This window comes from Periplaneta americana, chromosome 2 (assembly GCF_040183065.1).
Source record: "Periplaneta americana isolate PAMFEO1 chromosome 2, P.americana_PAMFEO1_priV1, whole genome shotgun sequence".
NCBI lineage: Eukaryota > Metazoa > Arthropoda > Insecta > Blattodea > Blattidae > Periplaneta > Periplaneta americana.
This window is the reverse complement of record NC_091118.1, coordinates 140,787,631-140,859,719: the sequence shown is the minus strand read 5'-3', so window position 1 is coordinate 140,859,719 and position 72,089 is coordinate 140,787,631.

Genomic DNA, 72,089 nt, shown 5'->3' with positions numbered 1-72,089 from the left:
TCTAATGTGATAAGTTGAGCTATATATAATCATAATTTTCCTTACTGTGTGTACTTAAAAATATTGTATTCATTGTATGCTTTGTACTGCACTATTGTATTACTACTATTATTATTATTATTACTATTAGGCCTGTTATTATTATTATTGTTATTATCATTATTATTATTATTACTATTCTTATTTATTATTATTATTATTATTATTATTATTATTATTATTATTATTATCAATAATTGTCTTATTTTTTATACTTTGTATGCCTCATTTATTTTTGACCTGCTGTTCACATTTTATTATGTTTTTTTTCTTTATTTCTCTATGTTATATATTATGTCTGATTTCTTCTTACTTGTTGTTTACATTTTTTTATTATTATTATCTCATTCGGTTTTGTGTGTAAAATTGTAATGTACTTTGTAAATTTGTAGTGTTTTTGTAATGCAGTTTTTACTCCTGGTTGAGTGTTAGAGAAGGCCGTATGGCCTTAACTCTGCCAGGTTAAATAAATCATTATTATTATTATTATTATTATTATTATTATTATTATTATTATTATTATTATTATTATTATTATTAACCTGTTGTGCCCTATAAGATACTTTGTGAATTTAAGTGTTAACTGGACACGTTCACTTGATACTGTCTACTTTCGGAAGTAAAAATAAGTCATATTTAATTTTATATAATGTGAAGGAAGATAAATTGAAATTGAATTCCGGGAAAGAACCTTCATTTCACCGATATTTTCCTCCACACGTATAATTTCAGTCAGCGCAAAAAATCGAACACAAATCCTAGTACTCAGCCCCTAAGGAGCAGCATATTGATATGTTATTTTTCGTAGTAATGTTGTTTGCAGACACTTATCATAGATTTAAATACAGTGTAACACAAATGTAGTGTAGTTTACATTAGTTGCAGCTTGATACTCCTGATAAATTTTGTAAAATTATTATTTTTATGATGTACGGACGCCAGTATGTCAACTATAAATTTAAACAAACATAATAAGGTCATTTAGTTTGGAGATATCTGTTATTACTTTATCTGGAAAATAAAACGTCAGAACTTAAATTTGTGTCAATTAGACCCTATTCAATCCTTCGAGAAGTTAATTATTCTAATTAGCCTATTTATATTGTGAAATGTCGTACATTGAAAACGAAGAAGTTGTCTTTGAATATTATACGATTACGGGAATTATACAGTCAATTTTTAATTTTTCTCTAGTGCAAAATCACACTCTGCTCAAAATTGATCAAAAATACGCAAGACTATTCTTAGTATATGGAAGTGAGATCTTGACATAATGGAGTCATCAACATATAGATGGTAGCGACAGTGTACCTACTATGTTCGTTGACACTTTAATATTACAGAACTCATGATTATAAATCAGTGGAATGGTGATGCAGAGCTGTAGCTGCTCTCGATGCCGAGATATTACTAAGAGAGAAACCGCGTTGTGTAGCTAATTAGACTATACGCAAATTCGACGCTCCCATGCCCGTAGCGAGAGGAGGTGGCGTCATTGGGCGTGGTTACACAAGTTACATTGGTTCATGGCCTAACTACTGAAACAATTACCATTCAGTTATGGTTCATAGTCTTGTTGTAGTAAACATTGGAAATTCTGCAATATTTCCTTCACCACGGATCCCGGAACGGATATTCATACTAGATGCGGGAAAATATGTATTTTACGTCAAAAATCTGGATATTGACTTTTGGATCATAAAGGAAACTGAACACCTTGAATGAATGACATATTTAGCCAATTTTTTGTATTTTTTCAGGACTAGGATAGAATTGAGATCTCCAATAAAACAATAGCCCATGTTCAGAAAACTAAATTTTACATGAGAAGGTTTTATTTGAATTATTCATTTCTGGGTTACATTTTATTAACAAGATTTAGGTTATAGTTCTACATAATCAAACTCCATATATCATAAAGTTTTAATGCTTGTATGATAGTTGGAAACAGAATAATTAAGGCTTATTTAAGCTTGACTTGACACGTTGTTTTATTTTAGCTCTTCTTTGCTATACTGAATTAAACTTTGGTTCATTATAAATATACTTAATGAACAAATATTTACATAAACAATAGAAAATGTCTGCATAAAATATATTTCAGAGAAAAATAGCAAATTACCTACATCAGGCCTGCAGAACCCGTAAGTAGAGGAAATATGACGTCAGCCTCACTCCACTTCTATTGGGGATGATTGACTTCTACGTAGAGTTGTTGACATTCTTTGCATGTGGGAAAGTCTATCAGTGGCGGCACTGTAATTTTAAAAAAAGATTGTAATAAAGTCATTGTATTTATAATGCGTTTTGTCGTTTCATGGTTTACGATTATATTAGATTTTCTGTCGGTAGTTTCTTTGAGATTTCTTTGCACCTAGCCTGATTTAGATTTTCCAAAACTTTTCTCCTTTCATCACCTACGGAAACATAAATTTGTAGCATTTAAGTAATGAACCTTGAAGGTTAATGTAAATGTCACTATTCATTTCAATACAAAATGAACACAACGAGTGATGTCTTTAATGTAATAATATATACTTACTTACTGGGTTTTAAGGAACCCGGAGGTTCATTGTCGCCCTCAAATAAGCCCGCCATTGGTCCCTATCCTGAGCAAGATTAATCCAGTCTCTACCATCATATCCCACCTCCCTCAAATCCATTTTAATATTATCTTCCCACCTACGTCTCGGCCTTCCCAAAGGTCTTTTTCCCTCCGGCCTCCCAACTAACACTCTATATGCATTTCTGGATTCGTCCATACGTGCTACATGTCCTACCCATCTCAATCGTCTGGATTTTATGTTCCTAATTATGTCAGGTGAAGAATACAATGCGTGCAGATCTCCGTTGTGTAACTTTCTTCATTCTCCTGTAACTTCATCCCTCTTAGCCTCAAATATTTTCCTAAGAACCTTATTCTCAAACACCCTTAAGTGCCGGAGAATCAGTCCCATTCCGAGGCTTACTGTTAGGTTTCGTAACAAGCTGTTTTTTACGGTGATGGGTTGTTAGCCCTTCGTCCAACCCCCTAGCTGGAGGACCACCCCTTATCGGCTGTCCACGACTGCTTATTCAATATATTTGCAGCTACCCTCCATATCTGGAGGCCGTCTCCTCTATCAGCAACCTGAGGACGCGCCATGCGGTGGTGATAGGGACCCACAATACAATAATATATAAATAAATAAATAAATAAATAAATAAATAAATAAATAAATAAATAAATAAATAAATAAATAAATAAATAAATAATATACAAGAGATTGGTTTGGAAGTAAATCCCGAAAAGATAAAGTATATGATGGTGTCTCATGACCAGAATATTGTACGAAAAGGAAATATAAACATTGGAAATTTATCTTTTGAAAAGGTGAAAGAATTCAAATATCTTGGAGCAACAGTAACAAATATAAACGATACTCGGGAGGAAATTAAACGCAGAATAAATATGCCATGAGTAAGTAACCAATATACAGTTCTTAGTAATGAATTTACCCGAAAGTTTGTCTATTCCATAATTCTTAATATGGACTTCGGTTAAATGTCATTTAATATTGAAATGACGAGTAGAAATAAATAGGATGGGACACAGTAAATAAACAATTCTTTCGTATTCTTCAACAACAAAATAATGATATTCCCATTGCCTTTGGAATTAGTATTTCTTCACGATTTTGCCATGTTTCAGTTCTCTTCGAACTGCAGTACGCCTATTGTGTACCTCCCGCCGCTAGGATGAATGCTGATATAGCTGAGCGCAACTAGAACGCCATGACCACACTGGTAAAAAAGGTGGGTGGGGTAGAAAGGGGTAAAAAGGCAGTCGCTCTGAGGAGCTACAGTTCTGCAGGTCTGACTTACATCTAAACATCAATTATAAGGAAATTACGCAACATAATAAAAATTCTCTAGAGAATTCCTAGTCGTTGGCTTTTCATTGCTGAAGAATTTTCCTCCTTTTCAAGATGTCAAAAACTGTATTCTTTTCAACCAAAATTTTGGTATCCGAGTCTTCACACAGAAAAGATTTTGGACGGCCAAAAGTATAACTGAAATTATTGTGAAAGAAAAACGAAAATGTTCAAATCTTGCTGGCTTTACTAAAAATTTTGTTTTACATGCTGCTTCGTGGGCGTTGTTAGATATACTGAAGTTTTCTTCCTCGCCATAGTTCTTCATTATCTTACTCTTATTTTGTCTCCATTCAGCAGACGTAACACTTTTTTCAAACGAATTTCACTATCAGATTCACTTTAAACTTCGTTCAGCTGGCGAGTGCTCTTCACTTTCCAGACTTGTCAACCCAGTGCTGCAGCAAAACTCGATCCCAAATTGGCACTCCGACAACGAAACAGTGACCGAAGTGATAGACTTGGGATACTTTTACGTGTGGACGAAGATGAAGACGTCACAAACATGTACGAGGACAAAGACTTGTGCTATTTTTTATCGGTGGAAGATCACTCTTATCTTAGCTGATCTAAAATCTGAAGAAATCTCGATTTCGCAAAATAGGCGGCTTGGGCTGAGCTTTTATTTGGGACCTCAATTGGATTAAGCACGCAGAAAGATTGGATAACGATAGGATATTAAATAACTCTACTACCAAGAGAAGTTTAGGATGATCAAATAAACGAATGAGTGAGTCCATAAGGAAACAATAAGGGATGATAAAGTACATATTATGTAAGCTTATACAGGGTGTTTCTAAATTAGACCGACAAAATTAGGGAGCAGATAGATAACCTTTGTGGAAGCATATTTTGTTAAGGAACCCAAGGGCTGCGACGCTTCGTTTAAGTGCAAGAAAGAATTACAGGTAGGGATAAAGTAAGTAGGTATGTGCAAATAACAAGCGATTCTGTGTGTTAATTCAAAGAAAAAAATACGTACAGAAAAACGAAACCAACGATTCATTAAACTGTACTGAACATTACAGCAGAATGAATGCAGTGCAAGTACTAAACTACATAGACGGATAACACGGATAACAGGAGGTCGTAACCAATGGAAGTGAACAAACGTGCTGTAATCGATACCAAATGATACTGGGCTCCGGACGTAAACAAGCCGAGTGATAGTATACCTCCTTTGGGTTATCTTGTCTCAGTAGCAAAAAAAAACCAAGTTCCTTCAAATGAGGGTGGAGATTATAGAAGGGTTGTAAATTTTCAGGATTCCTTTTTAAACCTTGTTATTGTACAGGCTACCGGAACTCAGTTTCTTGAAAGACAAGCTCAGTGACGGAACTACACAGTACGAAGAGAGATATTTTATTATTTTATTTTGTGCTACAGAATGTATCAACTAGTCCCTTCCGCCACTGGATGGATGGACGGCATCGCTCCACTCCCCTATCATCATAACAACACAGACGAAGTAAGAAATATCTCCTTTCTCTCTCTTTTCACTGTGAGACAAGATTCATCACACAGGCTTTAGTAATAACACACCTCTCTTGGACTGAGAAGAGTGAATATCCGTTCCCGCCTTTTTGCACTGAAACGAAGCGTCGCAGTCCATGGGTTCCTTAACAAAATATGCTTCCACGAAGGTTATCTTCTGCTCCCTTATTTTGTCGGTCTAATTTAGAGACACTCTGTATATCCTCTTGACTGTTGCATTCTATAGTGAAGGATTCTATACTTTATGTGTTTTCCGATACTGAAAACAACTTCATAATCAGTCCTACAAACTACTAATCATCCTGACAGTGTAGGGAAATGATTACGTGATCCGAAAGAATACCGTTCGAACTGATATGAAGGTTATACATTGAAACACGTCATGAGATGATATCAAAGATTCAGCTTCACGTTTTGTCCGATATAAAAATCAATTCTTTAAGTGCAATGTATCGACAGATACACATTATCATGACCCAGTAGTTAAAATGGAAGTTGCCGGTACTGCTATCTGAGAAACGGCCCTACCAATCTTTCCCTGTCACGACAAGCGCCTCGGTGACAGAGCACATTCCAAATGAAACTGATGGAATTTTTATAGGAAATAACTTGTGTCCCTATATCAATTCAATACCGGCATCAAAGATTAGACTCGCATAACGATCCGGTAAACATACGTAATCATCAGTGACAGTGTAATTAGACGTCTTGCTTGAGTCACCGTTAGGCTAGATCGCGCTGTAACAAAAAGTAGTCTCTGGTAGAACCCTAATAAAGACATGCGACACTCGAGAGATGCATCCCAGAAATGTTACAGCACCGCCTGACAACTTCCTGAACTTCACACAGCCTCCGGATATTTGTACAAGATGCCTGGAGTTACGACATCTTCGATATGCTGCGGTGTCTATAGCAGAGTCAATTCGGTTTCTTTCCCGAGGTCCTTCCCAACTCTATGAGAATCGACTGACGGTATTTCAAAAAGCAGGAACAAAATTCAATCCTCTATTGTTTTAAGATATTTTAGTGAGAAAAATTGTCTTAAGAGAGATTTGACAGACATTATCATCATTATTATTATTATTATTATTATTATTATTATTATTATTATTATTATTATTATTATTATTATTATTATTATTATTATTATTATTGCTGTTTTCCTTTGGAATTACTTCCCTCCTTTATCGAAGATGATCCGTGTGACGGTGATAATGAGAAAAACATTATTTAATGCAATTCAGATTTACTAACATGACGTCCATAGCTATCTTCTAAATTATTTAATTTTCTATTTGTAATGTATATATTTTCTAATTAATTACTTAATATTTGAAGGGTACACGGGAATAACGATCAAGGTCCATTTTAGAAAGTTTCGAGAAAAAAGAATTTTAAAGTTTAAGCACTTAATACTTTGTTATGTGTGTATTTAATAGAAATTGACGTAGTGGAATGTCAAGAACGATGATTTCTTATTACTAGCTAGACCACATGATAATACTTCCTTTCTACTATAAGATAGCATTATTAACTCAATTTCGATTTTTGATGGACCTTGACCGTTTTTCCCGTGTACCCTTCATTTGTATATAGGTGCTTTGATAATCATATACTTTGTCTTTTCGAGATTTACTTCCAAACCTATCGCTTTACTAATAAAATAAAAATTCATATTATTACTATTATTATAATGAATAAATAAATAAATAAATAAATAAATAAACTGCTGTTGCTGTTTTATTTTGGAATTTCTTCAATCGTATTTCGAAAGACTACCAGAATGATGGTGAAGTTGAAAGGATTACATAGTAAATAAGAATTTCTACGTACTTTCAGATCACAAGACTACATATGTCTCGAGCGTTACGTACATTTTTACTACACATGAAGCTCCATATTCACCTCTCTTCACTACTCTGCCAATTTGTATCAGCACATTGATCTGACATTTGTAAATGCAGACTTCATGTTAATCCTGTTACAAAGTCACATGCTTATGCTATTTACATAGCTTAATCTTATACTCATGAAACTGGATTGATCGTTTACTTTTCAACAATTTTTGTCCTTGTATATACAGTTTTTACTGTTTTATGGTAATGTTATAAATTTTATCCATTTACGTGTAACTCTATACGTATCATCATAATTCATTATGCATGTGAATATATTTCATAAAACCTATGGTTTCACTGATTGTTTATAATTATAAGATCTTGTAGGTTAATTGGAGATCTGATGATGATTCTTTGAACCGAAAACGTTCATCAACATGTTAAAATAAAACATTTATGTTATTGTAATATAATTGGATAAGTTTGACGGCCTTATTAATAAAACTTTAATTCATACAGCTTATCGGACCAACATCGTTTTATTAAAAAAGATTAATACAGAGTGACCCAAAAATGTATATACTCTTTAATAGCTCATAACTAACTCACTTTTTAGTATTTTTCATGTGTGACTGCTTAAAATAATGGCTGAAGTCAGATTAAACATTGAGGAAAGTAAATTCTTTCTAAAGTGCTACTGGAAGACGGAGAACATAAGTGGACTCAAAGACGGTAAAATGGAGTTTCGACGAGATGTACCAACGCGACTCACAATTACTCGTTTGCGAGATAAATTTGAAGACGAAGGAACTGTTCAGAATGTCCATAAGAACAATTCCGGAAGCCCACGAACATCCATCAGCCACACAAGAGAAAGAGAAGTCATCGAAAGGTTTCAGCAATCTCCTAGAAAATCTGTTCGGCAAGCGGCTCGTGAGACAGGACTTTCAAAATCGAGTGTCCATCGCGTTTTGAAGCGTGCTCAATGAAAAAGTTTCATTCTTAGATTCGTCCACGCTCTCAATGAAGATGATCATGACTGGAGAATTGAATTTTGTGAGTAGTACCAAGCAAAATGTGCGGACGACAATCAATTTTCATACAAGATTATTTGGAGCGAAGAAGCTACGTTTAAGTTAAATGGCTCAATTAATCGTCACAAGTGCACCTACTGGGCAGCTAGCAATCCTCATGTGACAGTGGAACACCATGTGAACTTAATAGGAGTTACAGTGTGGTGTGGTTTGTGAGCATTTGGTTTAATTGGACCTTTCTTTTTTGATCGTACCATGACTGGTGCAATTTACGTCAACTTGCTACAGGAATCCGCCATGCCAAGCACCCAAGACAAGTTTAGGAATGAAGAATTGTACTTTAGCAAGATGGAGTACCTCCCCACTATCATCGCGACGTGAGGGCCTATCTTAACGGCCACCTGCAGAAGAGATGGATAGGATGAAGAGGTAGTAGCGAGTACTCCCCTCGCTCACCGAATTTGGCTCCAATGGATTTTTTTCTGTGGGGACATGTCAAGCACAATGTTTATAGCACAAAACCAGCTACAATCCATGAGTTGAGAGCAGCCATTGAAAGAGAATGTGCCCAAATACCAATCGAAATGATTAGGAACCTTTTGGATTCCATCGGTCAGCGTTATCAGCTGTGCCTAGACCATAATGGCCAACAATTTGAAAACTTTCAATAAATGGCTGGTTTCTACAATGGTTCACATTATTTTTAATTTTGAAACTTTTTTGTATCATAATAATTCTTAACGTTATAGTCATTCAAAGAGTGTATACATTTTATTGGGACACTCTGTATATTGTTGTTCTTCCATCATCTCTCTCATCGTCTCTGAATAGTGTCTTTAATTGAAATCGGCTTTGAAATGAAAGATTACTTCTACAATTTCTCAATAACTAACATGCCTTTTTCTCAGAGAAACTTCCTTCAACTCCATACAAATTTCCACCATTACAAGATGACAACACAGTAAGTACGGGACCGACGCCAACTTGACCACCATGAAAGCTGCTGTTGACTAGAAACTCAAGGACTTGCATATTAAGGTCAACTTCCGGCGTGACTCTCTGCGTAATCTATCTTCTTTAGTCATAGGTCCAAATATTCAAAATATTTAAATGGACAGAGTATTACGAAGTCGTGACCGATGTAATTGATTTCAGTAGGGCGCGCTGTTGCTGGGGGATATTGAACAATTTTAGATAATTATCTGTTGAATAAATAAATCTCTCTTCAGACCTTGGAGTGTAAAGGTGCGATACACAGAATTTGCCCGGAGAGTGCCCTGAACTACAAGAGGCAGTTAATGCGTAATCAGAGCGTCTTGAATTGTACCTCACACAGAAAGTAGAACCCCTGATTGAGGGTTGCTGCATTGCAGCTTGTTATTTTCTCAGAAAGGTGTCGAATTGTTTTAGTTAACGATTTCCTTAACACTTGCCCACCGTTATTTTTCTCTTCCTCTTGAGGTAACAGTCTCAAAGTGTGAAATAATCTTCAAGCTTGCCTCTATATTATAAACACTTTAATTTGCCGTTGTGATAGATACGAAGAATCTTCTGTTTATTTCTTTCATCCTAGGGGCTTAAGGAGATGGAATTGTCTGTCATTCACATATCGTCGGTTTCTTGGTAAAAGTGACGAAGTACAAAATGCAAAATTGTTGGCAAAAGGCATTTAAATCTTTAATGATCCATCCAAAGATAACTGTACTTCTTTAGATGTTAATAATTAGTTATTTTGAAGGTAAAAGTGCTATATTGTTAGTTTTTAATATAAAATTATGTCTTAAATTTTCATAATGCTTGGAAGCCGGCCACTTTTACCAAGAAACCGACGATATTATCATTTAAATCTTCTTCATTACTAAGTCGTGTGTCTCATTCAGGTAGTTGCCTGCTTCTCAACAAAGCGAACAGAGGTTCGATACTTTGTACAATCTTTCGGTGGTCTAACCATTACCAAGCTTGTTGCTGGATCTGAAGGCCGTGGATACAAACTATGTTGACGTTGATGAAATTTTATAGGTGATGAAGTCTTTGACAGAGCTTCTTCCAGTTGTCACAGATGTTACATTTTTACAATTTTCAAACTCTATATACTGAAAATGAAATGAGTTTTGTCAGCTTTTATTACCTATTAAAATCAATTGAAAAGATGAGTATCATTTTACAGAAAAAAAAAAGTTGTTGAATAAAGTGTATTATTATTGCAGAAAATAAAGAAAAGGTTTCGTCACGGATGTTACAAGATTTGTGAACTCACTTCACACCTTATTAACAAAGAGTGCAAAAAGAGATTCGTTCAAATAGTGTCCATGTGAAAGCTATGCAAATCTAATGGCATCCAGTTAGTTCACAAAAACATAATCGGTAAATTATGTTATAGCCTAGCTGTTTCTTCCATGTCATTGATGTTACACACATTTTGTCACGGATATTACAGTTGAGTTAATGCCCTTCATTTTTCCAGTTTCAAAACAACTGTGACATTTCTAAGTCAAAATAATCACTTGAAATATACCCACAAGATTAATTGTTATTAACCCAAACTACTGAAAATAAACGGCACAAAGAATATAGTGCAGAATAAAAAATTTCTTGATCCTGGAGCTCTTGGAATTAACAGTGCAGACTCTCAAAATATTTCTCCAGCAATAGCTAATTGAAAAACATACATTAACAGGTGATCTCTCTATGAGTAAGTGCTGCAAACTTAAGGGAAACAAAACAGTACCTATTACCTAATCAAGACTACATTATATATTCAATGGGCATAAAACTTGTAAAATATTTTTTGTTTGAAAATAAAACATTAAAATATTTAAATCTAGAGTCTTATCTATGTCTTACAGTAATAATAAACACTATTTCTGAAAAAAGACTTTTCCATTGGAATTCCCAAAATTTCCCGGAATGGCTGAAGAGAGATGAGAGGACTTTTTTTAGATTACGGTAGGTAAAATAATTGTATCCTAGAATAGAACATTCTATCAAAGTTTACCGACTATCCATTACCCATAAAATTATCCTGTTTTGAGGTAGCAGATATTGAATAAGCAGTCGCGGACAGCCGATGAGGTGTGGTCCTCCAGTTTGGGGGTTGGGCGAAGGGCTAACAACCCATCACCGTAAAAAACAGCTTGTTACGAAACCTTCAAATAAGCGTCGAAATGGGACTGATTCTCTGGCACGACCACAGGAAAGGAATAAGAATGTAGCACGTATGGGCGAATCCAGAAATGGGTATAGAGGTTACTTGGGAGGCCGGAGGGAAAAAGGCCTTTGGGGAGGCTGAGACGTAGATGGGAAGTTAATATTAAAATGGATTTAAGGGAGGTGGGATATGATGATAGAGACTGGATTAATCTTGCTCAGGATAGGGACCAATGGCGGGCTTATGTGAGAGTGGCAATAAACCTCCGGGTTCCTTAAAAGCCACTAAGTAAGTAAGTAAGAATAGTTCATTATTATTATTATTATTATTATTATTATTATATGACGATTATTATTATTATTATTATTATTATTATTATTATTATTATTATTATTATTATTATTATTATTATTATTATTGGCTGGCTTGACAAGAACTGGATCCGGGACGTGTCAGTACACACATGCACGCCTCGGCCTATTGTGCGCCTTATATATGCGATGGTTTTCCAAATCCGACAGGTGGTCTGGTTGGCATTAATGAATCCGACGCTGACAGGTGGGTCATCCTGCCTCAGCCTCTGATAGAACCAGTTCCCGTCTATATTCGCGTAGCCGGATAACCTCCAGGGCACGGAACCCCAAGACCTTCCTATGTCAGCACCGGAAACCCGTAGTACCCTCAAACTTCATTCCAGTCTGTGATTTAGGAGGACTACAGCTGGCGCCAGCGTTCCTAGCGTGTGTCTTAGATGTGTATAGTGCCCAATTTGTGAGCATGTTGCTAGTGCAGCTGAAAATGGTACCAATTCCTATACACGTCACATCGGCCATTTGGCAAACACAGGTGTCAGACTGACTGCGGCAAATTTAAAACGCACTTAACGTTCCCATTACTTTTTTCACACGTCAAAAACGGTGACACGGACTGTAGTAGGCTAAATGTTTTCGAAAATAGTAGTATTGACTAATGTAAGTAAAAATCTTTATATAAACATTTATCCAGTTTTCAATGGATGTGGAGGTATAGCCTGCGGGCTAAAGCAAGGACATGCACTATCACCTTTACTTTTTAACTTCGCTCTAGAATATGCCATTAGGAAAGTTCAGGTTCACAGACAGGGTTTGGAATTGAACGGGTTACATCAGCTTCTTATCTATGCGGATGACGTGAATATGTTAGGAGAAAATCCACAAACGATTAGGGAAAACACGGAAATTTTACTTGAAGCAAGTAAAGCAATAGGTTTTGGAAGTAAATCCCGAAAAGACAAAGTATATGATTATGTCTCGTGATCAGAATATTGTACGAAATGGAAATATAAAAATTGGAGATTTATCCTTCGAAGAGGTGGAAAAATTCAAACATCTTGGAGCAACAGTAACAAATAAAAATGGCACTCGGGAGGAAATTAAACGCAGAATAAATATGGGAAATGCCTGTTATTATTCGGTTGAGAAGCTTTTGTCAACTAGTCGACTGTCAAAAAATCTGAAAGTTAGAATTTATAAAACAGTTATATTACCGGTTGTTCTTTATGGTTGTGAAACTTGAACTCTTACTTTGAGAGAGGAACAGAGATTAAGGGTGTTTGAGAATAATGTTCTTAGAAAAACATTTGGGGCTAAGAGGGCTGAAGTTACAGGAGAATGGAGAAAGTTACACAACGCAGAACTTCACGCATTGTATTCTTCACCTGACATAATTAGGAACATAAAATCCAGACATTTGAGATGAGCAGGGCATGTAGCACGTATGAGCGAATCCAGAAATGCATATAGAGTGTTAGTTGGGAAGCCGGAGGGAAAGAAGACCTTCGGGGAGGCCGAGACATAGATGGGAGGATAATATTAAGATGGATTTGAGGGAGGTGGGATGTGATGATGGACAGTGGATTGGTCTTGCACAGGATAGGGACCTATGGCGGGCTTATGTGAGGGCGGCAATGAACCTTTGGGTTCCTTAAAAGGCATTTGTAAGTAAGTGGAGGTACAGGGGTTTAAATGATAACTTAAATTCTAATTTTAGTTTTTTTTGTTTGTTTTTTTTTACAATAATATGAACATCAACAACTGTATTATTTATAAAGCCACTATGCCATAATGATATCATTTTACAGGATATTTATAAACTATGAGTTAGTACTAGGACGATGGAGAAATATTAAAAATTGGAGGGAAAACTGAAATATTTGAGATAAACGTGTTCCGGTCGAATTTTTTACTATACATTTCATAGGACCTATACGGGACAGATTTTCGGCTTCCATTTTTTTAGAAGCAGTCAAAACGGTGAATTAATGCAAATACTTTTTAGTAATATCATAAATTAACCAGGACACACACTTGGAGATAGTTGGTTTTTAGATATTGCCTTCATTATTTGCAAGTTTATTTATGTTTTAAGATGGAATACGTGTAGTTCCCTGTTTTAGATTCAGCCAATGACTCTCGAATAAGAAACAGAAGCCCGTTCAAAGAGTGAACGCTTAGTTTCTGACGGTATCATTAAATCGTAAATCGGGTAAGAAGTGTAAATGCTCATTTTATTGTTAAGATGCTATCTGCCGTAGCTTGAGGCTGTAACCTCTCACCCCCTGGAATACTAATTGACATGATTGATAATCGCATATATTGGGCTTGGCCGGAGACAGTTATAAACTGGCTTCTGTGAATGGCAATCAGCTTCATGAATGAAGCACAGTAAGTGAAGGATGTCAACCAGCTATCTCACACGTGATGAAAAACTGGAAATGCAAAGACAATTACAATGTACGTGAGATACTTGATACAGAGTCTGCTGGTTCGTATCAGCTTCAGGTATACATAATGTATGAAAGTAATGCTCTCATTATTTCGTCACAAGGTTACTCTCAAGTCATTAAACAATCAATCAAAGCATAATGTATCTTTTCTTAACTCAAAGGATACCCATTCAGGTACAAACTGAAGGACAAAAATTTACTCGAGACTTGAATGAATGGACACTTCTTATTCCCTGCATCTCCATTGTAAATGAACGTGAATGAAGTACAATACATACTTCAGTAACTTAAAGTTGTAATGAACAATACATTTAAACGAAGGTTAACGTTAGTCTAAAGGTTGGAGCACCGATTTAAAATTCAGTGCATCCATCAGTATGTAGTGGACAAAGAAAGTGTTGCGTCAAGACATTAATGAACTACAGTAGATCATCGATTATCCGAATGTCGATCAACCGAAACATCGGTCAACCGAAAGCGTTCCAGCGGTAAATTCAAATTTGCGCGCGCGCCATGTAGAGTGGATCGGGGGAAGATGCCTGACTTTTTCTGTGATTGAAATTTTAAGACACTGTTAATTTAGTTTTGAATTTCATTTTGAAATATCAAAGTCTGGAAGGTATTTTGAAACTATATTTTCGATACAAAACAGAAAACATTAATTACCTTGTTTATATACTGTATATACAGGTTTTCTTCTTCTCTGCACTGTAGGCATCTTTCCCCGAAAGTCGGGTAAGATGGCAAATGCAATTAACACATTTATTGATATATGTATTTTACCTGAACTTGGTTTGATATATGTAAATAACAAAATTCACTTAATATAAAGCTCATGAACACTTTCTCACTCGTTTATCATTACTTAGGAACACAGTCATTGCGCATATTTCATTGCAGTGTGCAAGACTCGTGAAATCATTTCTGCACACAATGAATTCAATCCAGTACTTTTTTTGTCATCATTCTTTTTTAGGAGGCGTTTAAGTGTACAGTAAGGAGTCCCGTATACTTGCGATGCTCTAAAACATTTCATGTTCCATCTCAAGTTGAATACTGTCCTCAATCCACTGACTTCTATCAGAGGACCTTATATCATGTTTACACATTTCCTGCAATAAAACAAAAAATAAAAGTCTTGCAACAAGTTGCCATCTTACCCCGAAAAAAGTGAGCATCTATCCCAAGTATCGGGGTAAGATGCCTAGTGCTGTGACGCCACCTAAGATGGCGGAACAAGGTCGTTGGTTGTTAAGAATATAAACTTTAGAACCTTTACTACAATATCCATTACAAAAGTTTGACAGTTATTACGAATTTAAGGATGTATTAAAATTTTAACATACATTTGCAATTATTTTATAACAGAAAGGATGAGCTGTTTTCTTGCTTTTCTTCATCTCACAACAAGAACACGTGACAAAATGAGTTAGCTACCACTCTACGAACATTCAACTGTCTCAGTGATCATGAAGACATGCGCGTGGCGTTCTTTCTCGAAGGAATGTGAAACTACAAAGAAACAAGCATCTTCCCCCGATAGTCATCTCCCCCCGATTCACTCTAGAAGTTTCGCTAGCGCTATGTGCGAGATTTAGCTGCAAAAAACGAGTCTCAGCTCTGAAACAAACCAAACAAAATTTGAACTTATTTTCCTAAACTGTAGGCTTACTTTAATGATCATTTTGAACTCCCAAACTAGGCTAGTCAGTTCTCTGTGTTATTTGTGAAACGCACGTTACAAAATACATACTGTATGTACAGTCTTGTGTTTAATATAAGTGTTTCTTTGTTTCATACTGCTCCTATGACACCAGTAAAATTTGTTTTCGTAAATGATCGGTTAACCGAACACTCCCCGTCCCCACTTGTTTCGGATAATCGATGTTCTACTGTATTAATACAGAACGTTCGCCGGAAACAGGTTTTTCTCAGCTAAGATATGCTGTCGGACTTTTACTGTTATAGATCGAACTCCACTGCCGAGGGAGTAGTGTGTACTAGCGTCGTGCCTTACAGGCGCAATGTTCGGTTTAAGTTTGTCGAGTATGGCGAAGTTCGATATTCGCCGATGTTCGCTCTGCAGAAGGAGGCCTTGTTCCACCTTGTTACACAAATATTCGCTGTCCTCCACTCCCATTCCTTCATGTTTTAACGGCTTAAGGATTTTAGGACAGATCTTGCGATTAGTTTATCATATGAAATAAGACGAAGTTAGTAATGTCTTGGTTGCATGAGTGAGTGAATACATGAATACAAATTATTTCTACGAAATTTGGGCTATCGGCGAAGGGCAAAAAGAATAAAAAGAAGTAGCATTTGGCAGACGACGTTCACTTGTTCTCCGAAACCTACCATCTGGTAAACATTCCTAATATATTATGAGTAGCTACAGTATTATTATTGTCGATGTTAGTAATATGTTATTTTATGTACGCTTAAGTCTTCTTACAACCTTGTAACACGTTTTGTCAATGTTGACGTTTAATTTCTTGTTTCAGAATATCTCATTTTAATATATTTGATATCCAATAATGATAGTAAGTTAATTATTTCTTGAGCAAGGTGATCAAAGAACTGAAGTGATCTGTAATTACATCCAGGGACGAAGTCAAAATGTACCGTAAACTACTTTTCGAACTGTTCATGTCTTCTCGGTTACTCAGGGTCTGATGATATCACCCATTGGTGTTATTTATAGGAATTGACTTGCATAATCAATTTCGAGAGCGGCGGGAGGTCTAGGTCACAATATGGTGAAATTAGAAATTGGTGTTGTCGAAACGTACCGAGTCAGATTACGGTGTACTTAATTTTATCATAAAATACATTACATCCATAATGAGTAACAACACGTACATTCAATGGCATTTTAATGCCTAAAAATTACTCCCTAGTTTTGCTTTTATTAACAAATCTTGTAATGCTGTAGGTAGACCGGTTTTATTCAAGTGATAGACGAGAAAATAAGAAGCATGGAAGTTCAACATTTCTGAGAATTACCGAAAACTAGATCTGGTTTTTAATCATCCAAGCAACACCGGATATAAAAATCCCACACAGTAAAACGGGTACCCGTATAAATTTAACAATGTTAACAACGCCTCCCCATAGCGGATATTAAGTAGGGGATTGTGCAAATTGCATCTCAAATTTTCACCAATGTTGCCAAATCTAATTAATTTAGTTTGTTAATAAAATACTGTATTTTGAACAGGTTTGATTTCGATTGAAACATATGCAATAAAATTGTAATATCAATTGGGAACATCCAAAAGAAGGGCTTGGAATACTGTTAAATATTCAAATGTGTTATTGATTACCTCTTCGAAAACAGAGCATCAAAGGATTGGAAAAGAGAATTCAAATATTTGGGGGCCCGAATTCTCTCTCTCTTATTGACAACAAAGTGCTTCGAATGACACACAAATTTTTATCAAAGAATGAGTAAATATTACCCATTAACTGTCTACAAGAAAAGCCTAATGTATCCTTACTATCACTTATCACGCAAAATCTGGGACTAATATAGTGTTGTTTCCGATCTCTGATAATGAATTTGAATGACATCATGTGCGTCAGGAGTCACACGACAGCTGAACTGTGGCGCGAGGTGACAGACCAGTAGTGAGTGATCTCATAGAGTGCACGGCGACTCACAGCAGAAATTCCCAAGAAAATCGAGCCTTTTTGGGAGGGTTACATTACGACGCTTTCCAATGCCAAGTACAGTTAAGTGAAAATAAAAGAAGCCTCCAATAAACGATGTTTCGTTATTTCCGAGAAAGGCATCTTCTGTGTACATAATAAGATTGGTAAAGCTCGAATGGAATTAATTTGTATCATCTCGTGGGGTGCGGCGACTTGTGACGGCGGTGGATTTGCTTGCTTTCTCCACTCTGGAATTAATCCCATCCGAGCTTTGCTAATCTTATTAGGTACACTCTAGTTGCCATTCTTGGAAATAACGAAACCACGTTGTTTCGCAGGCTCCTCTGATTTTCACGTAGGGGAGAGTCGGGTAGTATCGGACATCGGGTAGTATCGGACAGTGCGTTTCTTTCATCTACCACCATATGGTAGTACTTGAATGACATGGTTATGTTTCTCTATGCGACATCACAGAAACGTAACCATGTCAATCAGGTAATATCATCGTGTGGTAGATGAAAGAAACTCACTGTCCGATATTACCCGATGTCCAATACTACCCAACTCTCCCCTAACTGTACTTTGCATCGGAAAGAGTTATGTATCCCTCCCAAGAAGGCTCGATTTTCTTGGACATTGCTACTGTGATACACCGTGCAGTCTGATTATGAAATCATTCACTACTGGCCTGTCACCTCTCGCCGCAATTCAGCTGTCGGTGTGATTCCTGACGCACATGTCATTCAAATTCGTTATAAAAAATCGGAAACAATTCTGTAGATAGCTCTCTGCACCTTAATGTAGCAGTCGTGTAGAATATATAATTATGTTTAACTGATAATTCCAGTTGCTGCTGATGCAAGTTAGAAACCGAAACAGGAGAACGTTCATACTGTTTGTTACTTTCCTGTTCTTGTAAAAACATTAATATGACTCATCAGATTTTTAACCTATATCCTATACTCTTCTTTTTTTGTGTTTTTAACGAATGGTGTTGTTATGGACTTCAGTTTGTGTCCAATTATATTCTTTAAGAGAATTTCGAAACTGTTTGCAGTCAAGCTAATATTAGATCCAATTATTTGCAATAATCACTCATAACAAAGCAAACACAATAGTCAACATTTCAGATCTTGGGAGATAAAAATCTGATGACGATATCTGTATGCAGTTATAAAACATCTCGCAAGACACGCCCGATAATAAAAAATCACTCTTCACAGTAAAATTACCGTGAAAGTTTAAAATATAGTAGTGGTTGACTGTTAAATTCAGTTGAAAATCCGTTAAAATACCTTTTATGCACTACTAATCCAAAAGAAGGCTTGTTGGGTGAGACAGAATCAGATGACATAGCAGCAGTTACAGTATTTGTTCAGTATGAGAACCATATGCTTGAATGCATTTCTTAATTCGATGCTCCCAATTGCGTAGCCTATGACACCGTACAACTGGTGTTTATCCTTGGCTATTGCGCCTGACGTGTCATTTTTGGAGTCTATAAACATTTGAAATAGTAGCAAATGTGTCCTTAACTCAATTTCAAAGTGGCTAGACCTGTTTTTGTAATAATGTCTTCATATAATATAATATAATATAATATAATATAATATAATATAATATAATATAATATAATATAATATAATATAATATAATATAATATAATATAATATTTAAAATTCCTAACGAATCTGCAATAATGTTCTCAGCAAATAAAATTAAGTAATGTTTGTTGAGGCTAAAGTTATGAAATAAATTTACAATATTTATTTAATGCATTTTTATGTAATAAAAAAGGCGAAAACTTATCTTATTTGGTTGAATATTACATAATTTTATTTCGATTTGTCTTTTGAATAACAGTTCAAGGAAATACACTATAATCAGAAAACAAAATGAAATAAAAAAATTTCTAATTTTATTTCATTTTGTTTTAACTGAAAGTAATTATTGCATAACGTATTTAGTATTGTTTACTGTCTCTTAATTAGTGTATTTATATTGTAACTATGATTCACACCTACTATTAATTCTTTAAAATTATGTATTATCACTACATAATGTATTTCACATGTAACAAACTACAACCCTAATATACCAAAGGTAAAATAGGGTTTCAATATTTGGATAACAATAATAATAATCAGTCATAGTATTCACGACATGATAAAGGAAATGAATTGCAAAACGCATAAATTCCGTAATCAGAAATTTCTTATGAAAATCGTGACATCCACGATCGTTTATCGGACCATGCTTTAACGTAACCTGATAATGTATCAAATCAATAATCTAGTACAGCGAGTGACAAAGTGAACTTGGTTGACAATTTTATATAGGCGAGCTATATTTCTTCAAGTTACTTTGTTAGTGTTGCAGATCTTGCAACGACCTTGATTTCAGAAACTGACGACAGGTTAATAACAAGAAACTTAATTAAACATAGATCAATTATCTGTGTAATTTTTTTTACTTACTGTTACACGGTTTGTTTTAATCGTGTACTGTACATGATTCTGAAACCAAGACATCAATTTTATATAGATTAATATTGCCAAACATGGGAAATTAATCACAGGGTGGGGCAACTGTTACAGCAATTATAGGCTTTTTTACAAGTAAATATATGGATGATGTGAAAAATTGTAACAAGGAGACAAATTAATTAAGTTAATTTATAGCACAGATTATTACACGCTGGCTGTGATATACGCAACGGCTACTGCGCATTTTAGAGTTTCAGGAAACAAAGTTCTTGGTCTCAAATCCCGTTTAAGGTACAGGGACATCATTTTATTTTTACTAACATTTTTAATATTAACCTGGCTATACCTTTAGAGAACCGGAAACACAGTTTGCTACCCCTTTCCACGACTGCAGTTCGATGATACTGGCGTAAAAAACACAAACAAATCACTTTACTATGTATAGGAGGAAAGAAAAGTAGTTCATCCATTTACGTAAACTAGGAAATATCGCGATTTTGAGTTCGATAATTTTCATTTGGTTTTTGTTTAATCAAAATACAGTACTGTATTAAGAATAAGTGTTTTTACTCCCGAACTGACTTATCCATGCGAACGTATTCATTATGCAATGTATATTATACTGTCTACAGCACATTAGCGTACAATATAGAGAAAGAAGTTAAATTGAAAAATAATCATAATATGAATATTTAAACACATTTTTGAAAATGGTGTCCGTTCATTTCAATACAGGCTTCAGTTCTTTTGTGCATATTATCGCATTATAGACTATTGCATCTAATTTCAATTGCCAGTTTCGTCCTTCGTACTAGCAACTCATGTTGAAATAATTCTGTATCTACTCTATAAAAGAGTACCTTACGTACTGTAAATTCAATCTTCACTTCTGCCCGACCCGCACAGATAAAATTACTCAGACATGCTATCTACTGTCCGTCCAAGTGGTTATGCCGCAGGATCGTAGAAAGAGGGGAAATCACGTGACAGTTAATTACTTAACGAGGCCCTTTTATTTAAGTTATTTTAAACAGTTGTGTAATATTACGTAAACGTCCAATTCCTAACAGAAATTAATGTTTTCAGAAAAGAGCTAAGACAGCCCAGCTTTTACAGAGGGGCGCAGCAGAAGCAGGTGGGGGAAAGCGGGATGCGACGTAGGCAAACGGACGACAGTACCTGTGCGAAAATATGATTCAATATTGAAAGCTCTTTCGTCACTGGAAAACGCAAACATATTTCTGGAACGTACTATACTCACTAACTCAGTGCTGTTTGCTATATGCGGCCTTCATTCTGTGTGGAGGACAGCTGGAACTTCATTAGTAGAAGGGGTGGGAGTGAAGTACATTCAAAAACTCAGGTACAATAAAAATTGAAGTAAAAATAAAATGATGTCCCTATATAAGTCTGTGCGTACTTATTCACGCTGCAATTGGGTATACTCCCGGTGGCAGTGGTACACAGAGTGTCTCAGGAGGAATTTAAAATACTTCAGGTTAATGTAGTTTGGGTTAATATACATCAATACCTATGTCCGAAATGTAACAATTTGGAAGTTACTGATGGACGAACTTTTAAATGGAAATAGGCATTGTAGACGTATTTCTACGTTTTTTATATTGCTTGAAGACAAAGACTGTATATTCATTCATTCATTTCAACGTTTTAGAACATTGTGATATGATATATCAGTGATGTCAAAGCAAGCGCATTTATTTGACCTTGACGTCGTGCGCGGGCATCAAGCGCTAGGTATGGAAGGTGGAAAGATTGTGTATATGAATAAGCAGCCTGTTGGATTAAGAAAACAGTAGTGTACAAACTTCAAACGGAACGTGAAATTTTATGTAGTTATTTTTTTTATGGTTTCTTTCTGTTTGATATTATCTATATTGTTTGTAAAACAAAAATATTTACACCAATTTCTTAATATTGCAGTTGTGTTTTAAACGTTAATAACATAATAAAGATTTAAGAAGGCATATTCTCATAAATTCAATAGGGTTTAACTATACTGTACTAAGTTAATGAAACATATCATTCATAAGGAAAGAAATTGAGTATGATATGGTAAATTGGAATTGATATTGATGGTATATTTAGCCTTATAAAAATAATCAATAAACTAATCAAAACAATACTACAGTACAAAGCAAAGTTACCTAGGTATATTTTTAACTGTAACTCATATTACATAACAAAACTCTTATCGCATTATACTTTTAAGGTGATATTGGTGCCCAACTTCCTACCATCACAATATTAAATTATTTTCTCGAATTCTGCTGAAGCTATAGAGCTGACTTTTTACAACACATCAGCATATATCTTTTGTTTATGATGTAACAATAGTTGCTTTCTTAATTGATTTCCTTACAAACATTTTCCATGCAAATATTTTCAAAATTTTTAATACACTATCTTCAGTTACGACATATTGGATTTACGAATACATTGTTTCAGTACCTCTCACTTGAATATATGTATGAGAGGAAGAACTATAATCGAGGATCTAACATTCTAAATGTGCTAAGTTGCAAAAACAACTACTTTCTGAGATATTGGTGAAAAAAAAAAAACACTGCGAAATGCTTGTTGAGATACCTACAACAACGTCTTTTGGCGCACGAGCGAGTCACTTTCAGTTGAGCTACGACAAAGACAATTTAGAATGCTATTATCATATGGATGTTCTTCCCTTAGATTGAATAAAATGAAATTTGAAAAATTGGCATGGCACTTAGCACACTAAAAATATTGGTCTTCAATAGTTTGCATGCAGCTGAAATTTGATTAGTGTAATATTCAATTAATCGGCGATGTATGCAATGGAGTGAAAAAGTAACTGGCCACCCTACTCCATTATCTCCTCATAAGTGGTGCCATGTTGGTATCAATTTTGAAGTTCAGACCTGTTCGGACAGTTGATTAAACAACAAAACAACAGTTCTCTTTCCAATAGTAAGTAAGTTTTTCAAAAAGGGTTTGAATTTCTCTCCAGGCTTGTGTCCAGTACAGGTCTTCTGTATTTTGTATTGCTTTCCTCCTGCTCATCAGCATTTCTCATCTCAGTTCCCCCACTTTATCTTCACCATGCACCTTGTCGCGTTTTATATATTTCACCACCTTTCCCGATATTACCTAGAGAGAATCTATCTGATTTAATCTGAAGGGGTTTCAGCATATGGCTCCGTTCTCTAAAATCGGACAAACGAATAGGACAGTTCCCTTGACCTCATACTGTCCTTCTTTATAACTGTGACAGCAAAATGTAAATATTTACAAGCCTTCTTTGCAACTCAACTACGGTGTTCATTCCCCCAAACTGTTTTTGAAGGCGTACACCAAGATACTTAATGAGTGACCCTGAGTAGTTATTCCTCCATCACTTCCAAGGACGAGAAATAACTACTCTCAGAGAGCTTATCTTCTCCCGCTACAGTTGCCGTTGTACTTAGATACTCATGCTGACTGCTCTGTTTACAATATGAGTTTCCCACCCCTGATCAATGCTGTATACTACATTAATCTCTCTTCTGTTTTTGTTGAATGTAAGTATTATATTTTTGTTTTATTTGCATTTTCACCATTGTCAATGTTATGTTTTTTATTGTTTCAGATGAAAGACCGGTATCGTATAGATAAGATTGATCTCTCGTTGAAAGTAGCTGGTCATGGATTCTACCTCATCTAGGATGTGAGTGTTTTTCCTTTGTTAATGTGATGTTCTATATTGTCTGCACTGAATATTCATTGTGTGTGTGTTCATGTACGGTGTGCGTGTGTGTACAGTATATATGTATGTAATTATATGATGTATGTATGTATGTATGTATTCACCCGCAAATGCGAAGTCTGGATACTTTTAAATATTTCTTGGCGATATTTTATATTTTCTGTTATTGAAATCTGGTTTAGCGAGCTTATGTAGTCTATTTTAGGGCAAAATATATACATATCCATTGATAGTAATAAAAATACGACAAATTTATCTCTGCTCTTTAGCGATTTTTCGTAAACTGTCTTTGGCGACATTGCATAATGAAAATTCTCATCGGAAAACGTATTATGTGACTTTCACGTGCTAAATTTTATATTATATTGTTAACATGTTTCGGCCTGCTATTGGCCATCTTCAGAACTGGTTGTTGCTGGTCTTGGCGCCTTTTGTTTTGTTTCCTGTGAAGGTGTGTTTATGTAGTGTAATGTGGAGTCAAAAGTGTATGTGTTCTGAAATTGAGTTGTGTGTTGAGAATTTCATTTGGATGTGTTTTTTTGTATGTTTGTACATTTCGTATTGTTCTAGTGTGTTTAGTTTCTGACTTTTGGTTGGTTGTGTAGAGTTTCCATGTCTGTGTTGATTTCTCTGTAGGTGTGGTTAGCATTTGTGATGTGTTCTGCATATGTGGAGGTGTTTTGTAATTTTGTTATGGCTGTGCTGTGTTCTTTGTAACGTGTTTGAAATGATCTGCCTGTCTGTCCTATGTAGAATTTGTTGCAGATGTTACATTTGAGTTTGTGTACGCCTGTGTGGTTGTATTTGTTTGTTTGTGTTGTTTGTGTGTCGAGATGTTTTTGTAGAGTTTTATTTGTTCTGTATGCGATGTTCTAATTACATTTCTTGAATGAGGTTGCAATCTTGTGTGTGTTTTTGTTTTCGTATGTTAGTGTGAGGTATTTTTTTGTGTTCTTGTGTTTCTGTTGTATTCTTATGTTTTTTTTTGAGATTATGTTTTGTCTTTCGTATTATGTTGCCTATTATGTTGGGGTTGTATCCGTTTTCTTGTGCTATGTATTTGATTGTGTTTAGCTCTTCTCTGTAATCATGTTGGTTCACTGGTATGTTGCGTAGTCTGTGTACCATTGTTCGGAATGCAGCTTGCTTGTGTTGTGTTGGGTGATTGGATGTGTTGTGTATGTGTGTTGTTGTTGGTTTTCTGTTTACTTTGAATGTTTGTTTGTTGTCGACAACAATGACCTCGTGAAATGGCCTCGTGAAATAAAAAAAAAACGCTACGAAAATAACCTCCCAAGATAAGACTGTGTTATATAATCAATGCATTGATAAGTTTATATTTTTTCACCAGGAAGTATACGATGTCAATAAGCCTACTTACCATTGAAAACAATTTGGGCCACAAAACACAGCAAAAAGCTCCTATTTTAAAAAAGGAAATCGGATGGTGTATTCACTCACAAATTCAAAGTTATAGATATCACAATTCTTAAAGTAGTTTCCAAAAAGCCGCTCATGTCACTGCAAGAGCGCAGAGAACAGAATCTATGTTATAATACATATTCTACATTTATACTGCACCATCAGAATTACATTTGTACCTGGTATACATTCGTGATAAATTTAAATAAAGATATCAAAATTAGCCGAGTTTGCCCTCTTGAACGATACCAAAGCCGTATTTGTTTTTATTCGCTAAAAATCTCAAATAATCTTTCAATGACATATCAGTAGTCTTTTTTGTTGACACTGAATCCTTTCTGAGCCTTGAACAATAGTGTCGCTGATGAAACTGTGTTCAATTCTCTTAAAACCACATGTGTTCTTCTTGGTCGGTCGTGAGAACGTAACGTTTGGACAGTGTAGATAATTAACCATAATTGCTGAACATATTCTTGGAGAAGGAACGCGTGAAATTTGTAGTATTATGAATCTGTTAGTTCACGTCGGATGACGATGATATAATATGTAACTCAGAAACAGAATGCAGTTTGTGTAGAATGCAGTGTTAATTATCAAGCAAACTGTAATGCTCTCTTGCACTTTTGCACGCTAAAATTTAATGTCGAGGTCACTGCCGGCCGTAGTAATTTCGGAAACTACATAGAGATCACGGTCGTCAGTTCTTGTCTCTCCTAGGACATGAAGCCCAAAAATTTGCATCAATTACAGGTAGCGTAGAATATATTTCACTGTAATAATACCTTCAAGATATTATGGAAATCAATAGTTTTTACGTTCATTTCTGCAATAGTGATACAGGGGATGATGGTATTGCTGTCTAGTGTGGAGAAATGATGAAAAAATTATTTTCTCCAATTATATTATTCTATTCCTGCAATAAAATACACATTTTTACTCAGTATTTCCTTTTGTCGTACACATGTCTGAGTTCTGATTATCGCCATCTTCACTAATTACAATGTACAACAAGAAATTTGTTCTTTTTATGGGAATGTGTTTATTAGTTATACTGCTGCTCGGTCAGAAAGAATATGCTATTCGTTTTTCTCCATCACCTATCGTTTGTTTAAAATTCATACGTTTTGTTTTTATGGTTTTCCTGAACCCAGATAAGACTGACGTCCTATATATAGGACGGAACGTTTTATTTTTTTAACATTGCTGTGTAAGATTTTCATAGTCGGCAATCATGATACCATAATCCTTATGTGTTATAAATTGCCTCCAATTTTTTTTTCTTGTATTTAGTCTGTCATAGTCATTGTTATTAACATTTTTGTGTGAAACGTCCGGTGTCCTATATATAGGACGTCAGTCTTATCTGGGTTAAGAGCATAATTTAAACGTATAAATCGGTGACTTCTTTCCAAGAAAACTTGGTGCTATCAGCGATGAACATAGCGAAAGGTTTTACGAAGAAATATTTAATTTTCAAAAGCGCTTCACTGGAAGATGGAATGCAAGTATGTTCAGTCAATATTGCTGGTCAGTCATTAGAGATAGTACCCCATAACCTACCTACAAGCGCAAATAATAAATAAAGTCAATTTAATTTTTGTGTTTTGCAAATTTTTTACATTTTTTTGTTTGTATGTAAGTAAAAAAGTAATTGTAAAATAAAAAAGGTACGTGGTAGAAAATTCTGGATTTTGGAAATGAATTCAACGCATTTTATTCAGTTAAAATCACATAGTTTCATCCAAAACACAGAAAAAAAAAGTTTAAAATTCTTGCACAGTATTATTATAGAATTTAAGATTTGACTGAATATGCCTGAATATTTTGAATTTAAGGACTATCACGAAAATATCCTTATACTAGAACGAAATTATACCAGACCTTCTAGAATGCTAATTTTTTTTATTTTTTGTATTGCATGTTTGTAATTATTGTATAAATTTATTTGAGGTAAAAATGCTGACTTGTAGCTTTCACAAACCTAATAATGTATATAACTAAAAAAACATTCAAATTTTCACTATGCTATCGTCCCACCAGAGATTAACAACCTGTCAGTTGAACTTCATGCCGAGTTTACTGGGGTAAAAATACCCAGTTTAAAACTTATTGTGATATCAGCATATAGGTCCCCAAAAGGTGATATTGATGTATTTCTAAACAGGTTACATCGTGTATGCATATTTATAGATAAATTTAGTATGAATTGTCTGATTTGCTGTGACTTAAATATAGATACCACAGTAAATTCAAGGAATACGACAATTTTTTTTTTTTAGTTTTAACTTATTTTTTGACTGAAACCTTAGTATCACGAAATTAGCAGAGTCTGTCCTATGTCATATATGACGAAGCCTATTATAATTGTATTGTTTAATAGGTAATAAAAATTATTATTATTATTATTATTATTATTATTATTATTATTATTATTATTATTATTATTATTATTATTATCATATGCATTAGCAGAGTAAAGAACTGATTACATTTTAAACTGTTAGAACTAAAATTGAAGTGTATAATTAATTTGTAAATAGACTGCATTTATTTTTCAGATACTGCCCTTTGAGTTGCAATTATTTATTATGAGTTGTTAGAATGTTTTGTTTTCTGATACTCCGTTGTAATCAGTCCTGCCATATTACGATGTGTAAGTCTCGTTTTGAATTTTTTCCGCAATATCTTTTATCTCTTTCTTCCTACATTACTTTGTAACCCACTACTGCTCTCAGAAATTTAACTTCGGATGTCCGTTGTCCATGTTTATATATTTTTTAAACAATTATTTCTGCTATTTCTTTCATACAGGTATAAACATGTTTCTGTAGATTTTTCATTGGTAAAGTTCCTGTATCAATATATTCCACGTGGCTTTAATATCTTTAATTATCTAATTTGAAGCAATAACTATAAAATAAAACAGAATGTGGTGCTTGTAATGTTTCAACCTCAATGTGGTGTGCTATTCAAGAACAATAATTGCCACCTTGTTTCCGATTCTTAGCTGACATACTGCCTGAAGGACGTTTATCTTTCAACATACAAATCAACATTCGGCAACATGTTTAATGAAAGAATAGCTTAAGCATTCTAGATAACAACAAAATTCAAGGCCTGTGAGTCACACAGGAGTGTGTTAAAATATGAAAGTATGGAGGATTTACTGTTGATTCTTTAAATTGCTTTTAACATCATCTTCTAGAATAACACGAAGTCATAACTTATGTTCAGGTTTTCTTCTCTTAATTTTTTATTGCAAATTTCCTTTCTTTGAAGTAGTCCTGGTTGGTGAAACAAGGACAGCTGAAACGTAATAAACCAGTTTTCGTATGAAAATAGCTAAAACTTAACTGAAAAAATGTCGTGAACTGGTCAGATCCAGCCGGTGTTGCGTAATAAAACACACCCTGCAAATTTAAGACGACTGGCCTGTAAGACCTTCATCATTGAACTTGAAATTCTCGGCACCTCGGGGAACGCCAATTATGATATACCTATATAACAAGCATTAATGAGATGATTGTCATATCGTGTTAGCTTATTCACGCCTTTTTCTGAAGATCAAGTTCTCCTCATTTACATCGTTTCCGTGGAGAAAATTAATCTAATTGAAACTACAATAATTACACTGGACAACAAATTTAAACTTTGTTTCTGCCCTTTAGATGAAACTATGTTATTTTAATAAATGAGAGGTGCTTAGTTCATTTCTGAAAACCAAAATTTTCTAACACGTACCATTTTTATGGTACACGCACTTCACTTATTGACACAAATTTGTTATACTAGCACATAAAGCAACCTCTGTTTGGCCAAAATTAACGAATTAAAATGCCTTTTTTGATCTTTTATAATATGTAAACAGCTTCCGCAATCTCTCTGATGGATGACCAGCAATATTCAGTCAGCATACTTGCATTCCACCTTCCACTGAAGCGCCTTTCGAAGGTAGATATTTCTTGATGACACCTCTCCCCGTGTTCATCGCTTACAGCACCAAGATTTTTTTTTTTTTTTTGGAAAGAAGTCTAGGTGGCTGTCAAGAAAGTGTACTTCCAGTGACATGTTGCGATCCCGTAAGGTGAAGGTAGTGCAACATTTCACTAACATTAAATAACTTTTTATTTTGGAGAAACAGTACGTGCTGGACAAAAACTAACTGCATATTCGTTTTTGCGACCACGAAATATATCGAATACACACATTTTTTTATAAAAAGGACAAATTTAATGTTGTACAGTGTTATCAAAGGTAATAAATAGCCTACCACAAAAGAGTTCGAGATTATCGATAATATTTGAACAACGTTCTGTCCTCAAGGTTTATTGGGTTTTTATTGGCAAATAACGTGATGAATGAAGAAGAAAGAAGAACCATAGAATGATAGAGATGAATAGAGTTAACGGATTCGGAATTGAAAGCATGAGTTTTTGGGCACAGAAAAATGTTTGATACATTGTAAAAGCGGATATATTATTATTATTATTATTATTATTATTATTATTATTATTATTATTATTATTATTATTATTATTATTATTATTATTATTGTCTCTCTCCAGTTGTCAGAGGCATGAAAGCTGCCAATTTACGTTGTATTAATTCAGATCCGCTTAATGTCTAGTTTGTTGTTTGGTTATACTCATATTAAGCATACTCATCAAAATCACATTCATTTCAATTTCATCAATTTGTATTGTTTTTGAGCTTTTCTGTGTCATGTATTTTCAGTTATCTATTCATTTTGTCATTATTGTTTACTTTTAGTTGCCTCTAATTTTAAGAATTATTTGTATGCACTATTTTTGTAATTCCTTGTGCACTGTAAATCTTGTGCTGAACTGTTATTGGCCCCAGGCTGTTGTACACCACAATAAATATTAGTAAATAAATAAATAGACAGATAGATAGACAGACAGACAGATAGACAGACAGACAGAAGTTTTAGGTCGATGAATATGACTGGATTAACGGCGCCATGACAATTACAAACTTTCAATATCAACGTATCCATAGTACAAAAATGAGATTTTTTTGCGTTGACTAATTGTCTGTTTAATATCACATCTGGTTTCCATGTATCTTTATTATATTAATAACAAAAACAGATATCTGTAATTTATGTAAATTTGTGAGATTTGTTATTACAAAAGTCTGTCATTGGACCTCCCTAGTAGCGGGAGGTTCTACACATTGTAGGAGGGGTCGCTTCAAGGTGGTCTGCCTCTGGTCTCTTATTGTGTGTTTCCCTTTCAATCTCGTAACCCTTATTATAAAAGGATTGATTGCCAAGTCCTTCCCTCCAGCTAATCACCGTGCCTCAGATTACTTCATTATATTATAGAAGTAGTGACAATCGAATTGATTTCTCTGCAGCTACAACAGATGAAGCAGGGAATGAAGAATTCGTTCATAATAGTCTTTTAAGATTCGTAGAATCGCGATCGTTATTTTTATTACCTTTATTCAAGGAATGGTAATATGATCGCCGATTCAATACTTTAAAGAAATCTATCATAAAATACGAGTATAGTTTTCAGGTAAAGCTCCCTGTGAAGCAGGTCCGAATAATTTCAAGGAAAAAATTGTCCCGGGGCCGGGTATCGATCCCGGGACCTTTGGCTGAACGCACCAACGTTCTACCAACTGAGCTATCCAGAAACTTCACCCAATACTGCCCCAACTTTTCTCTTTATGTCTACATAATTCGAGTGGGCTGACAAGACGCCAGAAACCCACATCGAGTGCATACAAACTCTGTGTGATTTGAAATTGTGGTTTTCTGTTAACGTACCTACAATAACGAATATATTATACAAATCTAGCTTTTAGGTGAAGCTCCCTGTGAAGCAGACTTGAATAAATTCAAGGGAAAAATTGTTGCGAAGCCGGGTATCGATCCCGAGACCTTTGGCTTAGCTCACCAACGCTCTACCGACTGAGCTACCCAGGAACTTCACTCGTCACCGTCTCAATTTTGCAAATGTGCTTCACAGAAAGCTTTACCTGAAAGCTAGACTTATATAATATATACGTTACTGTAGGTACTTTAACAGAAAACCATAATTTCAAATCACACATAGTTTGTGTGCACTCGATGTGGGTTTCTGGCGTCTTGTCAGCCCACTCGAATTATATGGACATAAAGGGAAAAGTTGGGACGGTGTCGGGTGAAGTTCCTAGTTAGCTCAGTTGATAGAGCGTTGGTGCGTTCAGCCAAAGGTTCCGGGATAGATACACGGCCCCGGAAAAATTTTTCTCTTGAAATTATTCTGTCATAAATACTAGGAATATTTATTGAAAGAAAATTGTTTACTTTTCAGCTCGTATGATAAAATTGTTGGCATTGTCATCATCATCAGAATTATTGTCAATATAATTATATTATCTACTTTCAAGGATTGAACCCTTTGCTTAGTTCCATGTTCACTATCATGAAAATTATGAACCAGTGATAATAAATTCTTCGTGGTCACGGAGTAAGGACAAATATATAAGGACATGTACCAATTACAGTGGATGGTAATGTCGATATCATCACCCAGAGTCGAAGCTGAATCTAGTGGAAATGTGGCAGAGAACGTTGTCGCTTCGTTCGCAGAGATTTTCGAATCTCATTTTTATTTTTTGTAAATTAATCGTTCACTGTTTTTGTTTTCCAATATTATTATTATTATTATTATTATTATTATTATTATTATTATTATTATTATTATTGTTGTTGTTGTTGTTGTTGTTGTTGTTGTTGTTGTTGCCCGGAAGTTGATCTAAGAATCACAGAGAAATGATCTATAAAATAACCTAAAATTTCTGAAAATACGACATTAAAAGTACGTAAAAAAAGATCATGACTTTAATAGTAAAATACAACACAATAATATATTTCCATCTGTGGAAAATACATTGTCAGTAAACTCAGTCACTAACTGTTGCAAAAAAAAAAAACTTTTTCCGCTTTGTTTTATTTCGACACTTTTACGTCTTCACTTATGTGATAATATGCTGACTGCTGGCACTATGGCTGTAGTATTTGTTCTGTTGCGTTGAATGGGGGAAGCACGTCACATGTGATTAGGAGTCAAGGCTGATGTAACATAAGGAAACTTCTTTTAAGACGCAATCAAATTGCGTAACCAATCTGCAGTAAGTTCTCGAATATAGACTACAACTACACCCTAAAAATAGTCCGTTTATAAGTAGGAAAAGTAAAAATACAACAAAAGTATAAAATTTCGTAAGAAATGACCAATAGGTAATAAAATACCCAAAAATTCAACAAAAAAATTCAAAATAAACGTTGGCTGTATTAGTTCGTGATGAAATGAAACTAGTTTGTATTGCATCTTGCATTGTTAGTGAAATCTCAGGAAAAAATATAATATTTTTTTTTTACTTCCGAGCCCTAATTATTATTATTATTATTATTATTATTATTATTATTATTATTATTATTACTACTACTACTACTACTACTACTACTGCTATAATTAGACAGGTTTTAACATCTTTCTGCGCCCAATTAATGTTCTGCTTCTTTCCTCCTAAGTATGCCAATCTCCAATCCTATTTTTCTCATGCAGTTAAAATTTCAATCTTTTCATGTAGGTCTACAGTGATCTTCGATCGTTCCCTTCCTTTCCTACCAGGTGAAACCCATTTGAATATTTTCTTTTTAATCTATCCTCTGTCATTTTCCAGCATTTTAGTTATTTACATGTTATAAAGTCTATGATTGAATTTCGAACATTCATCTTTTCTCCAATCACATTTTTCTTTATTATATCTCTTCTAGAAATTCTTGCAAAGCGCCTTCAAAAATTTTCTTCCGTCGAAAATAATTTCGATTTTGTTTTGGATTTTATCTTCAATGTCTTCCTCTTAGGACATTGTAGGCCTACTTCTTATAATAGTATTAACATTGGAGTTTTTCTTTTATAACTTAGCCTGTATTACGACCTTACAAAACTTATTTTAGTTTTTGACATTGCAGCTCTGCCTTTATTTATCCTCTCACTTAATCCAATACTATGTTATACCTTTCATAATTTGTGTTCTCAAATATGTTTATTCATCGTATTTTTTTCTATGTCAATCTTCCAAAGCTGAAGTTCGTGCAGGGAAAGAATCAACATACGACTGCTCAGTAAAGCATATTTTTTAACTTTCATCCGCTCAACGGTCACTTAGACATTGGGAACTGGATACGTCACTCGTCTTTCTAGCGCCACATATTAAGTGGACGCTACGTTGCGACCGAGCCCCTACAGCCGAGGCTGCGCAGAAGTTTAGAGTAGAGACAAATTGAAGCTTGCGTCCGCCGCCATGCTTTGGGAGAAGCACCGGCTAGCAGACGGCTGTACTATACAATACTGAATGTTTAATATATATGTTTGTGTCTCTTAAAAGTCAATCTGAATGGATAAATGAAAAAAAAAATCCTATTAACATTTAAAGCGACCACGTTAAAGACATAATCAAGCTTAGTTACCATTAGTTTGACATGAAACGAGAGAAAACTGTAACAATTTGATACCGTAACTAAAGATGTTGTATAGTTATTTGATAACATATAGAGCGAACAGAAATACAAAATGCATATTGTAGTAATAGTTCAGATGAAAAGAAAATTATTAATGTTAACTATTATTAACAAAACACTGCCTGTGTAAGACGTTACATTAGGCCTATACTGTAAACACGTTTGCTTTGATGTGGAGGAGAAATGAACTATTATTATTTATTCGTTTCCATATCACATAATATAGGCCTACATTTGTAAAATAGAAACACGTATAATGTTTTAGTTAGAAATATAAGTAGGCCTACCGTGCAATAGCTTATTATCACAGCTGTAGAATGAAATAAACGTCACAGGCATGAATTAGTCAGTCATATAATAGAACTCAGGTCTAGTGTACGAAACATCTTGCCTATTGATTCATTATCATCATTATTATTATTATTATTATTATTATATTATTATTATTATTATTATTATTATTATTATTATTATTATTATTATTATTATTATTATTGACTCCGTTAAATATTGTCTTACAACAATTTTATGTAAAGTCGTGTTGTACTGGTAACATTAAGCTGTGTGCTAACATCTGCTCTTTATGTAGTACTTTCTTTTATTCGGTTATTTAATGACGCTGTATCAACTACTAGATTATTTAGCACCGATGGTATTGATGATAGCGAGACGAAGCCAAGGATCCGCCATAGATTACCTCACATTCACCTTACGGTTGGGGATATAAGAAAAAGACAACCAGGAAATCAGCGGGAATCGAACCCGCGAACGAACGCGACTCCGGACCGACAGTCCTTAGCCCACTGAGCTACGTTAGTAAATCTTTATGTACTTTTATGGTCAGTTTAACAAGTTTAATATATGTTTCTCGGGAGGAATCTGGGATCCATTTTCTAAAATATGTTCCTATAAGTGTAGAAAGATTGTACAAGTGTTCTACTTCTAGAGCACATTGTTTTCACAAGATATGTAAGAGTGGGTGGTAATATGCCATTGAACTATGAACATCTGTATAATCGCTCTTTCACTTAAGCGGCATATTTCTATAATCTCAGATCATGGTATGACAAGATTCCCATTATTCTTTCGTTAAAAAAATAAAAGAGATTTTGTTTACTGCTGGTAGACTACGTACCATAAATTGAGTCTTTAGATTTATTACACCATATTTTTCTTAATGATTTTTAACAACTAAGCCAGCAATGAATACAGTCACATTTTGATAATATTGTGTCATTGAGAATGATGTAAGAATGAGGGAATTGGAATCAATGTCTGCAGTAGAAGAGTCATATCGCCTCTGATTCTCAAAACACTGAGGATTATTATTACAGTGCGTTAGGTGTTTGGAAAGTATAATTGGGTATATAGGCATTTTTAGCGGACATCCCTCTCTTTGTAATATATTTTAAATAAATTATTTACCTATTTTCTAACGTATATAAATAACATAAGTAAAAATATTCCATGTATTCTGTCATAGGAAATAGAAATAAACTAATAAGTATATTTATGAGCAATATAAGGCGTTTATATTTAAAACAATGCTTAGTTACAATATTTAGATTTACTTCTGTTATTTTATATTATACGTTAGAAAATACGTAAATATAGTTCAGTTATATTACAGTGAAGGAGGAAATCCACTAAGAAAACGCCTATATACTCAATGGTATTTTCTAAACTCCGAATGCTTTATAGAAACATTCATTCGTGCTCCCCAAATATGGCGTCGAGCGAACCTGCGCGAGAGGTTTCAAATTTGTACACGACACCAGCGCCAATTGTGTGTCTAGATATATAACTACAACGTCTTTGGTTGCGCACGTAGACATATTCCTTAACTATCCTTCCGCACTTATCTCCCTGCCCGTCCACCCGCCCACCATCCAGCTGATTGACTGAAATCGGGGTATCGGTGTAGGAGAAAGGGGACTGCTGTTAGTTGCAACGTCGAGTTTTTGTCTATACCTTCCACATGCTTTATTAGAGAATCAGAAGTCGAATGTTTCTCTGCGGCTATTCTAAATCTTTTGATAGATAACAAATTAGCTTGCATTTTGTTTCTTTCATATTCAATCTTGAACTCCAAGTTTAATTTTCGTATCATAACATTAACAATCGTCATAGTTAGTCTCGTGTGACGAGCATTGATCATCACTTAATCAAATAGTAACGAATAAACCTTGTAAAATATATTTCAAGTAAATTAGGCGATGAACAACAACTTTCTTATAAAATCTTTTACTGTAATACAAATGTTTAACTATTTTAATGACTTTCGCCTGTATTGATATGCAGAAACGAATAAATCATTCAATAAATAGCAATTAAAATAAATTTAGCAGGTGATCGGGAGAAAGACTTTATGCGCTAGAGTGGCCAATTTCAGCATTTCCTTAAGAAAATCTGTCAATTAAATATTTAAACTTGCTTCTAGATAATTCAGTTAGTAGAGGAACTGGTCACGAACTGGAAGGATCCAGTTCAATCCCGAGTCGTGGAGGACTTTTATAGTTTTTAAGAAAGTCCCGAGGACCACTCAAATTGAATACTGGGTCTTGTCCGAGGTTTATAATTCTAGTTAAATAGTATTCACCTTAGTACTTTGAAAACATAAATAACAAGTCCAATTGTCTAAATTGTTATTATTTCTAATGTTGGTGTTGTTGATACTAGTGGTGGTGGTGGTGGTGGTGGTGGTGGTGGTGGCGATGGTGGTGGTGGTAATGGACTAATAAATTCTGTAAATAAATACATACAACATAGCATTTGATGAAATATAACTTATGAGAATCGAACATTTTACTCTTGTTTGTCGTGTAGAACTGTTGAGTGTTTAATCTTGCAGTAGCCTAACATAAATAATTTCTAATGTTACGAAACTGATTATATCTTCAGGAAAAAGATCATTTAATCTCCACATCTGAAAAATATTAAGTGTAGGCTATTGTTATGTATATCATATAATTAAATTGTTTTATTCTTATAATTAATAGGTTGTATGTTCAGTTATTGATCGCGCGTCCTTGCCTGATTCCATAAATATATACTTTCAGTGCGAAATTAACTTCCTTCTTCTTTCAGCGACATCCGGGCATAACGGACCAAATACAATTACGATATTGTAACTTTTTATAAACATGTGTTAAGCTAAGATTTTACTTTTGCAACGTAAGGGTAAATAGATGCATCTAAAATAGACACATCAATAAATAACTATGATGTATGTAAGTGACAATACCGTTTCCACGTGAAGTCAGTCATTCTTAACTAATATGTAGCCTATATTATGGCTGAAATGAATTGATTAATGAGAGTAATTAAGTATTCTTGCAATCGGTTCATATATATTCCTACATTTGAAAGAATGAACTTTTGAAGAATGTGATTCAAACATGTTGCCTGTTATACTACTGTGTAATTGCCTGCTGAAAAATGTGACTCAAACATGTAGTCTGTTACACTGCTGTGTAACGTCTGCTGAAGAATGTGACTCAAACATGTTGCCTGTTATACTGCTGTGTACCAGCCTGCTGAAGAATGTGACTCAAACATGTTGTCTGTTATACTGCTGTGTAACAGCCTGCTGAAGAATGATTCAAACATGTTGCCTGTTATACTGCTGTGTAACTGCCTGCTGAAGAAGTGACTCAAACATGTTGCCTGTTATACTGCTGTGTAACAGCCTGCTGAAGAATGTGATTCAAACATGTTGCCTGTTATAATGCTCTGTAACTGCCTGCTGAAGAAGTGACTCAAACATGTTACCTGATATACTGCTGTGTAACTGCCTGCTGAAGAATGTGATTCAAACATGTTGCCTGTTATACTACTGTGTAATTGCCTGCTGAAGAATGTGTCTCAAACATGTAGTCTGTTATACTGCTGTGTAACGTCTGCTGAAGAATGTGACTCAAACGTGTTGTCTGTTATACTGCTGTGTAACAGCCTGCTGAAGAATGTGATTCAAACATGTTGCCTGTTATACTGCTGTATAACAGCCTGCTGAAGAATGTGATTCAAACATGTTGCCTGTTATACTGCTGTATAACTGCTTGCTGAAGAATGTGATTCAAACATCTTGCCTGTTATACTGCTGTGTACCTGCTTACTGAAGAATGTGACTCAAACATGTTGCCTGTTATACTGCTGTGTAACAGCCTGCTGAAGAATGTGATTCAAACATGTTGCCTGTTATACTGCTGTGTAAGAGCCTGCTGAAGAATGTGACTCAAACATGTTGCCTGTTTCCTGCTGTGCCAGAGCCTGCTGAAGAATGTGACTCGAACATGTTACCTGTTATTCTTCTGTGTAACTGCCTACTACTGAAGAATGTGACTCGAACATGTTACCTGTTATACTGCTGTGTAACTGCCTACTGAAGAATGTGATTCAAACATGTTACCTGTTATACTGCTATGTAACTGCCTGGTGAAGAATGTGAGTCAAACATGTTGTCTGTTATACTGCTGTGTAACTGCCTGCTGAAGAATGTGATTCAAACATGTTGCCTGTTATACAGCTGTGTAACTGTCTGCTGAAGAATGTGATTCTAACATGTTATCTGTTATACTGCTGTGTTACTGCCTGCTGAAGAATGTGATTCAAACATGTTGCCTGTTATACTGCTGTGTACCTGCTTACTGAAGAATGTGACTCAAACATGTTGCCTGTTATATTGCTGTGTAACTGCCTGCTGAAAAATGTGATTCAAACATGTTACCTGTTATACTGCTGTGTAACTGCCTGCTGAAAAATGTGATTCAAACATGTTACCTGTTATACTTCTGTGTAACTCTCTGCTAAATAATTTGATTCAAACATGTTACCTGTTATACTGCTGTGTAATTCCTGTTATGAAATATGCTTCATTGCACCACACTGTGAGGCTAGAAAGTTTAGAGTAACAAAGTAGTCTTTGTTGAATGTTTTGCATTGTATTTGTCCTACAATGCTCAACTCTGTCTGTGGCTGAGCAGTAGAGTGCCTGTCTTCCATGCAGATGGCTCTGGCTTGATCCCTGACCTGGTCGTGATAAAATTTGTGGTGGATAAAGTAGATGTTACAGAATGTTTTCGCCAGTGTCCTTCTGTTTCCCTATATCGTTCAATCAAAGCTAGCTCCACTTTATTTTCCTATTGTCTACAATAGTAAAAAATAATAAACTAGGATGAAGTTTTTGAGGTAGTACTGATATGCGATGCCGATAAAAGATTTAAGGATTTGGGACTATGATATTTATCAGGTTTTCTTTTGTGGATGGAACGTGGCTCTGTTACAGCTAAGACAGGATAGTCCGCCTGTCAGCATCAGAGTTATGACTGCTACCCAGGACACTCATTGGAAGACTTGAACAATCAACGTATAGAAGGGCGCACAAAGGTTCAGAAGTTCCTAGATGCGTTGATCCGTTTCAGGTCATCAATAGTTGTTGGAAATGTAGACGAACATCAATTTGAATAACTCCTACAACATAGGTTAGTACTCGCACCTGCTATGAATAAAAAATACAATTGAATGCATCATCATAATCATCATAATCATCATCATCATCATAATCATCATAATCATCTTCACTTCAGGATCTAGACATTTGCCTATTCCGATTTCAGAGTAGATCCTTGAATTTATTTTTTGGTCTTAAACGTCTCGTCCTTCTGATCGATATCTGTATAGACCCTACTATCCTCTACACTTTTCCACAAAAGTATTATAAAATAAATTGCAAGAAAAGTCATACAGAATAGCTGTACGTAACGATCCCAACAGTAGGTTTTTTCCATTCTCTCCTTCCTTTCACCTGAAGACGAAGGGAGAACCACCCTTCGAAACGTTGTGTCTTAATTTTTTGATTGTGACAACCAGCAATGGAAAAAGTCCAAACCCCTCACCTAAACATTAAGAAAAGTCACCTGTATTTTGTAAAAATTATGACGACTGTGTTCCACATAAGTATGGTGTACAATTGTAGTTTATTACTCCATACTTATAAAATACAAGTGAAATTACCACTGTTCTGTTCCAGAAGAGTATTAGTATTAATTCATATATGTATAATTGGACGGAATTACGCAACAATAGGCCAAGCGACAGTTTGAAAGAATTGAGCTATTTGCACAAATCTCTTGTTGGCTGGATCATTTCACTCGGAAAATATCAAGAATACGATATCTGCATTGTGTTGCTATTTTTAAGCTACATGCCCTGACCGTAAAATTATTCAGTGTAAATGAAATTCTTAACTTAAAGATTTAATCTGTATTAAGATGATCATTCTAGCCACACCGCTTTCAAAACATATGCTTTTCTTTAAAGCTTTTTAACTTTAATTGTTTAAATTATCTCAAAATTTTGCTTCTATGTAAGAATGCTCAAAAAATGAAATGAAGAAGAATACTTCTGAAATAATAAATAGGACTATACCTCATCGTAAACCTTTAATGGTCTGGATTTAATGGTCCAATTAATACAATGCGTGCAGTTCTGTGTTGTATAAATTTTCGAACACCTTTAACCTCTGTTCCTCTCTCGAAGTGGGAGTCCAAGGTTCACAACAATACCGGTAATATAATTGTTTTATAAATTCTAACTTTCAGCTTTTTTCGAAACAGACTGGATGACAAAAGCTTTACAACTGAATAACAACAGGCATTTCCCATATTTAATCTGGGTTTAATTTCCTCTCGAATTTCTTTTATATTTGTTACTGTTGCTCTAAGGTACTTGAATTTTTCCACCTTTTCAAAAGATAAATTTACAATTATATTTCCATTTCGTACTATGTTCTGATGACGAGACATAATCACATACTTTTTTTTTCAGGATTTACTTCCAAACCCATCTCCTTACTTGCTTCAAGTAAAATTCTTGTGTTTTCCCTAACAATTTGTGGATTTTCTGGTAACATATTCACGTCATCAACATAAACAAGCAGCTGATGTAACCTGTTCAATTTCAAATCCTCTCTGTTTTTCTGGACCTTCCTAATGGCATATTGTAGAGCAAAGTTAGAAAGTAAAGTGATAGTGCATCTCCTTGCTTTAGCCCTCAGTGAATTGGAAAAACGTCATACAGATACTTGCCTGTACGGATTCTGCTGTACACATTTTAATTAATCGAACTAGTTTCTTCGGAATACCAAATTCAACAAGACTATTATATAAAACTTCTTTCTTAACCGAGTCATATGTCTTCTTGAAATCTATGAATAACTGATGTACTATGCCAATATACTCCCATTTGTTCTCCAATAAGGTTAGGGATAAATAATAACGCTGTCTACATCAACCATTAAACTATGTCTGATAAGTGAGTTTCCGGGTAGGAGAAGAGGTGAACGCTTTGTATTATTATTTGAAACCTGATACCCGACTTCGAATCCGACATTCTAATTGGCCAGTCAATGGTGTTCTTTGAAGTTACGTAACTTCTTCCTCACAAATACCGAATAACCCTGCTTATACCTGTAGGACGACTTAAGACAAGACAGTACAAACACAAGCTCTGCCGGGAATAGAACCCGATTTGGTTAAATTTGTAGCTTGGTGTACTACCAGTTGAGTCATAACACAATGTGAGTCAATTAATCTAAGTTGGAATGTTTCAGTGGTTGAAGTTTTCATAAAGCGTGACAACTACTTCTTAAGAAAACCTGAAATGTTAACAATCAGGCACCTCTTGACGGAATTACCGTCTCAAGGGCAGTAGTCTTGCCTCAGGCTGCAAGCAAGAACTCATACTTGTGAAGGAAACAAACCCGCAGAAAGGTCACTCATTTTTATATCAAAATCTTTGTTTTATAGGACACGTCTTCCATTTTTGGTGTTTGATTGTTATGGGATGAACGGTAAATGAAATGTAAAATGTAACCTGTAAGGTCAGCTGTTCTCTTATAAATCTGTATCTTATTTAGTGCTGTGGACAAGTATTGTCTACTGTACATAAAATTTACATACGTGAGATATGGTTATTCAGTCTGCAATTCTTGGGCTTAGCCATTTAATTCCAGGAATTTTCGTTCTATACGTATCCTACGGCTTCACCATTAAAGCGCTAGTGTCATCTTTCGTAATTCCAGTTGATTACTTGCCCGATTGGCATGGGATTTCGGGTTCATGTGTCAATATAAGCAATTTCAGTTCAGGAATACAGCAACTATTTCACTTGTGTGCATTATTCCTGACACAAATATTTCAACAAATTTATTTTATTACTGGACATACGATTGGACTAATTCAGGCGTGAGTTTCCAGGCACTGTTGACAATTTTGCCAATTTCAGTTGATTATGTGATCTAAGACCACACCGTTCTCAGCACTGGTGTCTATTATTGTAACCTAATCTGAGAATAATTTCTTTCACATTACCACTGAGCCGCTTGGATGATAGTTTTTGTATCAGTAACTTACTTTACTTATTAGAAATAATCAAACAATTGTTCTTACTGTTATATCAGACGATCGAAGTGTTCATCCTTTGCTCTAAAACGCACATCAAACCTTTTTAAATGATTATGATTCTAATTTTCCTCTATTGCAAAACCGCTTGACGAATATTTTTATCTATACGTCTAGATTACGTGGTGGATTGTTTACGTACAGTTTGCGTTTAAAATTAATCTCAGCGATTTAGGTCCGGGGATATAAGAGGTGACAAACTCTTGCTAATTATATGTCGTCGAACACTTCGTGTAATGCACGAAATTTGGTTGGTTGGTTGGTTGGTTGATATAGGTGACTGGGTGATTGTCTAGCTGGCTGACTGGCTGGTAGGATGGCTTGCTAACTGGCTGGCTATCTGAGTGCCTGGGTTGGTGGCTGGGTGGCTGGCTGACTAGGTGACTGGGCTGGTAAGTGGGTGGCTGGCTAGTTGGCTGGGTGGTTAGATGGCTGGCTGACTGGGTGACTAGGTGTCTGGCTTGCTGGCTCGGTGACTGGGTTGGAGGCTGGCTGGGTGACTGGGTTGGTAGGTGGGTGGCTGGCTGGCTGGTTGGATGATTTCCAATGTGCTGTTTGGCATTTAAGCCATTAACAGTCTAGTTCTGCAATATTTGGCGATAGTGCAGGTTTCAGTCGCTACTACTGGGCAGACTTCCAGGTACGATGCATCCCTTTCGACTTCGTTGTCGCATAAGCTGCAAGCTGAAAGTAAGTTGCCAATCTGTTCACAACTTTGTAAGTCAATTGTCTTTATCCAGGGTGCACCACGTAGAGGCGACTTTGCAGGATTTGTAAGCTTTTTTTCACATAACTATAGTAAATTATTATTATTTTCTATAAATTATATCATATTCTCATTTGTAATATACAATGAACCACGCACAGGGCATGAAACATGTTAAATAGCCTAAGCACCACACAAGAACTAAAGTACGAAACCTGTCATCAACTAGCATGACTCGCGGTAGCCGACTTTGACGACGCCGAGAACACAGTTCGATATTTTCCGATCAACCTAACCTGCGGATACCGAATATAGCTCGATTCACATTATACGTCACATCAACGGCACGTCACGGACCAGCAGCGATGATTTCTGTGAGAATCCCCAATTCTAACAGACAAAAGTTGTCACTCTGCATAAGAAAGTCCGCCACGCAAACCCCCGCATTAAACTCGCCGTAACTCGCAAACCGGTACAGGTTCTGAATATCAGCCACTTTTAAAAGTAATTTCCATTCTTTCTAAACATTTCTCTCGCTTTGACCCCCCCATCTAACGTAAAAAATACAAAAGTTTGTCGCTTATCAACTTTTGAGAGTGTCAATGTCTATTTTGAACGGTTGACTTCGAAGTTAGTAATTTTTTTTCTCAAAAAAGATTTTGATTGCAAAATAATTTTTCTATGCTTTCCTTAGACATTTATATAATAAATCCTAAAAAATTACAGTGCAATTGATTGTCTCACATAGGAGCTACGACATTGTTAGAGAGCAGTGCATACTTCTCTATTCTTGATGACACCGGCAAACTGAAGGTCACTTGCCATTAAATGTGAATGAGTTGGCATTCGACGTGACGGTGACGGTGACGGTCCGTGACGTTAATGTTCCGTATAATGTGAATCGAGATATATGTAACGTAACTGAACAGAACACAATATTATTTTGAGCATTTTTATAATATTGTAGTTACAAGTTCTATTATAATCTTCATCGTTATTAAGAAATTCATCTGCGTCTCATTATCTTTTCTGTAACTAGAAAAAAATAGTTACCGGTACATGTTCATTTCGTCTTATAATTTAATTCGAAATAGTGATTTTCTAAAAAATTGCGAGATACCGTGGGGCAATTGTGGAAGTAAAGTGGTCAGATTTCCGGAGTGGCTGAAGTAGTCTTTAGTCTACATTTTCTTCAACGATTTGTACCCTTGATCATCTTCGTTTTTTTCTCTTATGAGGAATTTGGTCCAGTAATAGATATTCAGAAATGGCGAGAGTATCTGCTCTTCTTAGTATGGCATAAAGCTACCACTCCAGATGAAACAAAACAACCGTAGGAGATATATCATACATTCTTTTACATACTGAGAATGAAACGCTGATACAGTGGATTTATGGCTATATATTGTCACACGGGAGTTACGGCAGAAGTCTAATACAAGGACGAAGTCGAAAACTCATCCAGACTAAAAATTTAGATATGAAAGAACTACTTTGTGTTGTAGTGTTTTTTTTGTATCGCAGTTTTACTCCTGGCTGAGTGTTAGAGAAGACCGTATGGCCTTAACTCTGCTAGGTTAAATAAACCATTATTATTATTATTATTATTATTATTATTATTATTATTATTATTATTATTATTTACATTGGATAAATTAACTAATGCAAATCTCATCACTGAGGAAGGATTCAAATCCTTCTTCGCTCTTAATAAATCTTTTTTCTAAATTTTACTACTATTCGTGACTTGCACTGCATCCAAACATCTTAAGGAACTTTGTGTGGGGTACCGTTCCTCAGCAGCAGGTCCAAGTTGCCAGCCACTTCGTTAGTATTTCGGTACATGCCTCAGCTTCTGATCGATATACTTGTCTGTGTACATCTACTGTTGCTAATGACTATGATAAAACAGCTTTGGGTGCTCAAATAGGAAATATATTTACTCCGTCAGAGTGATTGTCATGTTGGATAGAAATTTCTTTTAGAATGTGCCGCCAGGTCAAGTTACTTTCATCGTCGTGGTGCAGGTTGAGTTTCACCTGCCAGCAGGGAGTCTGGGACAACAGGAAGAGAAGCCCGCTGAGTCCGTCTGAGGATCGCACCGTCCTCATACTTTATGCTTTAAAGTAGGGCCACAACTCCCGCTTGATGACCATTAATCATTTTATTGGGTTCACGCTGCTCTAACTCAAGATCAATTGCAATATTTTATTCAGATATCTGTTACCATATCCAGGTAGTGGTGTACACAACGAATATATTCTCTTTTCTAACTCTATTTCCGTAACGATTAAAGATAAGTTTTGTTGTGTCCCCTTTCTACTGGACTAAATAAAACTGAGTTTAGATACCAGTAATGTATAATAGTATATTGTAAAACAACTTTATAATGTTATACTTTATTACACGAGTCGACAGCATTATAAAAAAAATTAATAAAGTGATAATATCAAATTCCTTGTGACGTACATGATATCATGGTCTATGAAGAAAGGAGTTGCTGTGACAACAGTCATGTATATTATTGTTATTTATTATTAATGTGACCCAACATTTTTGGTTTGCCTTGCGGCACAATAAGCTTTAAAATAAAAAAAAAATCATACAAACAGCAAGAGAAATTAAGACATAAGGAAAAAAGTACCTAGTACAATTTAAATTGAGTGTACTCCATAAAGATAATAGCGAAAAATTGCTAAAGAAAATTTTATTATTGTGGTGACGATGGCATCTTAAAGTCCTCTCTTCAGTTTACATCTTTCCCTCCACTTTACAAAGGTTTTCGTAATGGTGCCTCTCGCTCTAAAGAAGAGACCGGTAACTGTGATTGTTATAATGTTGTACTTGACTGATAGATTTTCTTTTTCTCTTCGTTCACTTCACATGGTTGAGTGGCTGTGTTTTAAAATCTGATCGTAGGATCAATTATTTCGGGTGTTCGTTTAGTTCTGTTTATAGGTACGATATCTATCCTACGATTGCTCCCATCATCAGTAATACAATGAACTTCCTCGTGAACTTCTAAATTTTTGGATCGAAGTCCATCTGTGATCATAGAACGTAAGTGTTGTGACGTTTTATTCTGAGTACTTCTCCCTGTGGGAAACTCCCAAGCACATGTGGTAAAGTTTCATTTTCACTGCAGTCTCTGCAGTGGTTTGTGTCTGCCAGGGAGAGAACGTGCTGGTGCCACCAACGCAATCATTTTTAGCATTTCTCTCCACTCAGAACTTGATAATTCTTCATGCTTGATGATTCAAGTTGGTTGCAGGTACTTCTTCAAACAATATACCTCCTTTCCTTTAAAGGGGTATACACACTAGGTTTTAAATTCACGGTGCCGATGATGTTGCCTTAATTGTTTCACGGATCCTGTAGTTTCATCTGTGCTCACTTGCAGTTCCGATAAGCAACGGGTTCTTAAAGCTCCATAGTCTCGTACAAGACATATCTTTTCATAATATCAACTTAATGGCACAAGTTACGTTGTCATAATAGAAGTTATGACGTTTTAGTTGGCATAATAATATTTTACGGCACTGATACAGTAATGTAGCAATGTAGCATTCTATGCACGATTTTCACTAACGATAAATACTGTTTATAATATTTGAGTATAAAAATAATTGTTACTTAGTTAAAAGATCAATTTGAAGTGCTCTTAGGCCCTTGTTTAATAGTTCACATTTTATTGTTTCAGTTTCAACAGCCTATCGTCGTAATGGATCGGCAATTAGTAAGTACGAAAATACATTTTTATAGTATTTAGTAGATTTTCATTTGGTAGTCAATAACTTTTTATCACATGTATGACGTCATTTTTCAGCTTTCCGAGAGAGATTCTTCCCATATTCTATTGCATTACTTACGCAATCGCTACTTATCTAGGTCCTATATAACTTGATACAAAATAAGTTATGATTTATAATATTTCATATTCACTTTTTAACTAAGAATGTCTACAATTTATAGTCGATATCGAAGATTACAGTTGACTGTGATGAGGTTTCCTAATATACCAGTAGAATTAGCGTACACTAAGAATTAAGAGAGTGGGCCTAAAGCCCGTTAAATAAGTTATGCTTGTAAATTATAACCGAATCTCCTAGAGGTGATCGCCGAGAGAGTGAGCGAGAGAGAAGTGGGGGAGATGGGGAGGGGAAGAGGTGGAGGGGGAGAGAGGGAGAGAAGATAGAGGGGAAGGGGAAATTGGGGGCAAGATAGTGATGGAGGGAGAGAGAGAGAGGGAGAATGAGGGAGAGGGAGTGAGAGGGAAGAGAGAGGGGAAATAGGGAGAGGGAGAAGGTGGATGGAGAGGGAAAGGGAGGGAGAGGAGGGAGTGAGAGGGAGAGAGGAGGGAGTGAGAGGGAGAGAGGAGGGAAGGGAATGAGGGATAAGGAGGTGAGGGAAGGGAAGGGAGAGAGAGGTGGAGGGAGAGAAAGTGTTGGAGAGGAGGATGGGTGAAGAGAGAGGGGAGGTAAGGGGAAGAGTGATGGAGGGAGGGTGAGAGAGAGGTTTTCGACCGTAGTTATTTTGTAAATGTGCATGTGGCGCATTTATTGATCACTTTTTCTTCAGAAAATTACGTTCTTGCGTTAGTTCATATTTTTATGCGTTTAATACCTACAAACATGCTCTGTGCTACATTAACAGCATTATTTACATCAGCACTGCACTCTATTTGTATGTAATAACTACAGCCTCTCTATTATTTGTATGTTTTGCATTACGATCTTAGATACGGTACATGATATTGTCAGTTCGTAGCCCTCGTTTGCCTATAATATGTCTCTTTGGCCCCTTGACTCGATTCTTCTATCCCAGCGATGAGCAGACTTCTGCATTACGTGCATACACAGTGCTACACTGAAACGATGTGCATGTATCATACACAAGACGCCGGTTCACAGCCGAAGCGGTACCGTAACACGTGAGGATGGATAAAGGATGAGCGAGTTGTTTCAATACTGCAAGCAGAATGAAAGAAATCACGTACATAATCTATAAGTAGCTTTAATAGTTTATAACAATGAAACTATTTATACTTTAGGCATTTTTCTTTAACTCTAAATATCTCAACTGGATTTTAAATGTCAGCACATTTAAAGGGAACACAAAGCAAGGAAGCGCTTCTTTGAAAAGGAAAGTAATGTTTCTTCTAGAAATATATCTATAAAAACACATAACATATTCACGGTATACAGTAGGACTAAATAAGCTTAGTTACATCTATCCCAAATTTTTATCGTTACGAAAATCATTCAGAAGGAATTCACAATTCATTCCTACTATATTTTCATACTAACTAATATGGTATGTTTTATAGCGGCGCTCTAAATGGAATTTTTTGACGTAGTGATAACTTTTCCACAGACTGAAAACTGTGCCTTATTTTCCATCTCCGGAAATAATCATTTTCCTACAGAAGATTTAATTGAGACACTGAGCGTCGTTTAATAACAATCACTCCTCTTGCTAGCTATACTTTAACAGATTAACAAAAGCTCTGTTTATATGTAACATTGATTACATATTTTAATTCGCTTTTTTAAGCATTGAAATCGATGTTTTTCGATCACTGACTTCATAAAAGCAAATTTAAGAACAACTAGTGATTAGGCAGTCTTAAGAACATTGGGCACGAATGTTTTCACTCGGTGCAAGCGGTGCTTACTGTCTGATCAACACACTGGAATCGTATTGCATTTTTGGAAAGATAGCCTATGACGAGGTTCTTCAAATAGCATGCCGAAATCTATGTCCATATATGTGTTAGTTCATATCAGACGCCCGTTCAATAGCCGTCGACATCGAATTTGAACCTTCTACCCCATGGTACAATTAACTTGTTATAATGTATATAGCTATGCCCACACTTCGCAAGCGTAGTTCAAGCTGAAACAGATGACCGGGAAATAAAGATTTGTTATTGGTGGTAAAAGGCGAATGGCCGGCGCCTCCAAATCGCTCGTCTTGGCTGAGGGAATGGAAATAATTACATAAAACTACGTGCAGTGGTCCATAGGTGTGGTAACCAATCTTCTAAAAAGAGATGTCCAGGAGATGAAACCTCTGTCCTCAAGGATTAGATGTTTTGTAGGCGGTTTGTTAACTCGTACAGAAGCTAATTAACTCGTAAGCAGAAATTATATTTTGCGATGAAACAAATTATTTTTCCGCATACCATATTTACATGCCAAAACTAATCTTTGTTCAGCTTGGAATGACGAGATTGTTCTGCAGTGAAATAATATAGTGTTATATGAATTTTACTATTATTATCACTTATTTCTTATCTTTGTACAGAAGAGGTGTAGGTTAGACTTTTTTGCTATTGCTGGTAATGGAAGAAGAAACTTACAAATTCTTTACTAGCGATGTGAAAAGGCCAATCAACGCACCAAATATTTATTTTTGCAAATTTTTATTTTTAATAATTATATTGTAATATACAGAGTGATTAAAACATTTAATATTTTTAAAGATGGTAGTATTCTTCAAAACAAGGAAACAAACTGTAATGAGTATGGGGCCTAATATTAATATCTTCTGAGATATGAGTAGGCCTACTTGATCAACGTTGTAGAAGATGCTCAATATGATTTGCATTTATTATAACTCATCCTTCTGCATTTCCGATATAATGCTATATACTCAATAAAAAAAAAAACAAGTGCTCACATAAGATGTTCTGCTCTTACAATACCAAGTTCAAAGCCCTTGATTTGTACAAAATTTAATTTTAGGACTCATGTTTATTACTAGGCTTCGTATTTCAGCTACCTAAAAACTGAAGTTAAATATACATTTGTTATATAGTACCTCGAACACAGTTAATGCAACGGATAAGGATATAAACAAACATCGTCGCTGCGTGTTAGTGGAGTATAGGCAACTCCCGACATTCTGAAGCTATACTAGTAAAAACTTGCTTGAGCCATGATGTTCATTTTCGTCGTGATCTTTGCAGTGAATAATAACGTGCATTCCTAAGTTACGGAACTTAAACATGCGCGAATGTTACTTGCAATGATTTTATGTTGCAAGAAATTCTTTAAATAGCACATGACGTTATTGGTGCACGATTTGGTACGATATTTTTCCTATTGTCTGATTTTTTTTAATGTTTCCTTAGGATATTGCATGTCGCTCATCACTGAAAATCCACTAATTTTTTATGTACTTTTCTAGAAATTCCATAATATGTAGATTATTTAATTTATTAATTGGGATTTTGGCACTGAACATCATGGTAGGCTACACAATGCCACGCTAAACGTCGAGTTAATATCTTCATAGTTTTAAGATTTTGATGTTACTGGTTCTTTTGAATTACGTTCAACACACTTTCTGTGCCTTTTGGTATTGCAGTGTCTTTCAGTGCACTGTTTTTGTTACTTTTACGTTTATTTTACACAATTTATATGTAATGTTTTTTATATTGACAGCGAAAATATTAGTTCAAATATCCTCAACTATGCCCTGCAATATTACACACTTGAGGTCTTACCTAAGGCATTTTACCTCTGCAATGAACCTTCAATCAGCCACGAAGATGTAGTTATTTAAATAATACGACTGGTAATAACAGTGATCGATAAGACTACTCACCATGACTGCGTCTCAATTTTGACTTTATAGAGGAAGAGGGCAGAGGATGTGTCTCTATTTTGTATACGAACGTACCTGTACCAGCACTGTGACGTCACATATACTTCTAATCAGGCAACTTCATTCCAGTTTGTAGGTAGCTGGAATACCGAGCCTATTTATTACACTTTTTTTCTTGCTTTGATTAATAATACCACCTCTCAAGATATTGAATGCTATTTTAAATGGAAATAACATTGAGCATATCCTATAATGTTGATGAACAAGTATTTATATCTCGGAAAATATTAATTTAGGACCTATGTTTATTACACTATTCCTTGTTTTGATTAATACAATCACCTCCAAAAATATTGAATGCTGTTTTAAAAAAATTGGAAATCACATTGAGCATCTCCTTATGATTTCAATAATAAAGTAGTCATATCTCGGAAGGTATTAATTTTAGGACCCATGCTTATTATATTTTGTTTTTTTCTTTGAAGAATATTACCACATCTCAAAATATTGCATGCTTTTTAAACCAGTGTATGACATATTTTAAACAAATAATTTCGTTGGTGTCATTAATAAAATGGATTACAAAGGAAAAAACACACCTCTTTCATGACAACACTAAGCAAAACACCATCTAACATGGAGACGGAGAACCAATCAAGTTCTTACTCGCGGAGTGATACAAAAATCACTTTGTTATTGCAAGATTTCTTTTATGCGTTGAATAGGTAACAGATATTTAGCTCAACTTGCATAGTTATTTGCAAGTCATTTTCTGGGATAGCATCATTAGCCGATATTTAGCACATAAGAAAACTGCACTTAACATATTTCTAGATAGGCTACTTAAATAAATTTGAAATTTATGTAACGGTTTGAGGCTGAATGTCGACATTAAAAGAACGACTAGTGCTTCGCAAAAAATACTTGAAGACAGTAACACATATTTCATTATTGCACGATAGGATAACTACGGCCGGCTGCACGGTAGACAGTGCTAATTCTAATACATGCAGCAAGTGTTTTATAATAAATTACACACGTAACACAGCAGTAATTATAGACAGCAGGCACGCGCGCCCACGCCAGCTCTGACGTGTCCAGCAATATAACTAAGCAAATAATATCCAAGAGCTAGCTGTATCATCATTTTTTGATCTAGTTCTGCGTCTTATAAACACAATTAATTTCCTCAAGGCAGCAATTTCTATCCACAGCTAAACGATGTTGACAACAGATGATCATGGATGCAACTCGTTCCTGATACTTAGTGTAGACTAGGCCTATGTCCCGGCATTTGTATTACTGTCACGTTCAACTCGCTGAAGTTTCTCCACAAATGTCCCAGGTTGTGGCGAACTTTTAGACCAATGGTTCCCAAACTTTCTGAAGGTGCGATCCACTTTTGGGGGAAACTTCTGTTTGCGCCCCCCCCCCTATTACTGACCATATCGTTGCTTGATCCCATTCGAAAAATACAAATCCACGTAAAATTGCAAATAATATTCGTTGTATAATGCCAAGGAAAAATTTTCCGGCGCCGGGTATCGATTCCAGGACCCTTCGTTTAGCGCACGAATGTTCTACCGACTGAGCTACCCAGGAACTATACCCGACACCATCCCAATTTTTCCCTTTATATGCACACAACTCAAGTGGGTTGACAAAGCGCCAGAAACCCAACTTGAGTGCACACAAACTCTGTGTGACTTGAATTGTGGTTTTCTGTTACCGTACCTACAGGGACGTATATTGTATTATGCAAATCTGGCTTTCAGGTGTAAGCTCCCTGTGAAGCAGACTTAAATAATTTCAAGGATACATCGTTCGGTAGAGCATTCGTACGCTAAGCGAAGGGTCCCGGGAGCGATACCCGGCCCGGAAGAATTTTTCCTTGAAATTATTCAAGCCTGCTTCGTAGGGAGCTTATACCTGAAAGCCAAATTTGTATAATATTCGTTGTGTTGCTCTGAACAACCCCTTTACCTGGCTTGTTGAAGGTCATTGCCATGTACATTGTTTTTAAACTCTTAAGAATAAATACAGACGATATGCCGTTTAATTTTCGTGTTTAAGCTGTATTAGAGAACGGAGAATGAACAATGCTCATTTCATGTTAAAATCTTGAAAATTTCAAAATAAACTCTACAACCTAAATTTAATTACTGTAAATGTTCAGAGAACACAGACAATAAGACACGCTTGTTTCAAACTAAAGTGAAAATATTAAGAAATATTATTCTACACTCCCATATCAGTTGAATATTCTAGAGATCGTAAACAATAATTATGCATATTTCACATTATAAAAACAAAATTTTAAAACATTTAGAACTCTAAAGGAAAAAAATACGATATGCTTATTTTACGTTAAAGTAACGAAGAAAATTAAAATTGTAATATTATGAAACAAGTTTATAATGAAATAATTGTAGGGCTATAACATTATAAATAAGTTTCATATGCTATTTTTTGTACGATAGCTTATAAAACTATATTTAAAGAAACAACATCAAATTTGTAATGATGGATACTTTGATGCCATGGTCTATGAAGAAAGAGATTGCTATGACAACAATGATATTATACCATTAGCAAAATGGTTTCATAGTGTTAACTTTATGATACAGTGCGTTCGTAGCTCGGCCAGACTTGCCGGTCGTTTACGTGTAACTCTGGCGGCAGGCCCGCCAATCTTCACCCAGTCCAAGGCCGCGAAACGGTCCGGCCGAGCTACGAACGCACTGTACAAGTTAGGCCTTCTTAATAGAAGACATGACGTTTTAGTTGACATGATAAAATTTTTACGGCACTAGTACGATAATGTGGCATATTATGCAAGATTTTCACGAACGATAAGGACTGTTTACAATGTTGATAAATGAAAAAAATATATATTTTTAAACACTTCGATTTAATTTTAATTACATATTCGGTGAACACAGCCAATAAGAGAAGCTTATGTTACATTATATAAATTATTGATTTAAAAAAACTTCGTTTGTCGTACAACGATCATTTCCTTCATCCAGTTACAAATAATTTCCTCCCACTTTAATTTTCAAAGTATTAACCGGCAAACTTACATACAAGAAATCAAATTTACCGAGCCATATTTAAAAGCAATTATGTTATGTTTGCATTTCTCGTTGTATCACCCATTGCATATGCGAGCTGCATCTGTCTAGGCATCTCTACAGCGTTGTCACAGTGAATATGGTTTTAAAATTCGTTTGCAGAACGAAAACTTACATTTGTTTGGATCAAACTTCTGCACATTTATAGGACAAAACTAAAATTCTTTCAATCATTTATTATCATTATATAGTGCTCTCTTAAATTGACTGAGCATATTGGGAATTAATTCAATAGCTCTCCCAAAATACGCATGAAATGTTTCATATAAAATATTTTTTCTCATAAAGGAAGCACAAACGAGCAAAATTGTAATAAAACGTTTATTTTTTATATCTTAAAGAATAACCCCATGAAATTAATGACATTACTTGCGGTTTATCCTGTATATATGCTTTTATGTGATTGTTTTCACAACATAAAACTAGTGGAGAGGTGTTTAACATTTTCAAAAGAAGTTTTAACTTGTGTACGCCTGGAAACAGGTCTCGCTTAGTACGGCGCCTTTAGAAGAGTGACACGGACAAGTAACAGCCCACTTAGCGGTGATTCGCCACGTCAACGTTCGACAACAAAATGTCGCGACTTACACATTACATCTCCTTCCTTTCAGGGCTGGATCATTACTTCCCGTTCCGAGGGTAACTTAATCTTTCCATCTCGTCCTTTCTCTACCCATAGGTTGATAAATATATGTTTGCACTGATAGTCACTGTTTTTGATAATCTTTAATTTCGTTGACAACATTTTCTGTTTTTAATTTATCCCTAATCTCGCTGCTTTTAATTTTTATCTAAAACTGTAACTTTTATGGCTGATTTGAGGAATCTCATTTGTGCTGTCTCTATGTCTCTGTGGTCATGCGCTCTCAAAGAAAACATCTCACTACCATATTATAGTAGTGTAGGTTTTGTCAAAACATTGTGAAATCTTATTTTAAAATCCTTGGACATATATCTTCCAAAATGTTTTCTTATTAGTCCATTTGTCCTTTTATATTTCTGTATGTTTTCTTCCATGTTTAAGTTCAATTTATAATTAGTTAAACTACACTCAAGATATTTAAAAGTTTGTACAGATGAGGAGGCGAGACCTGGCATGTGGGATGTGCGATAGGGGAAAGAATAAGCTAGCAGAAAGATAGTTCGTTCCACGATGATTAATATTATACGACTATACCGATACGGAATTTCATCTCAGACTAAACCGTACCTTCCCCCTCCATAACCATTGATGAAATAGCCACGCCATATGATGTCATAGGACTGGTCTTACCTCCTCTATTGTACTTTTCCATATTTTGGCCGTCTATAACTATTTTAACTCTCCTGATATATTTGCCATCTATTGTTAGTACTTTTGTTTTAGTGTATGAAATTGCCATTTTATATTTCTTTAAAATTTTGTTCACTTTTCTTACATGAGAGATCGTCTTCATTACTGGCAAAAAAACTTGGTTTCCGCAAATAATATTACCTGATTGAAATCTGTTTCCTGGCTGAACGCTCTGTATTCACCAGTAGTGTTAAGGAAATGAAATTAAGTTTTGGAATTGTATGAGAGATATGAAAAAGGAAACTAGAAATATATCCGAGAAAAAAAAAACTTTTTGCTTTAAATGGTAAAATAAAACAAAAGACGTAACATTCATGTGAATAAAAATATAGAAATTATGTAAAAAAAATTGTAAAATTTTAAACCAGTTAGCAAAAGAACTGTATGGAATATGTGGAAGTAATAAAGTGTACAGCTAGATTCAGTGTTAATGTCCTCTGTTCTTGGTTGTTTGGCTAGTGAGCGAGCTTTGTGTTTGGTCATAAGAAAGAAATTTCATCACAAATGTGCATAGGAGAGGAAGAGGAAAGAGGATGAATGAAAATAATATCTATGCTCGTAGCTGAGAGACACTTATATCAAGAAAATATAAGTCATCATGACATTGTTTAGTCAACAGACGTAATGGTTAGTAACGGGACGTGTGGCAGAATATTGTGTTTTAAGACGAAGTGTACAGCGACATGATAAGAAGGAAGTATTTGGTGTTATGACTGCGCAGCCTGACCTGTGTGACCCATCCCGCCAGTGGTGATAAGTAACTCGCTCCTACTGTTCCCCAACTAGGAGATCAACCGTGAAAGGAATGTGCTTACTATTGCGTCATCTATTGGAACGAAGTAGATAGACGATATTACCGTTATAATGTCAGTTTAAAAACCATGCGCTCTCCTTCATATGTTATTTCCTGTATGGAGAGATTAAAAGACTAGGAGATTGACCGCGATCTAATTTTGTAACTAGGGTAGTATACATGTGTGTATCAATGTTATTGTTTGTGCTGTGACAGCTAGCCAATAGAGATACAAGTATCCACGTGTGTGACCTTATGACATCATATGACATCAACATTCATTCACAGCATTATCCCGCTTCGTCTCAGTCCCCGAAGACTTTCTCGTGGTTGGAGTACAGTACTTACTTTTTTCAGGGGCCAAAATCCCTGAATCAAGCTGTAGATTTGAGTATTGGACCTTGACGGTGGTAATGATCAGAAGTAGAGTCTTGGGTATTCCACGTTCTCTTGGGACTTTTCCAAAGTTTCATTGGGGGAAAATGGTGTAACCTGAAGAATCACTAGTTTCTTAGGCAGAGTAAGTGACACTTCAGGTTGTACTCATTTGCCCTAATGTTGGAACAAGTACTATTTATGTTCTGCAGCGTACCTAAACGTTACATTTAACTTTCATACAAATCTCAAAATTTTCACTAGATTATTTTTCGTATCAATAATATTATTTGACAAAATGTTCTCCTAATGACCTTATTTGTATCTCAGGTGGATTTCTGTATCACGTTTTCTACTACCTTGTAGAATAAATTATTTAATTGTGTCTTTCCAAGAACAGCTCAAGAAATTGTTGTTAACACTCTGCTAACAATGCTTTTCACAACTTACTACTACCAAGGGGATAATACAATTGAAGGATTCAGAGCCATAGTGTGCCAAGCTCCATTTATTAAAAACGGAGAAAGCAAAGGTTAAAGTTAAGTAAATACCATAATTTCATGAAGATTGACATATCATTTGTGGCAATCACTTAATTTAAACCCTTGTTTTCTTCATTTTTAATAAATGGCGCTTGGCCCATTATGGCTCTGAACCCTTCAATTACCCCCATGAAAATCATATGCTGATCTTTGTTAAGCATTTGGAATATAAACAATTCATGTATTATTGACTATATACTTACAAAAAAAATATATATATATATATATATATATATAAAATATAAAACTATCATCCTATTTTTAAAAATACAGGATAATTCAAAAGTCCTGTTCTATTTTATTGAAAATGTATACCAAATTTAATGAATTTTAGATATGTTGCTGGTGACACTATGAGGCAACATATACGGTAAATTTGAATTTGTCTACCTTCCATTTGAAGACAAATTCCTCAACGCTATACGATTTTGACATGATGGAAAACGCATTTACAAGCAAAGAAAGTCAAAGTAATATAACATAAATTTGGATATCATTTCAATTGATTATTATTGAAATTTAAATATTCGAATACCTTCTATACAACCATGGGCATCTCAAAAATATTTACTGTAATAAAATAACATAAAAATTACGTTCTAAAAGTAAATAAATAAATATATAAACCCAATAAAATATATTTTAGTTGTTTGTTCAAATTCAAATATTCGAACACCACCTTACTACAATGAGCATCTCGAAAAAAGGCGCCACTGATATTTATTTCTAGTAAAATCGCTTTTAGAAAAACCATAACACAGAGAACTAAAAAATAAAAAATTGGGAACAATAGGTCATGATAATATAAAAACAATAAAAAATAACACAAAATAAAATAATTCGGAAGCAAACTAACTCAGAAATTAAGAAAATTAAGCTTCAGAAATTTTCATGACGACTACCAAGGGAGGTAACAAGATTACTCAAGATGATTAATGTGAATTACGTCTTAAAGTAGATTAATTAATTAATTGTATTTATTTATTTTATTGCTAGTAAGTTTGAAATGAATACAAGTTAATACAATGTAAGATAAACTAGCCCACTCCTGAATGAGTAAGACTCGTGCTCAGGAGGGTATTCCAATACAGACAAAAATAAAATTAAAATTGAGAGTGAATACAGATTAAAAAGTGTTTAATATGTTTAAATCCAAACTATAAATCCAGTACAATTTTTTTTTAATTTTTTTTATTAATTTGGAGTGGTTTCGTGGTTAAAATAATATTATAATAAAATTTGTTTAATAATCTGAGACCTTGACTCATGCTATGATAAAAAGCTGCATTGGTTTTATATTTAGGTTCTGATAAACGCAGAGAATTCATATGTTTAGTTCCATATTTATGTATATACCTTTCAACGTTATTAAGATTTCTGTGAAAATATTTTAATGAAATAAAATAATAAATTTGTTTAATGTTGAAAACTTTGAAATGTTTAAACAATTCAGTTGAGTAATCTTTTTGATTTTTAAACAAAATTTTAATACTTTTTTCTGTAGTAAAATTAACGGCTAAAGGTTGGATTTACAAGTTCCACTCCAACCTATAATACTATACATAAATATAGATTGAAATAATTCTAAACAAATTGTATGTAAACAATTAATTGACAAAATATTTCTTAAAATAACAAAGTAATGTAGGGTGCTATGCATAGACATTTCGCTAGCCCACACTACGAGCGTGCTAAACTAGCCCCGGCTATCGACTGATTACTTGTACAGGATTCATATCATTTAATATCGCTAACACTGGTTTATGAATATGAAAAACGTTAGTTCGCTGATCATCCACCGGAAGCCAGCACTAAGAATGTCTATGAATACGGCCCGTAATGTTTTACGTAATTTATTACAAATATAATGAATATGATTATTCTATTATTATTAATAATTATACCTAAGTATTTAACCTCGTTAACTTCATTAATAACTGAACAATTGCAATTTATATCGGAACAGTCTAAATTATGAATTTTAATTTTTAGTTTAGATGAAATTAGTTTATTAACTTTTATTATTTAAAGAAAATGGGATAGCTATGGTTTTATCTTCATTAATTACAAGTGGATTTAAATCGAATTAGTTTTTGATTAATTTTAAGCCGCAATTTGCATTGTAATAAGCATCAGTACAAGTTTTTCCATTAAAAAGTAAAACAGTATCATCAGCATACGAATATAAATCACTTTCATATTCCTTAAGGACTGTTATTAAAAAGTCATTAACATATATAAAAAACGGCCCAAGGACTGTTCCTTGATGTTATTTTTAATTCAAATTGTTAGTACACATATAGGCTAACGGACAAATACATGGAATTTCAAAAAGAAAGAGGGAGAAAAATGAAAATAGCATTAAAATATTATCAGTGGGGTAATCCTGTTACCCCTCTTGGTAGCAGGAAGGTTATATATTCTAATAATATAATTCTCAATGTAGTGGAACAAGTAGATTGTTACGAAATTCGTAACCATGTAATTACCATGTACAGTAATTGTCAAGCCTTCGTGGCAGTGATTATTCTTCTCTCAGCCTAATAATGGACTTGACGTGAATTCGGCACGAATTCGGGCCTTCACTTAAACAGCAAATAATATTAGCCTATATTAACAAAACAGTAACCATCCATGCCTTGGGTGAAATTCGAATCCGCAGCTGTGATTTTCACGCACCTTAACCGTTGCGTAAACCACTGTCGGATATAATTGATATGTATGGTACCAAATAAGTGTAAATGTAGTGTTTGCATTTGTAATTATATAGGAATCTTAACACGTTTACTTTGTAACGGCGTGAAGTATACGTTTTCTTGTTTTGTTTTCTAACACAAGTGAATAAAATTGCTATGCAACTTACACCGAAATCTATATAATCCCAGTTTTGCGGACCACGCGACTATTTGTTATGTGAAGATAATTACAATCCAAGTACACAACTGAAGCAAGTTTGAAGCTGTCTAACACCCCGAAGCTGATCGTGAGACCCGAAATTGTAAAGTATTTTGAATAAATCTTAGTCATGTTCTCTTCACTTCCAGGGCAAATAATGAAGCGTGTATTTACATAAATTTTATTTGTTCACTGTAGCATAAAACTTTGTAGTTCAGTAAGTTATCAATTTAGAAATAAAAAACAGGATATGGAGATATAAAATTCACAAAAATATATTGTTTTTCTTAAATTTGATATTCATAAAGAAACAGACCAAGAAATAAATAATTAAACAAGCAAAAACATGCCAATGTGTAAACAGAGAAACATATAGCTATACAAGAAAATTAATAATAATAATAATAATAATAATAATAATAATAATAATAATATCTATTTATTTATTCTGGCGAAGTTAAGGCCATCAGGTCTTCTCTTCCAATTCGCCAGAAACAAAAGAAGCTGATACAATTTCACAGATAAATATTTAAAGAACACTAATAAAATTTATATAGTTATACAAGCACAAGTCGAGTAAAATAATGCGAACATACTAAATGATAATTACAAAATAATATAAGGCTAGAATTTACACTCAATTAATATACAAGCGGTAAGTGAACCAATATTACAAATTACAAGAATAACAAATTCAAATGTAAATTATAACTATACAACACTGAGGAAAATTATATAGGCCTATATAAGTACACATATACACACAAAGGAGAATTAAACCTGAATACTGGTCACGTGTTTAAACAATTCAATTTTTAAATTGTAATATCGTTCGACAGTTCCTGAGGGAGCTGGGTAGGGAGTTCCAGAAACGAATTGCTGATACTGTGAAAGAGGAAGAATAGTGAGTTGTTTTATGGCAAGACATAGATAATAAAGGATCATTTTTAGAACGAGTACCCATGCTGCGATAAGAGGATAAGAAATTAAATGAAATTAGCTGGCAAGCTAATAAAAACATGTAATTATAAACCGGCAATGATAAATAAACTTGCAAATTCAACTCTGACGCCTGCCTACCGTATCCATGAACATGTACTGTCCTTCAGTTAACGTGGCTCCTAAGAGTAATAATGTTATTCAAAGAAAATCTAGTCGTATTTCTCATAATTCGATTCAAAAGTAGATAACAAAATAAACTTATCATATGAATCAAAGACTGTATCAGCCAGTAAAGCTGTAACTTACATAGTAACTATTTTAATATTGCTATTTACGATCGTCGTTTTCAGAGATAAAACAAAGCTTCGGGGAGATATGTTATTATGGACGAAAAATGGGATCACTACGTCCGCTCTGAAACAATAAAATCAAATTAGAACAATGCAAACATCCCTTTCTACCCCAAATTCCTATTTCGAAGAATTCAACTGGGGAAGTTATAACGTCAGTGTTTTTGGATGAAGTTATTATCGTGGTTCGTTTATTGAAATGTGGTGTCACTATCAGTGCTGAATATTATTAACAATTTATTTAAATATGAAATATCACCAATCAAATAGAAATTTATTGACAGCTTATTATTTTCTAACACAAATTTATTTTAACTCATTATATACCTATTGCCACGATAGGATAATTTATTTCTCAACAAAAAGTTCTAAACTTATGATAGAAGCCTATCACTCACTGCTTCCATTACGTCATTATCGTTCTCTAATTTACTTTATTTCAAGTCTTGTATGAGCTTTGAAAAAAAAACAGAAGTGTATGTGTGTCTAATGCCTACCCACTTCACTTAACGTGATTCAGGTTCCACGTGTGCGGATAGATGGCAGGACTGCGACCCATTTTCAAGTTGCACACCACTCCGGCGGGCCATATTATGCATGATGTGTATCTGTGTAGAGTTATGTCGTGTACTAGGTGAGTGTATGTGTAAGTGTTTGTATAAGTGTATTGTAGGGAATGAGTGAGGATGATAGTGAAGGTGAGGAAGGGAGAAGGGGAAACCCGGTGCTGGCACGTAGCCTACTCCTGTCGAATAGCACGAAGGGAGTCGCCAGGCTTAACGTCCCCATCCGACATAAGAATCACTATCAACAGTGACATATGTCTTCTCTTTATATGCACTGCGAAGAGATTTGGGATTTAACCCCGGTATATTGGTGCACAATCTAAAAAACAAAAGTAATGTGATGGAAGAAAATCTGGTAAATATAGTGGATGTGGCAATAGTTTAAACGCAGAGTCTTGTATTGTCAATTGAGTAGCAAATTGAGTTTCATATTTTATTACTAGCTAATATCACGAAACTAAATGTAGGTCTACTTTCGTAAAATATGAGTTTTAACACAACATTATACAATTTCTGCATAAATAGTATCATATACGTGAGAGATTTTTCTTTATTAAATTTTTCCTATCAAATCATTGACCAGTCTTTCTCAAGCCTTAAAATGTTACATATAACAGGCATTTCGTATACACTGGGATCTACCTATTGCTATCTCTTCTTTGTACCTAAATTTTGTGCGAATGGTAACATCTAGATTCTATACATACGATCTGGGTATTGGCATATGCATTAGGTCTATCGACAAGCAGTAAACAAGAAATAGTACGACAGTACTGTGGAACTTACTGTTAAACGTCGACAGGAAAGGAGACGAAAATAAAACCAGACATCATAACACTAAGTTACGTAACAACGCCAATACTTACCCAGTTATTGACGTACTCTAGTCATGACAGCTATAGAAATGTAATAAAGAAAAAAGCTCTAAAATCTGCCGAAGTATGTGGGTGCGTAAGTAGAAATACAACGTTATGTAGCCATAAGGTACATAGCTATTAGTTCTCTAGGAAATTTTACAGAATGGTTCACTGAACATATTTGTACTACTCGTAGGACTCTAGAATAATAATTTTAGGAACTCGTATCTTTCGTAAGACTCATGTATAAGATAATAACCTTCTTGATTTTACCCTAAAAATGCACTTGAATCTCTGATAACTTTATTTCTTCAACTTACAACTATGAGAAAATGAATAATGGTAATAATAATATAATAATAATAATATAATAGTAAATAGTAGTAGTAATACTGCAGAAAAGAAAGTGCAAAATATTACCAAAAAGAGCTGTAGCCTATTAAGTTTATTCTGTCCCTCTTCTACTGTTACATTTTCCTCGTTACAAAATACTAGCTCTTCATTACTGATAGCAACTAAATCATTTTCATAATTAAATGAAAGCAGACAAGCTTATCGCAAAGCTCATAACACGCTATAAATATACAGTCTTAAAACCAGTGAAAACCACACAGTTGTCTATAACATAGCATTCATTTTAGACTATGTCCTTAGAATTTGTTGAGAAGAATTGATTTTTAGAGACCAAATATTATTCATAATAAAAACAAAATATAGAAGTTACTGTGAAAATGAATTATCTTTATTTTTAAATAATATTAATTTTTATTACCTACATACAAAGGACTTTTAAGGAATCCGTAGGTACATTGCGGCCCTCACATAAGCCCGTCATCAGTTCTTATCCTGAGAAAGGTTAATCCAGTCTTTACCATCATATCCCACCTCCCTCAAATTCATTCTAATATTATCCTCCCATCTACGTCTCAGCCTCCCCAAACGCCTTTTGCTATCAGATCTTCCAAATATCACTCTATAGTCTATGTATTTCTGGATTCACCCATACGTGCCCTGCCCGTCACAAACATCTGGATTTAATGTCCCTAATTATGTTAGGTGATGAATACAGTGCGTGTAGTTCTGCGTTGTATAGCTTCCTCCATTCTCCTGTAACTTCATACCTTAACCTCTGTTCACCTCTCAAAGTGAGAGTCCAAGTTTCACAACCATAGAGAACAACTGGTAGCATAACTGTTTTATAAATTCTAACTTTCAGTTTTTTTTTTTTTTTAAAGCAGACTGAATGACAAAAGCTTTTCAACCGAATAATAACAGGCATTTCCAACATTTATTCTGGGTTTAATTTGTTTTTTAGTATTATTTATATTTGTTACTGTTGCTGCAAGGTACTTGAATTTTTTCACCTTTTCAAAGGATAGATTTCTAATTTTTATATTTCCATTTCATACAATGTTATGGTCACGAGACATAATCATATACTTTGTTTTTTCGGGGTTTACTTCCAAACCTATCTCCTTACTTGCTTCAAGTAAAATTTTCGTGTGTTCCCTAATAGTTTTTGGATTTTCTCCTCATATAAAAACGTCATCCGCACAGAGAAGCCGCTGATGTAACCCGTTCCATTCCAAACCCTATCTGTTTCCCGGACTTTCCTAATGGCATATTCTAGAGCTAAGATAAAAAGTAAAGGTCATAGTGCATCTCCTTGCTTTAGCCCGCAGTGAATTGGAAAAGCGTCAGAAACTGGCCTATACGTTCTGTGCATATTTTTTATTGGCATGTTTAATTTCAATTTTTAAAAATGACTCCCTTTCACTCATATCTTTCCTTCAAATATATTCGCATTCAAATCATTTATGTTGTAGGTCTCTATCCATTTCCGTACAATTTTCGGGCATTTTTCACATTACTTCAGTATTGTGTTTTGAAGTTTTGAAATTGTTCTTCTGAATTCTCTCAACAGAAATTCTTCGTTTTTTAGTGCTTGTACACAAAATGCAATTTTATTGTAAATGAACTGGGCATCTAAATGAAGTAAGAAGAAATATATTATTCAATAATTTCACGAATAATTCTCTGGTGGAAGGTCAAAAGTGTTCAAGTCACTCTATGCAAAATTTACAGGAGAAATTTTCAAAGGTTTAAACAACTGCTGTTAATCCGAAAAGTGATATGTTTCGGTTATTTCATGATTTTCTTTATTTTTTTATGTCACTGGTTTTAGGATCTCTTTTAGGAAACGGATTTAATGAAAGAAGTCTTATACCACAAAGGTAATTACCTAAGTTCTTTTACCCGCCCACAGGAGAATTGTGAAGATAAGAGGACTAGAAGTTCATATTTTCTATCAAAATCTCTGTAAAATTGATTGAAAGATAGGCGTATATCTCTTTATGCATTACTCGCAAATTCTTAGACAATTTTGTAAACTTACAGGGCTATCGTTCACAGTGAGAACTATTTTATCATATTTGTTCCATTTTTATTACATGTTTCATTTAATAATCATTTAAACCAATTTAAATGTTTTCCTTTCATGTCAGTTTTACGTGTAATGAAAATAAATGTTTTTTGGTACTTTTTATAGTTAACATTAAATTCAGCAATAAAGAACGTTTAATTATTACGTCAATTAACTTCGCTAAATTTCAGGGTTCAATTGGAGAACACAGAACTGAAACCGCCTATTATCCTGATTCTACTTTTAAGAAGCGACGCAGGGTTCTTAAGTTGGCCCGTAAACCGAATCCTTTGAACTCCGACAGTGAAACCAAAAGACTACAGACGTGATATTCCTTGCTAAAAGATTGTAATTAAATGTAACCTTTACAGTAAAATGAAACAAAATTGTAGTTATTGACGATGTGTGTGGTAAAATGTGATATTTAAGCTCCTAAGTGGTGCCGCAAATTGGAAAGTAAAGTTTAAAGACTTTCGGAACGCAAATAATTTCCATACGTAATAGCCGTAAGTGTTAGATGAAAAGCACGGCTTCATTAATTATTCTTGTAGCGTTTTACAGAAGTGGCAAAACATTATTTTGTAAACTCATGTAACAAAATCGTGAACTGCACAATTTTGGGCGTGATTATGTGAAGATTTTTATCTATCTCAATTTTGTGTTCATAAATTCTCCATAAAATACAGAAATGGAGCGTTTGTATCTCTGAATCTCATCAGTGAAGTACCTAAGAACGTTGAACTTGAAAATCTGGATAGTTAGCATCTTTGTAGGTATTATTTATACGTAAAAGTGACGTAATACTGTACTGATTCGTTAAAAAATATCAGTGAAAGAATATTAAAATTCTATACAAACATTTCTTAAAGTAGGTACAAATTATTTTATTTTTGTATAATAATCAGAATTCTATTAAATTTTGTGCTTTTAGAACGACTGGTATATGGTGTAGTTTTTGCATACTTATAGTGTGTCTTGCAGGGGAATTTCGTACTTGAGTTCGAGTTTGTGGGTGAGAAAACATATCAATTTATATATAATTAATGATTGCGATTCATTCGTCCTTAGAAGATACTGTTTGTCATGTTGAAGAGGTTATTCAAAAGTTACGAAACATTTGAAAGATCTTTTCGTTAAGATGTAAATAATAATATATTTTTGTTCATAAAAAAATGGGATTTATTTAAAAAATCAGAAAAGTTTTTAAATTTTTCTTAGATGTTAAAATTTATAATTATATTAAAAATAACACTGCAGTTTTGTTCATAAAATAATGCAGTTTATTCAGAAGTCAGAAACGTTTTTAAATTCTTCTTAGTTTGTTAAAATTTATGTTTATATTAAAAATAATAATGGAGTTTTGTTCGTAAACTAATGGGGTTTATTCAGAAGTGAGAAAAGTTTTTAAATTCTTCTTAGTTTGTTGAAATTTATGTTTATATTAAAAATAATAATGCAGTTTTGTTCATAAAAGAATGGGGTTATTCAGAAATGAGAAAAGATGTTAAATTCTTCTTAGTAAGAACATTTTATTCAGGTATAAACCAATTTCGAAACATAACCATCTCTCATTCACATAGTTTTGTACGAACTTCGATCTACCACGATACTCTTACTACCACGGAACCAAAGTTATCTAATTTTGGTGTGAAACGTCTATTATCGAGGTACAGGAGATAAAATTTGTAACGTTTTGACATTAATGGTTTACTGTGACGTCACTCGTGGTGCCATGGACTTCATGCCTCGTGATTTTCCAAGCGGTCCGTCTCACTTTATTCTTTATTCATTTTGCATCGAAACAGCGAAAAGGCTTAGATCCCTTATTTTGCGGGGACTGCGACTAACTGCAAAAAAAAAAAAAACTAGGTCACACAAGTGCACAATGACTTTCCGAACGGTCTGTACTATGAAAAATTAGAAATCTAAATATTGAAAGGAATCCAAATATTATTCTACCTACATTTTGAAGGTCCCAGATAGAGAATTCAACACAACCCATTGCCGCCACCTAGGCTGTGACGAGACTGAAACACTGGAACATGTGTTGAGTTTCTGCCGAAACACTGAGTTACTGCGGGTAAGGGCAATGCTTGCTGACTACCTAAGGCAACAAGGATTAGAAGTTCATGAAGAAGTGCATTGCATCTCGGAAGATGAGTCAACAAGACGAGTAGATATTGTTGTCATTGATGGAAAAAAGAACACAGGAACAATACTAGACCCGACTATCAAGTTTGAAAAAGATGCACAACAGCCAAAACTTATTGATGATGAAAAGAGAATCATCTATGAACCTTGCATTCCTTATTTTAGCAAGCAGTATAACATCATGGCTAATCGTTGGTCAGTACAGTGACTTTTTTTTTTTTTTTTTTTGGGAGTTCGTGGTAACATCTCCAAATACACCTATAATCTTTTAAAATCAAAGGGATTCACATTTTCAAATGTTGAGAAAATCCTTAGAGAAATTCTAAAGTACTCAATTCAAATTTTGCAATTTCATCTCTATTTAAAGTAATCTGATTCACTTTAATTTTCTTTTGAAATTTATTGTATGTATTTTCATTGTTTAATTGTAAACTTTTATATAGGCCTATGTATTTGTTTTCTGGGTCCTTCTGGTCACCCTTATTGAAAGGCAGATGATTTATTTTATAAATCTGATATACAGTATATTAGTGCTGTTGATCGATCAAAATATTAATCGATTAACTATTTGAATTTAATCGATTAATCGAGTTTTGATCGAGTTGGAAAAAATGTTTTAATATAGGCCTACTGTAATACACAATTAATGTTAAATTTAACTTGTGTTCGCTGATAAGATTAACGTAAGTATTAAATTAATGTTGTATATATATATATATATATATATATATATATATATATATAACTTATATTGTTTCGTTATATTACAAAACAAATATTTCAATTCGGCTTTTACTTTTTTAATTGTATATTATCTTTAGTTTTTTATTTGGGTCCGATTTTTGTTTTGTCATCTTACTAACATATTTATTATGAGACATAATTTATTGTGTCAATTTCTCCGGGAATTTTTGAGACAAACATAAATAACAAAAAGTGTGAAGACTCCCCTAGTTAATACTGCTTCATCCATGATTTTAAACATGTGAGTGCATTCACATGCTCCGAATTAATACGAATTAAGTGTCTCTCTACGTTTAGTAACAATGTTTCCTGCATCACTAAACACGAAAAAACGTTTTTTTCTGTCAAGCACTTCTCCCCGATCGTTCAATTTAAACCCAAATGTTTCACCGAGTTTACCTCTGAAATTCTCATACGACATAATGTAGTTTACACTTTTCACAAACCACATAAAACTGATTTTTTTTCTTTATCAAACTAAACACACAACCTTCATATACAAACTCAGTACAGAAACTGCAACTGCAAAACTATAGCGGTCGAAACAGAAGACTGGCCCCTATTGTAATCGAATTACCAGATTTTAGAAAGAGAAGAAGGTAGTTACGCTCTCACTTGCACACAGTGTAGACATGGCTATTTTAAAAGGGATGAGTGGGACGAATTCCAGGAAAAGTATGTATTTCATATGCTAGGAAGATGAACTGACAACAAGGTGGAAGTTTTCTTGAAAAACCATAACACTTTGTAAGAGTTTCGCATTGTCTTTCAACTTTCAAAAGAGGTAGACTGGGTCACTGTCCTCATATTTCCATGTCTTTCTGAAATGTTTGTGCAAAGATTTTCTCTACGCTACCTGGTTTACAGTTAGAAAATAACAGTACTCTTGTACTTTTAAATAAGCAATTTCCGAGAGAGAAATAAGAATTTTATAACAATATTATGTAAATATTTGTTCTAGATTAATTAAATGCATATGTGCAGAAGCTTGTAAGCCACTGTTTTAGCAGCCAGGTCCCCCTTGAGGCGGGAAGCATGGTGGCCAAATTAAAAGTCGCAAGTAGCTTGTAGCTACACGTGTTTGCAGGCGGGTTAACTCGCGTCATAATGCGCTGCAAATAAATCAATATTTGTGACAAGTTGCTGGAGCCTGGCCGTGCATTGTACATCGTCCGCATACATCACGTAAGATTGCCTCGCAGTTGACAGCACGTATGATATATGCTTCTCTTTCCCAATACATCGCCTGCAAGATGAAACCGAATGATTGAACGCATGTGTCTGCGTCATATCGCAAACGGTTTGTCTGCATTCCATTATATGATTTGTAAATTTCAAATGCGAAAGGTCAGGATTATCCAGCTCACAAATGTCAGCTTGAGATTGCTTGAGAATAAGTGGTTAGTGCTGTAAATTATACAGCCTGTTACTTCTCAATATAGACAGTCAAGGTTCGATCTCAGACAAAGTTTGTGATATTTGTAATTGAGGGGTTGTTTTGAAATTCATCATGCCATTTCTTAAGGTGTTGTATAAAGTTTGGAAAACTGAAGTGCGGTTACAACTTAAATTGTCTCATATAAATACATGAGTAAATTTAAGTAACTGTGGAGAATGGTTGTTTTATGAAAAAAATACTCTGTTGTGGTTGAAGTGTGTCTCTCCTGTAATTTTCTGTTTCTTTATTATATTCTACTTCTTCTTCTTTCGTTGCTCCCGTTTCTTCCATGGGGTTACTTCTGCAGGTAAAGATGACTCCATAATTAATACAATAAATCACGTGCCAAAGTTTTTTTTATCTGAGGTGGCTTTTGCCACGTACGTAAGAAGTACTGCCAATCTACTGCAGTTTAAAATTGTATGGATAAATGTTTCAGTCCACACCTGTGGAGTAACGGTAAGTGCGTGTGACCGCGAAACCAGGTGGTCCGGGTTCGAATCCCGGTCGGGACAAGTTAACTGGTTGAGGTTTTTACGGGGTTTTTCCTGAACCCAATATGAGCAAATGCTGGGTAACTATCGGTGCTGGACTCCGAACTCATTTCATCGGCATTTCACCTTCATTTCATTCAGACGCTAAATAACCTGAGATGTTGATACAGCGTCCTAAAATAACCCACTAAAATAAAAATAAATAAATGTTTCAAGATGGTACGAATGGGACATTTGTGCTGGCTGGACAATGACTATTCACAAAACAAGTTTTTTGACTATGGTTGTTTTATGAAAACCACCTGTGGTGTTTTTTCTCCTAACATCTAATTCAGTACATGGCCTCTACAATACGCTCAGCATATGCTTAATTTCTCAAGTTTAAATTTTGTGGACTATGGGTCTTTTTTTTTTTTTTTAATTTTTCAATTGTTAAAACGGCAATGATACAGGTCTTTCCTAATATTACGAAGTCCTTTCTCTTCGATTTTCTTAATGCTTATTGTTATCATCTCACTACAGTGCGTTTGGAGTGACCCAAGATAAGTCTGCGAAATTTACCATTTTCCCTTCATTTGTTTGTGAACTGTAAGCAAGACATTGGGTTTAGTTCTGTGTATGTGAAATATTCTATGATAAAAGCCAATAGTAAGGCGATAAGTGGAACAACCAAGAAGGAGATGGCAAGAAACGCTGGGAAGACGAAAACGTCAAGAATTTGAATCCTAAAATATAAAAATTACGATAAATTCAAAGTGAGTTGGATTTATTTGATACAATTCATATTATGTTAGCGAGAAAAACCTGTTTATTTAATTAGCTAATAAGAAATCATTAAGACATTGTCCGGAAGTGTGTCTAACGAACTACGTATTACTCCAAACAACTAGAGCCGATTCTGCAAGTTCTCGCAAGTATAACTGTTCAGACTTAACCCACTCTTCAAATGTTAACATTGGAAGAACTGGCCAAAAACATCTGTCCCCTTCTTATAGTTCATTACACGTCGCAGGTTGGAACGTGGACTAATGGAAGCTGCTCGCAACAGAGATGGAAAGCGGAAGACGAAGAAGCCAGCCGAATAACAAACTAGCAAACTAAACAAAGTAAAAGTAAGCAATATTATGACATTAAAGCCAACAAAACTAGATTCCTTTCTATGTGACATACTTACTTGGAAACAATGATATTTATGGTACAAGGCCCCAATAAAAGCATGCCCTTACGTGCCAAGATATGGGATCAAAAAGAGATATAAATTTCAAGTAACAAAAGTACATGGAAATGAATGAAACTTTAACTAATAATGAATTGATTTTGTCGCTGTGCATCAAGCAGTTATCGTTATGTCATAATTAAAAGATAGTTATTTATTAATGACTATGATGACGTAACAGTAATGATAATCATCATTGGTTAAAAATGAGAAGACGAACTAAGCGTTGATTAAAATCTCCTCTACGACAAATTCGTACATAAATTAACGGTGTCGTAAGTGCATAAAAATGCTTTGAAAAGAAAAGTAATCAACGGTTAATACACGTTTTCATTTCTTATATTGAGGATCATGTATTGCCGACAATACAGTATGTTTGCAAATTCCTATTACAAAGTCCCAAGACTTTTAGAGGTATAGATTATTCGTTATCTCGTGAAACCAAATGGTTTTCATAAACGGCAAACTGACGCTGTAAAACAACTTAATATTTTCCATATTCCTTTCAGTTTTTCAGTAAAAATTCTTGGCATTCACATGGGTAATACTCTCAACTGGGACATGCAAATCACAGAAATCTGCAGAAAAGTACAGGCCTATTCTATTATCCATGTGCTACTCGTAAAAAAGGATAAATGTTCATCTTGCCTCTTGCTTAAAAAAGTCCCTTGTGCAGACGCTTGTATTCCTCTATTTTGACTATGCCGACATTTTACTGACTGTCCTTTCCAGCGACAACAAAACGAAGCTTCAACGTGCTCATAATTTGTGTGTACGTTTTATAAGCAATGTTCCCAAATATGATCATATTACTCCCATCCCTGAAAGCAATAGGTTGGCTTAAACTAGATAAGAAAAGAAATTTACATTCGCTTCTCCTTCTCTTCGAAACACTGAACTCTTCTATTTCTTCGTACTTGTCGTCTCGCTTCACATACCTTTCTTCCCACCACAATCTGAACACACGCTCTTGCCATGAAACAATACTAA